Raw genomic sequence first — 72,089 nt, forward strand, 5'->3', positions numbered from 1 at the left:
TTATATTTGGAACAGGGTAGTTAGGGATGGAGGGTTAGTAGGAGTAGATGGCTGCAGACTACACTGTACCCAAGTAAGCATTCCTAGATATTTGAGAGATTATCCTTACTATTTTTGCTACGCACTACATGTATTTTTAGAATTTATTTTATATAAAAATTATGGTTATTAAATTTATCCATTGAAGACCAATAAAATCATTAGAATTTGTATGATGCCATTTATGGTCAATGTGTTTTTTAACTTTAATTGTCTTAATTTTAAAAAAATTATCTGTTGCTTTATGTAGCTCTGAAGGTTTCATGTTACATGTAAGAACTTTCAGTTTATGCTGAATTTCCCATTCCCTCTTGGAATGTCTGCTATTTCATTTGTCTTCTAGAGTTCACATTTACCAGTCAAGAAAAGCTGAAAATGAGCAGCCGACGGAAGCGGGCTCCTCCCGTGAGAGTAGATGAAGAAAAGCAGCAGCAGCTTTGCTGGAATATGCATGAGGACAGAAGGAACGAACCTCTTATCCCAACCGAGCACGATCACCCCTGCCAAGGTTCAGACTCCTCTTCCCAGTGCCTCATTCTAGATGACAGTCTACAGGAAGAAGTGGCTCACATTGATAAGAAGAGGTGTGCAGAGGTGGTGGGCATCTCAAAATCACTTAGTAAAGAAGAAACTGGTAGCATTTTACCCCCTTTGACTGTAAAGCTGAATATTGTGATTTCTCCCCATCACTTTGATAGTTCTTGGAAAGCATTTCTAGGAGAATTAACTCTTCAGCTTCTTCCTGAACAGAGTTTAATTGAAAATATTTCTGAAAGGAGTTTCACTCTGATGAGTTCAGAGTCAAGCAATAAGTTTCTGATCTATGTTCATTCAGAAGGGGAAGATGTAGAGAAACAAGAAAAAGGACTCAAAGAGCCAATCAGTATTTGTGACAAAGGTATTGAAGTGGAATCATCCTTCAGTGGTGAAATGTTAGAAGATTTGGGGTGGCTGCAAAAGAAGAGAAGAATAAAACTTTGCCAAAAGCCAGAAGGCAGCCACATTATCAAGGTATTCATTTTCCTGAGTCTCTTCTCAAGTTCGTGAGATTTGCAATCCATTTTGAAGTTATCTTAGAAGTAAAAACTGAAAAGGAAGCAAGTTTCTCATTGTTTCAAAGCATAATTTATTTGGAGCCTTTAGAAACAGTTTAAAAATTTCTTATAGCTAACCAGTCCAGGCTCTCCTTTGCCCAGGCAATCTTGCTGAGTCCTTTTCCCAGCTGTATTCTCAAAGACTTGTTTGGCGCTCAGTGTCTTTTCCTCTTCTCATAGCAATCCTTTAACTGTTTCTCTGCTTGCCTTTACATCTCCTTCATCTACTTTGTCTCTGGAATAGCATAACTTAGTGCAGATACAACTCCATTGTTACTTCCTACAGAATTGTGTGTACTCTGTCCGCTTCTCCTGCTTTCTCCTTTGTCACCCTAGTTTTTACTTTGTCCCAGAAACTTCAAATTGATTTGTTTCCTGTATATCCTCTGCTGTATTTCTGCATCTTTCCTGTTGTTTTCACAGTTCCCTCTGTTTGGGTTTTTCCCTCTTCCCTGGTAAATCCAGGTCATTCTTTAAATTCAGTTCAGATTTTACTTCATCTAGGCAGATCTTTTCTTAAACCCCATGAATGGCGTTACATGTCCTTTCCTCATAATATCTGATGCAAATGTCTGTTTTTGCTTTGGTCACTTGTAGTCTTAAAATTTACATCTCCCTCACTAGAGTAGACATTCATATCCAAGTAAAATGCCTGATACCAAACAATTTTTTTAAATAAATGAATAATATAATTCATTCCATGCTCTGTTTACTGGCCAAGTAACTTTATGTGAATCACTTAGATGTTCTAATTTTAGCTACTTTCTTATATGAAATTTTTAAAAAAACCCGCTCTTCTGTCCTCGTACAACTTGTTAAGAAGCAGGTAGACAATTTAAATAAATGTACTTAATATGCCTTCTTGCTAAAACTTTAAAGAAAAGAAATTCTAAATGGTAACTTCACCTTTGTTCAATTAAAAATTATGTCTTAGTTCTTCCACATTAAAAAAAAATTACATGAATAGCCTTATTTATAGTTTCAGAATTGACAGAAAGAAATGAGAAAATTTAGAAACATTGGATTTTAATTCTCCCGTAAACAGTGAGATTGTGCAATCAAGCACTCCCTTCTTTGCTGATTGTGAGTGCCAAAATTGTGACTTTAAAAAAAAATATGTACAAATATATGGCTTATATATCTGCATTCTATCCACATTCCCCACACACCAAGTCTTGATATGTTCTGTTTTCCCTCATTCTAATTTTTATAAATACTGAAACATTTATTGCTACTATAGTAAGTCATCTCTGGGTGAACACAGGCAGGTTATAAATAATGATGAAATATAACCTTGTCACTTTTTCTTATATAATGCTGGTGAAAGAATATGAGAATCTCAGTGAGTAAGGAACAGGTCCAGGACAGTACAGGGAAGTAAGGAAAATTACATTTATTGAATGGCTTCTATTAGGAAATTTTAAAATTATATAATCAAGGCTATCTCAAGTTGACTTCTCTCCATTTGGCAAATGAGCATATTTGGATCAAAAGTAAATCCCTATTTATTTAGCTCCTAAATATCATGCCAGTGTTCAAATTAAAGTATTTTGACTACAAAGTTTCATACTGCATTGATTCACCAGAATTACGATACCTCAACATTAATTAAGGCCTGTTTTTCTATATATTTTAGTATTTGATCTAGCAGAGTTCCTAGACCTAACTGTGCTTAAGAATCCTGGCATGGGCCTCCCTGGTGGTGCAGGGGTTAAAGTCTCAGCGCTATCAAGCTGTCACCAGCCACTGTGGCATGTGTTTAATCCCCAGCCAGGGAGGTGACCCACATGGCCCAGCAGACCTGTCTGATCCACTGCTCCCCCCTCAGCAGTGTATTTCACTAGATCTGCCTGTTAATGCTCCCCACTCTGTCTCTGGTGAATCCTCTCACTCCACCTCCCAGACACACACCACCCCTCTGGCTTACACCCCAGTTCTTTTGTGCATAAATACATAAAAATAAATCTTTTTTTTTCCTTTTTTTAAAAAGAATCCTGGCATGTACATCAGAATCTTCTGGGAAAATTTGAATTTTTAACTGACTTCATTAGTTAATCTAATGCTCATCAAGTTTGGAAATCTTGTCTTGGTAAATAGAATTGATGTTCTGATCATATTTGTTTCTAGTTAAGAAATAATGGTTTTTTCTTGCAATTTGAATAGTGTATATAATAAACACTGCATTTGTGAGTAATTTATTACTATTGAAAGTAAAAATATGTGGAGTTTTGGTAGCTATGTGTTTGGTGTTTGTGGGGCAAATACTCTAAATATCTTTAAAAACAATGATGGTAAAATATGTTTTTTCATATCCTCCTGAAGAGTGATATAGCAATTGAAGCTATCTTTATGTTGGTTAATTCTTTGCAGGTTGGAATTTATCTTTTGGAAGGTGGCCTAGCAAAACTAGACTTTATGAGTGATGCAAATTCAAGAATGAAAAAGTTCAATCAACTTATGAAGAGAGTAATGGAAAAATTATACAATTTTATTATTCCAGGTAATTTTTAAAATAAACTTTAAAGTTATTATTTCAGAGTTATTACTTAGGAGTTTCACCCCAACTTCTGTACATAGCAACCAAAGAAACAGTTAATAAATTATAATAAAAATTAAACAACTCCTTCATGAAATTACTGTATGACAAATTATATGAAATTCCCGTAGTAATTTGTTTTTTTATTTACTTAATACGGTGCTTAACTATAGTGGCACTCAAGGTATGTTTGCTGAGTCAATAAGCAAAGACTAAAGGAACCTGAGCTTATTGCAATTTTTACATTTCTTTGCTTTTATTTTGTCGTGGCTGGATATTCTTGGCTGGCCTTTATTCAGTTTCTCCTTTGCAGTCTTGAGAAATAATGTCAAGAGCCTGCTTCCCATAAAGACCAGTTAACTTTGCTGTGTTTCTTGGAAGACATTGCACTTTTGGTCCGGACTGCAGTTTCAGAGTTGTCTGCTTTTGGTTCCCAAGGGAGAGTGTAGATGTCTTGATAAAGCCCACTAACACTTCTGAAAAAGCAGCTGAAATTCTCTAGATCCTGCTCATGTTGGGTCGGCACTGTGTCAGGTGCAAATTATAGAACATTTTCATACTGGAATATTTGAGAAATAAGTTTCTAAGCTTGATTATTTGTTTCTACAGTACATTCTTTGCAAAGCTTCATAAATACTACTAATGATAAATTATTTTGCACGTTAAAGACTTAGAAGGAGGAAAATCTCTGGTTTCAGAATTGATAGGAATGCTTTCAAGTACATATGAAATTTTTTAAGTTATGGTAAGAATGCCATTACTCCGCCCTTAAAATTAATCCAGTTCAAAACTTTTCAAAGGAAAATCTCAAAGAATTTCAAAGGGAGGCTTCAAATTTAGTTGTCAGTACTAGATAATACAGTAATAGTGTGAAATAAGTAGGCATATATTGTCACAATTGTAAAGTTTTGAAAATCTTACATGACATTTTTTATTTTAAAAAGTAAATTATGTATTTTGTGGCACAAGTTTTTTATTCTGGAGTGAATAAGATGTCCTCTTAAATGCCTGTCCTTTTTCAGCATAGGAAATAGAATGGAACCCTTGTTTTACTAGACAGAAAAATTATGTCTGCATGTGGATTTTATGTTAAGATATAAAAGTGAGATAAATTAACCTTTATAAACTGCAGAAGATACTCACATTCAGTTCCTGAAATGTTTATTAAATATCTGCAATGTACAAAGCAATTGCCAGCTGCTCTGAGGAGCTACAAAAAACAAGAGCCTCTGCCTTCAAAGAGCATTTCAGTCAAGTGGGTAAGGGACAGATTATACATAATGATTGCACTACCAGATTGCAGTGTATTGCTATATCCCAAGTATAAGATTTGCACACAGAGAGAACATTATTTCTTAGTAAAAGCAAAAGAAAATATCATGGAAAAAGTAGATACCTTGAATGGATGGATTTTCTGATGAGTGAAAAATTAAGGATAGGGCCTTCCAGACACAAAACACACAGAACAAGATACCAGAGTTGGGAGAGCTCAAGGTATGTTCCTGGGATGAGTATTGCTTGTAGTTGTAGAAGGTGAGTCAGATTGTTTTGAGCACATTTGTTGTTGGATGTACAGATGTGTCGGAAGAGGATGAGGAAGATTCAGAGAGTGAGCCAGAAGGACAGGACGTTGATGAGCTCTATCACTTTGTGAAGCAGACACACCAGCAAGAAACACAGCCCGTCCATGTGGACGTCCAGCACCCTGCACTGAATCCTGTGCTGAGACCATACCAGAGAGAGGCAGTTAGCTGGATGCTGCAGCAAGAGCAATTCAAGAGCGTTCCTGCTAGTGGCAAGTATAAAATGCTTAAAGAAAGACAAAATGATCAGAGGAATTGTATTAGCAACATTATGGCAGGAAATTGATCTTTCAACAAATCGTATTGAAAAGATTGATAGGATAAAATGGGTATTATGGTGACCAAAATTATTTTCTAAGAAATCCTTCAGAATTGAAATTTGACAAAATTCATCTGTGAGTTCTCTCATTCACGAAAGTTTGAACTGATTTTTCCTGCCCAGAAAAACAGGCTGCCTTAATTAAAATTTTTAAAAATTAAAAAATTGTAATATAACTTTCCAGTTAAGAACCCCAGTTCTTATATGTGTAAATCAGTAAATCTTAAAAAAAAAAAAAAGAAAGAAATATTTCTAGAAACTGATTAGATGGGAATCTTGCTAATCATCTTCAAGAGACATCACAATTTGATTATGAATGTTAGCAACAGAAAATAAATTTACCAAAGTGGTACCTTATCTCTATTTTCTTAGATTTGTAGTTTGCTTCCTTTACCACACTAAATAAATAATAAAATAAAATGTCTGTCATCTATTATTTTCATGAAAGTAGCCTATTTACTCATTTATGCTGTTTCTTTATTACCATCTTTTAAACAGATGGACACAAAATGAGATATTATGTGATTCCATGAAGTGTTGATTTTTTTTTTCTTTGTATATAGGTTTGATTTAGTTAGTGATTCATAGCTTTTGTTTTTCCCACTTGAAGTTTACACTTTTTTATCCAACAAACCTCATTTTTCTTTTTGTTTTGAAAAATAAACATCAATTCATAGCTAAAATTATTTCATTCCATCCCTTCTCCCTTAGTCTTGAGTTATTGGAAGCTGTCCCACATATCATATCATTTTCTCTGTTAATATTTCAGTTTTATTAGGAGATAAGGGTTTGTTTAAACAGACGTAAAGACGTGTAATAATGAATTTTAAACCAATAATGCCTTAACATCACCAGATGTCCCTTCCCTGTACCTTTCCCCTTCCTCTCTGCTCTGTGTTCTCTGTTCACACCTGAAACCCGATAGCCCTAAAATTAGTTACTGTCTCTTAAGTTTCTTTTAATCGCATTCATTCTGTTTTCTGTCTTATAATTTATTTGTTAAATAAATTGTTAGTTTCACATAGACTGGATTATTTTCCTTCATAATGAAATTTTTCGAAGTGGTTTTATTAAGGTGTAACACATGCAGTAAAATGCACAGATCATAAAACAGTTTAATATTTTTTAACAGATCTATGCATCTGTATTCAGCAACCCACTAGGACATAGTACTGGACCTGTCCAAAAGTGGCCAGCAAAAGTAACTACTAGCTAGCCACCATACATGCTTCGTGATATATGAAATGTAGCTGTCCAAATTGTTATGTGCTACAACTTTAAAAAAAATAGTAAAATATCTAATTAATAATTTATATTGATTGTATATTGATGATAATATTTTGGTTATATTGAGCTAAGTAAAATGTTAAGATTAATTTTTCCTTTTTCTCTTTTATATTTCTATTAGAGTGCCGACATAAAATATTTCCATCTATCCAGAAAATTCCCTCATGTCCCAATCAGTTCTCCTACCAACTTCTTCAGGAGGCAAGCACTGTCATCATAAATTAGTTTTGCCTATTTTTGAAACAATAAATGGAATGACAAAATATGTACACTGGGGTGTGGGGAAAGTTGACTTCTTTCAACATAATGTATGAGATTCATCTATGCTGCATGTATCAGTAGTTCCTATTTTTTTGTCCATAGACTAATAAGATTTTATTGATCAAACCTCCATGTGTTAGTAGTTCTGCCCTCTATGGTTCCCATAAATTGAAACTTTTTATTTTTTAATTTATTAATTCACCTAATAATCCCTGAAGAAGGCCACAAAAAATTATGTGCTGTTTCACTTGTTTACAGACAGACTTTCTGTTTGACAGTTCAAACAATTTAAAATATTACAGGGAGGGAGAGATAAAAGAAGATTCTGATCAAAACAAGCTCTGTACTTGTTTTTACTGTTAGAGTTTCAGATTTTTTTCCCTCTGTTAAGTAAGCCTTTCCTCCTACTCTCACACCCATGTAAAAGGTTAGATCTTTTAGGGTAAATGTACTAGCCCACTGGCATATGTCTTTTTAGTTAAAGACTTCAGGCATATTTTTGGAGATTTTATAAAATTAAAATTAAACTGATTACTGGATAGGAGCTGGTTCTATATTAGTTTTCCTGTTAATCCTCTGTACTTTGCTTTTCTGACTTTATCACCTAGATGAAAAATATTTGTACCCAAAGCAAAGGAAACTAACAAATATTCTGAAGAAGAGACAAGGAAAAGCAGGATCCTAGTCTTGTCCTTGGTATCTGTGGTTCCCAGATATCCTGACAGATTATTTTTATGTGATTATTTGGCAGAAGGGAAAATAAACAAAAATTGGTTTATGTGCTTATATTTTTCTTTAGAAAATGCCCTGCACTTCTTATGGCGAGAGATTGTTACATCTGAGGGTTTGAAACTCTACTACAATCCATACACAGGCTGGTAAGGCAAAACTTCAAATGCTGGCATTGAAAATAAATACCTGAAACCCAAATGAGATTGGTAGCATGTCATTGGTAGTACTTCAAGAAGGAATACCAAGTGAAAGTCTTGCTGGACATTTTTATGTTTTTAATATACTTGGATTAATAGCATTTTGTCAGTCGGTTTCAACCAATTAATGCAGTATACTAGATTTAAGATACATATAATTTAAAGAGATTATAATTCTAAGGAAGAATGTCATCTTATGGGTGAATTTTTACATTTTTCACTCAATTGTCAATTTCTAATATGAAAGAGTTTAGGAATCATTAAATATTCTTAGCTAATTAGCCCTTTTTATTCACAGATTCAGTGAGGTCACAGAAAGGAAGCAGACATGCTCCCTTTAAATATTAAGGAGAAAAAACAATGGGTAGTTATCAGTACCACTCATTTTTCTGCAGACTTAGCCATCAGCTCAGGCAGTATTTTGATTATCACATTTCTCATGTTTATGACCTTGAGATTTGAATTGTTTCGCCCTGAAACGTAGTTTCAAGAAACTGTAACCTTTATGCATTCCTTCCAGTTCTCTTTAAGGACAGTATAATTTTCATTTGCATTCCTATTATGTATTTTTCTTGTTTTTTCCTTTAGCATCATCCGTGAGTACCCAAATGCTGGGCCACAGTTGCTTGGTGGAATCTTAGCAGATGAAATGGGTCTTGGAAAGACAGTGGAGGTTTTGGCTCTGATTCTGACACATACTCGACAAGATGTCAAACAAGATTCTCTCACTCTTCCTGAGGTATGAGGAGTACCACGTATGAGGAGTACTGTGGGGCTGTAGGGCTGGAATAGCTGGGGACATATGTACTCAAAAAAGCTTCATATTTTGGACATTTGCTTGGCACTCAAGTCAACACTTTCGGTTTACTCTGTAGCTAATGATTTATATTAGTTAACTTCAAATAAGTACAGAGAATGGGATGTTTGTGACCCTGCAGGGTTTTTTTAAACTGCTGTTGGCCAATTTGAAAGGAGATGTGCTGTCACTCACCAAACTTCCTTCGAGTTGGCAAAGAAACTCCCTTAGAAAAATACTCTTGCTACCTCAATTGTTTTGTCACTACAAGTCTCCACAGTACCACTAAATATTTTTAAGGTACATATTTTTAGTTGTATAAATCTCAGATATATAAATCTTAGACTCTAATAATTAAAACTTTATTAAAGTATAGGTAGCATAGTGGGTTCCTAAATGAAACAAATTCATAAGCCCTTGTTCCAAAATATGTAATTTTTTTAGAAATAAAAATTCAGATTCCACCAAAAAAAAAAAAATTCCACTGAAGCAAATGTGGTTCCTAGCTCCTATTTTTCAATAATGAAATCTGAAATCAGCATATTAAATTCATGCTGAAATGAAGCCACTAATGAAGAATATAGCTGAGTTACCTGTAGGGTCACTACCCTCACAGCCTTCGTTCTTATGTGATCTTTCAATAGGGTCATATTTGCAAAAATTTGCCCTACCTATTTGACTAGGTAATGGAAAATGCATATTTCATTTGTAGGAAATGAGTTGACATATACAATTTTAACTGTTAGTAACTTCTATTTGCAATTTTCTAGTTATTCAATATTTTAATTCTAAGCTTTTATCAGCATTATTAGACATTTTGTGGGTTAATACTATATTTAAACAAACCTTAAAAAGTTAATTTTAAAATTTTCACACTTCATATTTAGGTAATTTAAGATAATATGCACAAATTACTGATATGCCCAGCTGAAAACTCAAACAAAATAAAAGTTTTTGTGTATACAAATGGTATATATAGCCCTCTCATAATTTTGTTATGAGAGAGTGTAATTGTTTTATAACTTTATATTTCTTTTAGGTATGCGGCATAGTGCTTCAATACCTGTATGTATTGTGAAATGATCACCACAAATCTTAACATTCTTCACCTCACAGCTAAAATTTTTTTTCTAGAAATGTTAACTTTCAAAATTTTCTGTCTCAGCAACCTTCAAATACACAACATTATTACTAATTTCAGTCATTATGCTCTACATTAGAGCTCATGGTTCATTTATTTCATAACTGGAAGTTTGTACCAGTTAACCCCCTTATCCCAATTTAGTCATCTACTGCCCCACTCTTCTCGAGCAACCATCAGTCTGTTCTCCGTATCTATGAGTTTGGTTTTTGTTTTGTTTTTTGGAAGCTACATTCAAGTGAGAGCATGTGGTATTTGCCTTTCTCTGACTTACCTTAGTTACTATCATCCCCTAAAGGACCATCCTGTTGTTGCAAATGGCAAGATTTCTTTTTTCATTCTTGTACGTGTATCATAATTTCTTTATCCATTCATCCAACATTGGACACTTAAATTGTCCTCGTATGTTGGTTATTAAATACTCTGAAGTTGAATTGTTACATCATGTAGTATTTCTATTTTTAATTTTTTGAGGAGCATCTGTACTGTTTTCTTTAGTGGCTGCACCAACTTACAGTTCCCACCTAGAGTTTGCTCTTCTCTCTGTCCTCGCAAACATATATTTCTTGTTTTGACAGTAGCAATTCTAACAGGTGTGAGCTGATACCTCATCATGGTTTGATTTTCCCTGATAATAATGTTGAGCATCTTTTCAGGTACCTGTTTGCCATCTATGTGTTCATATTTTTTTTACAATTCTTTTAATAGAAAAAGGATTAATTTTAATTAGCAACTCCAAATACTGAGAACAAAACACTGTGTAACTACTGAATGCTGTTTTTATCAGGGAAAGGTGGTGAATTATTTCATTCCATCACATTGTTCTGGAGGAAAAGTGAAAAACACAGAAACTCAGAATATGGAATTTGAACCAAAAGAAAAAGTTCAGTGCCCTCGTAAGTATGAAATCTTTTGAAGATAATGCTTTTTATAATATCTTCTTATATTTCTTGTAATCCTTCAGTAGTTACCTTTTTAGTTATTTTCCTCAGTGCACATTAAGATTCACTTGAATCTTACTTCTAATTTTAATTAGCTTATCCTTTTGCATTTAGCTACACGTGTGATGATCCTGACAGCTGTGAAAGAAATGAATGGGAAAAAAGGAGTTTCGATTCTTTCCATCTATAAGTATGTCAGTTCGATATATAGATATGATGTTCAGCGGAACAGGAGTCTTCTGAAACGGATGCTGAAATGTTTAATTTTTGAAGGTCTTGTGAAGCAGATCAAAGGCCACGGTTTTTCTGGGACTTTTACTTTGGGGAAGAACTACAAGGAAGAAGATATATATGATAAAACAAAAAAACAGGTAACAGCATTTATTAAGAAGCTTTATGTGATGAGAGGTGGCACTTTAGTTGTCAATGAAGTTCTTTATTTTGGGTCATTAAACAAAGATAAGAGTGCTCAGCACATAGTAAGTATTCAGTACATATTTATTGAGAGAATTATGAAATTAACAAAACATCATAGAGTTGAAAATAACTTCTCTGTTTTCAAGTTATTGTCAGCAGTTAAAACGTTTGCTCCATACTTTAAAACTATTAATGATACTTCACATTTCCATAATTCTTTATATATACTTTGTATCTTTTATATACATTTTGTATCTTTTATATAAATTCTAATTTTTCTCATGTTAATCCTCTTATAAAATGTGTACATTTGGTTATAAAACTACTTCTTTGGTGCCAGTAATTTCAGTTGGCTTTTCTGAAAATAGTTACAAATTTGCAAACAAATCAAGAAGGGACTAAAGTTAGCAAGGGGCCTCCCTTCTGGCTCAGGCTGTTGAGCACCGCTCTGTGAAGCTGTCTGCAGCCTCTGCAGCGTGGGTTCAATCCCGGCTGGCTGGGTGAGAATCCCACATGGCGAAGCAGTCCTCTCCTGTCTTGCCCGCTGCTCCCCTCAGCAGTGGATTTTGTCAGTCTGCCTGTTCTGTTCCCTGCTCTGTCTCCAGTGAATCCTCTCACCCTCCCGTGCATCTGGCTTGTACCCCAGTTCTTATATAAAAATAAAATAAATCTTTAAAAAAAAAAAAGTTAGCAAGTCATTGTGGTGTTACTCTTTTTGCCACTGTTAAAGAAAGGGTAGATGAAAGGCTCATTTCCTAGATAAAATGTCTGCAACATTTTATCCCTCAGCCAGTACAGAAGACTACAATGAATTTTTATACTTTCAGTAATCCTTCCACCATCAAAAAAAGTAATCTCTTTTTTATAGTAAATTGGCATCAGTTACCTGTGTGTCTCTCAATGCTTCTATTCAATCTAAGCATTACTGTCACTTCTAGGAAGTTGTTGCTGGCTCCTACCTCCTTAGCATAGCCCCTCTCTGTTACATTCTTCCCATACATTCTTACATTGTTTTTATTCTCTATTTTCCAGTAGTCTACTTTGAGACTAGGTACTAAATATTCCTCATATTTTTGTCCCCAGCATCTAATATGATGCCTGCAATAGAACTGGCATTTAATAAATAATTGTAGGAGGAGACAGATAGGAGAAGGAAAGAAGGAATTTAGTTGGTAATCACAGTGTCAAGTAGATTGACTTTCACCTTTTTTTCATGATAGCACAAAAAGTGAAAGACAGATTTCCAATGGTGTCACTCATCTGCAGGATGCAAATACCTGAAAAATAATTACACAAAAGCAATAGAAGAAATAAAAACTTGAACTCAACAAAAAAGAAGATAATGGTTGGCAGAGGGAATAGCAGAAAGGATGAAAGGGGTAGAGGAGGGAGAAAGGGTTATGAGCACCAGTAGTTTGGTAGAGGCAATTAAAAATATTAAAAAAGAGGAAAATGAAAGTTACCCATAATTCCACCACCTAAAAATATTAACTTTTTTAAAAATACTATGATGAAGTGACTAAAATATCATATAGAGAGTCTGAATAACTGGGTCAATTTTGGCATAACTGACAAGTAACTTGAAACTAGAAGTACCCAGATTCTTGATAGCATAGCAACTTCTTTCTCTGCATCATCATTTCTTTTACGAAGCCAAAAACAAATACACCTTACAGGATAAGTTATGGCTGATATCTCAAATTGTTTGTTTTAAAATATCTGATATTTTAGTCATAGTCACTTTTGCCATCTTGATTTTAAGATTCTTTATATTTCCAATATAAAAATAATTTTTGCTCCTTTGCTAGTCAAAAATTATATCTATTTAAAGAGAAAAGTCTGAATCCATGTACACCATATTTTTATTATGTATTTTTTAAGTGCTATAATACTTGGTATTTTTATAATTGTCCTAGTGTGTGTGTGTGTGTGTGTGTGTGTGTAGCCATAAACTGTTAGTCCTTTATTGATTTAGACAGACTATAATTTATAAAAAGTTAAGATCAGAATATTGGTAGCTCCCTGTATCTTTCTAATTTTTTCTCTCTCCAGATCTTACTTACACAGCAGATCCTTCCTTTTCTGTGGAGAGGGTTCTTCATGAGGGCAGATTGAAAGCCACTGATGAGGAGTGATTCTCCTCAGGGAAAAGGGTAGCAAAGACTGGCCACTGGATTTTTATGTAAGCCGTATAAATAAAGTGGGAAACTTAAGTACAAAAATTAACTATTTTAAATAATATTTTTCATAGGCAGTGGGGAGTCCAAGAAAAATTCAGAGAGAATTAAGAAAATCAGAGAACAAGGACACTGATTCTGAATACTTGCCGTCAAATACCTCAGATGATGATGATGATCCTTATTACTATTATTATAAGGCGAGAAAAAATCGTATTAAATTGAGGAAAAAGCTTAGTCCATCCTCAAAAAAGGGAAAAAGCCAACCTAACATCAGTCTCCATTCACAAGATCACTGTCCAGCTACCAGTAACTCTGGAATCACTGACATCACCACATCTGAAAGTGTACATGTCTTCGATGTCAAGCAAGAGCATGCAGCAGAGGACCAGGCTGTATCTCTAAACCCTGCTGGTACTGAGGTACCACATTGTAACATGAGCCCTTATGATTCCTCTGATTACCGGTTTGAGTGTATATGTGGTGAACTTGACCAGATTGACCGTAAGGCTCGTGTTCAGTGCTTGAAATGCCACCTGTGGCAGCATGCAAAATGTGTAAATTATGAAGAGAAGAATCTGACAATTAAACCTTTTTACTGCCCCCACTGCCTTGTTGCAATGGAGCCAGTATCAACAAGAGCAACTCTGATTATCTCCCCCAGCTCCATCTGTCATCAGTGGGTGGATGAAATCAACAGGCATGTGAGGTCATCATCTCTTCGTGTCTTGGTAAGGCAGTTTGAGCTCTATAAAAGGACAGAAGAATGTAAATTTATGCTTCTCATGATAGTGTTTATTACCTTTATTGCTTTGTTTTTTATCCCCAAAGATTAACTTAGTGAGATAATATATTTACTCAGAACTTCAAAAAGAAATTGAGAAATAGAACAGTAGGCAGTGTATCTTTTTCTGGCATCAGAAGTCCAGAAATTAAAATACTTTGGGTAGAAAAATATGAATTTTGAAAAAAAAAATTCTTTATCATGTAAATGATCAAATCTTTTTATAAACATACATACTCATACTCAGAAACACAATCCAAAGACAACATTATGCAATAATTACCACTTGTCTGGTCTGCTCCATTCTGAATTCTAAAATCATAATCATAAGGTTCAGTTACCTCATCTATGAAATTAGAATTTACTCATTCAACAGATATTTATTGAGCACTTATTATGTGCCCATGATCATGCTAAGTTTTGAAAACAGAGCCCCCTCAGATCCTGACTTACTGTGAGGATTAGAAGATTTGGTAACATGCCGGCACATAGTAGTCATTTGGTGCCATTGTTTACTATGTTAGTAGTACTGCTCGCCCTTCTGTTCCTCTTCCTTTCCACACATACTTTTTTGCAGGTTTTGTATATTTCAGTCACTGTCATAGGCATGATGAATACAGTAATAAGTAAACCATTGGCTTTGCCATTGAAGAGCTATGTTCCCTTGGGTTGGCAAACCTTGGTTTGAATCTTGGCTCTCCTGATTGTGAGCAAGTTTCTTCATGTTGTGTATGGGTGATATAGAAACATTAACTACCAACAGGATTGTTGAACAGAGGGGATAAAGTATAAGCACAGTGTCTGAAACAGAAAAGACATTCAATAAGTAATAGTTCTTCATGTTACACTTCATCATACTGTTGTATTTTGTACATGCCATAGATTTCATCTTTTCCCTATAAGTCCTTTTCTCCTTTTTTCTGCATGTGAGAAGGAATGTTCTTCAATATCCACTTCAATTTTAACTCAGCCATAGAATTGGTCTTTCCCTTGTGATGCTATCGCATTTACTTCTGTGATAGTTCCTTTCATATTACTTATCTTACTAGTCTTTCTTACTAAAGCATGTCTCTCTCTAGACAGGTTGGAAGATACCTCATAAAATGGTCCTAGACTGTTAGAACAGACTTAATAAGGAGTAAAAGTGAATGAATATTTCAACAATCTTAGATCCCTTTCTGCAATAACTATGTCTGTGCTGATTATTTCCTAGGTATATCAAGGAGTGAAGAAAGATGGCTTTTTACAGCCTCATTTTTTAGCAGAACAGGATATAGTTATCATTACTTACGATGTCCTTCGTTCAGAACTAAATTATGTAGATATCCCACATAGCAATAGTGAGGACGGACGTCGCTTACGGAACCAGAAGCGCTACATGGCCATTCCCAGCCCCTTGGTTGCTGTGGAGTGGTGGAGAATCTGCCTGGATGAAGCTCAGATGGTTGAATGTCCTGCAGTGAAAGTGAGAATTTCTTGAGAATCTTTTGAGGATTGGGAAAGGAAAAAGGGATTGAGGGAAACTATCTTCAGAAAATGTAGTAGGTTGTTGGGCCTCCCTCGTGGCACAGGCAGTTGAGCGCAGTGCTGTGGGGCTGTCCGCAACCTCTGCAGCATGGGTTTGATCCCGGATGGAGAGATACCCACATGGCATGGCAGACCTCTCCTGTCTTACCCGCTGCTCCCCTCAGCAGTGTTTTTCAGTCAGTCACTCTGCCTGTTCTGCTCCCCACTCTGTCTCTGGTGAATCCTCTCACCCTTCTGCACATCTGGCCTGTACCCTGGTTCTTGTATGCATGAATAAATAAAACTTTTAAAAAATATAAAGAAAGTGGGCCTCCCCGATGGTGCAGCAGTTGAGCGCTGGGTTGCAAAGCTGCCCGCAGCCTCTGCAGCGCCGGTTGGATCCCCGGCCGCTGGTGAATGTCCCACATGGCATGCAGATCTCCCTTGTCTCCCGCTGCTCCCCTCAGCAGTGTACTTCATCAATCTGCCTGTTCTGCTCCCTGCTCTGGCTCTGGTGAATTCCCTCACCCTCCCGCGCTTCTGACTGTACCCAGTGCTTGTATAAATAAATAAATAAATAAATCTTTAAAAATATATATATATATAAAGAAAGGGAAAAAAAGCATCTGACCTGAAGTGTAGCTTTTTATGGACTATTTTCATGAATAAACGTATTCCTGACTTCTGTATTTTCCCTTTTTATTTTCTTTTTTCACCATTATTTCACACTTCTCTCATCAGGCTGCAGAAATGGCTCAGCGCTTGAGTGGAATAAATCGCTGGTGTATCAGCGGCACTCCAGTGCAGAGAGGACTGGAGGGTAATGTGGCTTCCTCACATACTATGTATATATGAAAAGCTTAATTTCTTTTGAAGTAAAAGTATTGTTTGGTTTCACCTTTACTGAAATTCTCAGTTTAAGTGATTGTCCATGTATTCATAGTTGACTCCTAATAGTTTCAAACACTTACCTTTTTAAATGGAAATTGGATAATTTTTTTGTTTATGTGTGAGAAAACAGATACATAGTGAGTAGTCCTAAGTTGAGCAGTTATAGTGTCTGCCTAAGCAAGGCAGATGCAGGTCTGAACTGAACTCAGAATTTCAAAGTGCTAGGTAGAAAATAGAACCTGGGAAGAAAGGGAAGGGAGCGAGAGAAAGGATCATTTTAATTGACTGTGTTTACTAAAACAAGGACCATAATTTTCACTGAATGAATTGATAAATAGTAGAACTGTAATTTTACTAATTATAAGAGTTATGAAATATTAATGGCTTTATAATTTCTAACCAATGATGGCTTATGCCATCATTCTGCCCTTCCTCTTGGGTATTTAAATTGTGTCCCTCCCACATGTACATTGTAGCTGATGCTTCTACATTACTCTCATTCATATTACCTTTTACATTACTCTCATTCATATTTTACCTTTTACATAGAGCAAGCAGTGTGTTTTTAAGACCTTTATACAAATTGTGCATATTTAAAGTAAAAGTTTAAATCAGTATTATTTTACATAACAAATTTCGTGATAAAAAATTGCAGTATAAGTGGCATATGTTAACACTACAAATATTTGAAATTTGTAAACTTTTGACATGTATATACCTATGAATCTATTTCTACATTCATGATAATCCTCCCCAAAACTCTCCTCTTAGCTTCCATAGCCCTCACAACTTTTTAACACCATGATGTTTGCACTGTAACTGCTCAGTTTGTTGTCGTTGCAGTGGGAATATTAGGCTGCCAGGGCTTACATGTTACATTTGTTTTCTTTTGTGTTAGAGTGCTGCTTTTTTAATTTAGCCCCATTGGCCTTTCAAACCAGGTTATTCTTTTTTGTTGGGAGGTATCTTTTGCATTTTAAAATGTTTAGCTTCTACCCACTGGCTCCCTGTACCTCCCTGCAGTTATGGTACCCACAGATACCTGCAGGCATTGTCCAGAGTCTCCTCCTGTCCATCTTAGTAAGAATCACTGCACTAGTCTGATGGACAGAAATCAGACTTTTTGATTTATTCATTAGTGACAACTTGGACATCTATGAATCCCAAATGGACCACATCTTAAGCAAGGAGAAATGAATCCAGAATATTTTCATTCCATACTTTGGAATGTTTCTTCAGGAAGACTGAAATCATGTCAGTGTACATGAAAAGCCAAATAGTCAAGAACATTACCCTCTCCTGCCCCACACACCTATGTCTACATGATATATTTGTTAGTAATGTGTACAGAACATTGGCTTTAGGGCATAAATGAACCTAGGTTCACACCCTGACTTAGTTAACAGGTCCATAAACAAGCTACTTGAACAAGCTACTTTCCTTACTTATAAAATGAGGTGTTTTCAAAGATTAATTATAATAAAGTAAGCAAAACATTTGGCGTAATATCCTGCAAACATTAACTATTCAGTGAATGGTAGCTGCTTTTACTGATACTTTCGTTGTTCCCCATTTATGTATTCATTTATTTATTTTAGTGTCTTTGTAAGTATACACTTATAAAGGATTTTTATAAGGATTTTTTTTTGTTTTTCATTAAGAAACTGTGAGGAGCTATTGAAGAGATTGAAGTAAAGTGGTTTTAGGGATCATCTTGTATTTAGATTTGTAATTCAGAAGATCCCTAGTGTAGAGAATGGTTTAGAAGCTGGACAAAGAAGGTAGTTAGTTATCAAATGGTTGGTTTTAATAAGTAAACTCATTCTGGTACTTTGGATTTGGATTAGGGCTGTCCTGAGGTGATGGGTAAAAAAGTGGGTAAAGAAAAATGACCAAAGTTTAGTGATAGACCTGGAGATGCTAAGACTTCTGATTTACTTAGCTCCATCTATGGTGGCAGTATTTGCCAGTGAACAGCATATGAGAAAAGTATTTTGGTACAAAAATATGAATTTGATTTTGGCAAGTTGAATCTGAGACACTTTGGGACCCCCCCCCCACCAAACAAGAAGTAGCAAAGAAGCAATTGGATTTATTTGAGCAGAATATAAATGTATGGATATCTGCATTTAGGTGATGTTTCTTTCTGATGTCATTCTCAAGGACCATCACAATAACTTAACCTCTATTTGTTAGTCATCTTCAAAATAAATGTAGGTAGGATGATGGCATATTTTTTTAATGAGAATACAGAAAAATAAAAGGAAATTAAACTCAGCTATTATGTTATATAAGATTATAACCACTATTCCAGAATTTTCTATATGGATGTTAGCAATTGTCCATATTTTAAAATTTTATCATAAATAAATGGAAAACTGCTTAGGGTATAATGTTAAGTGGACCAAAGAAAAGAATATAAAACTGACTGTGCCCAGTCAAGAGATATGTGAGTACCATGCTCTAAATCTAACAACAATTAGACAAGACCTACTGGATCAGGGGAAAAGGTTGTCTGATTGAGGATGGAGGTGGGGCAAGGAACCATAATTTCTTTAATCACTTTTATTAAAATCATTTTTTCCTGCATATTACTGTAAACCTCTCTAGTTGGGTAATCTTGTCTCTGCTTTTTATTGTCACATGCTTGCAGAAGTAGAATTACTAGTTCAAGGGGTATGATGAATAATAGCATCAGAAAACATTCTCCTATTGCCTGATTAGATTTTTTTTTCCTAATCCACCAGTCATATATTCATTAGTTTCTGTGCATGACACTTCTTATATCTCTTGATCAAGTACACTCAGTTGAGTAGTTTTTAATGGTTTTACTTCCAATGGAATTTTAAGACTTTTGAAGTAAGCTCAAGCTTTGTGCAGTGTTTTTATAAACTTTAAAACATTTTAGCCCCTGGCACAAAACCTAGAGCAAAACAAATACTTAAAAAATGTAAGTTGAATTGGAATTTCAGATTCCAGAGCCTGAGTGCTGAGTAATATTTATTAAAGTAGTTATTTAGAATGCTAATGTGCTATAGATAGGAAGTTATTCTCAATGTGCTTTTTTTGTTTCAGATCTTTTCGGTTTAGTGGTCTTTCTTGGTATCGAACCTTACTGTGTGAAACATTGGTGGGTTCGACTTCTCTATCGCCCTTACTGCAAGAGGAATCCTCAGCACCTCTATAGTTTTATTGCCAAGATACTGTGGAGGTCTGCAAAGAAGGATGTAATTGATCAAGTCAGTAGAATATGTTTTTATTGATTAAGAAAAAAGAAGCAGAGTTGATGTGAAAAACTAAATTTCCCGGTGAAATATTTTTTTTTCTCCTTTGTGCAGATTCAGATACCCCCTCAGACAGAAGAAATTCACTGGCTGCACTTTTCTCCAGTGGAGAGACATTTTTATCACCGTCAGCATGAGGTGTGCTGCCAGGACGCAGTAGTCAAACTCAGGAAAATTTCGGATTGGGCCCTGAAACTCAGCAGCCTGGACAGAAGGACTGTCACCTCCATCTTGTATCCGTTGCTGAGGCTCAGGCAGGCCTGCTGCCACCCACAGGCTGTTCGTGGCGAGTTCTTGCCACTCCAGAAAAGGTTTTATTCATTATTTCCTTATACTGCAATTTGTAATATAGTAGTAGTAGACAATATTTAAGCTATTAGCTTCTCTGACTACAGTTTCATTCAGGTTCTTGTAACTGAGTTGTTAATTTTTTCTGTGAGTTACTTTTTCTCTGATATAAAATCCCATTTGTTAAAGAGGGTCAATATAATCAAAAGTATTTTCATAGTTTTGAACATTTCTTTTAAATAAAGGACAATTGTGGGGTTTTGTTCCTTATTGGCAGGGTCTGGGTGTGGAGGGGGTGCTCTACAGATATGAAAGATTTTTGTTCTTACAGTTTTGGGTACCCACTTCAGGGAATTAAATGAATTAGATATTATTTAATATTTTCTTTACAGTTGTCCTAATTATATCTCTTTGATTACTGTTTCCTAAAACATTAAGGTATGTATATCCATAATACTCTATAGCCCCAAAAATAATCCCACAAAAAAAATTTTTGTGCTTCTATTTTTTTTTAGCACCTGTTATTAAAAAGGTGCTATAAAAAACACAAAAGAATTCAGTTTTGCCCTTGTGTTAAGCAGTTTAATGACAAATAAGGGGATGACCAAGATTACAGATTTTAAGAGTGTGAAAACAATTTCTATGCAAATGGTTAAGGTTACACAGCCTACTTTGTAGAAATGCACTCGACATGATCCTTGGAGAATCATCTTTGTTTACAGATTAAAAAATCAAGGCATATGTAGGTTAATTAAATTACAATACAGGAGTTCTGCCTTTATCTTACATTCTAACTCATATATCATTTTGTACTCTAAAAGGAAAGTAATTTTTTCTAGTTCCATTCTCCAATGAATGAAAAGGGAAAAAGTATGATGTAATTCGATAGAACATGCTTGCTGGAGTAGTAAAAGGTAATTCAGTTAAAAGTGGTATAGGTAAAATGGAGGTGAAGAGAAAGATGCTAAGATACTACAAAGACTGTTAGTTTGATACTCTGGATCTTAAGTGACATAATACTCTTTCTGGAATAACACAGGATTTTCTTTCTAGTTCTGAACAATCTGTCTTTTCTTTTAGCACCATGACCATGGAAGAGCTGCTGACATCGTTACAAAAGAAATGTGGAACTGAATGTGAAGAAGCACATCGGCAATTAGTTTGTGCTCTCAATGGCTTAGCAGGCATCCACATCATTAAAGGTAGAAGGTGATTGCTTTGTTGTCTCTGATTCTTTCCATACATAATAAGGAAGGTTAGTTATAGTAGAAGTCAAAATCCCCCAAGAAAGACACACACTGTTGATCATGGTTTAATGGGCTTAACTTCAGAAAGTAATTCTGCAGAATACTGTAAAAATTTCAAAGTCTATAGACACTTTCACCAGACATTTCCACTAATGGAAGATTTTTTTAGGGAAATTGGGATGTGAATGAAGATTTAGCTATGTTCTGTAGCTCCAGTGGAGTTAAATAAGATATCAAGCAAATATTAGACATCAAAAAGAAAACAGATATAATTTTGAATGAAAGTGGTGAGGGGCATTCGTGATTTGTTTGTGATCTTAAAGGGACACCATAACAGAATAACAGGTGCAGAATTTTTTTAAAAAATTAAACAATCCAGCAATATATAGAAAGGATAGTGCATTATGATCAAGTAGGGTTTATCCCAGGAATACAAGATTGGTTTAATATTAAAAAATCAAATATTACATACATTACCAAATAACAACTGAAAAAGAAAAACCATTTGATCATCTCAATAAATGTAAGAAAAAGATTTTACAAAATTTTAACATTCTTCATAAAAACATTTAGCTATTTAGGTATCATTGGAAACTCTCACTTTGATAAAAGACATCTATAAAAACACAGCTAATGTTATGCTTAATGATTGAAAACTAAATGCTGTCCCTTTAAGATCACAAACAAATCACGAATGCCCCTCACCACTTTCATTCAAAATTATATCTGAATTCTCACCAGAGCAGTGAGGCAAGAAAAAGTTATGAGATTGAATATGAAAAAAAACTCTTTAATTTTGGATTATAATTATGTGGGAAAGTTACTAGAACCAATAAGTTGGGTATTGCATGGTACAGGATATGAGTAAATATATAAAAATTATTTTATTCCTATGAGGTAGAAATAAACAATTAGAAACCATAGTACCATTCATAGTTTCAAAAGTATATGAAATACCTTGGCATTAATTTGGAAAAATGATGTCTAATTAACACCTGTAAAAAAAAAAAAAAACTGCAGTGTTGCTGAGAGAAAGAATTCATAGTTGTGCATGTTCATGGAGCAGAAGACTCATTATTATGGTGCTGAATTATCTCAAATTAGGCAAAAAATGAGAAATTATATGTCATAAGTTCTCACAGTTCCAACTTAATTTGAGCAAAATAATTATGATTAAAATCTCCAGAACACTTGACTATCACAGTTAAGAAATATGTATGCTAAATCTTAAAAATTCATGAACCATTGAATGTACTATTTAAAATATTTTAGGTCATTAAAATTTAGCATATCTGAAAAATAATTTTTCTATAAACATTTTATGTTATGCATAACGCTTTCAGTACCTGTTTTATCCTCATAATCACCCAGTGATTGAGTTATTAACATCCCCATTTTATGTAGGAAAACTGGATTTCAGAAGACTTACTTTCTCAAGATTACAACTAATAAGTCAGAGAATTTGCCCTGTATTTAATTTCAAATCAAATATTTAATTTTTCTGCTATACTGTCTACTTCTTAAATAGACATTTATAAGCCTCATTATTATGCCTCTAATAAGTTGACACTCACTTGTCAAAAATTTCTAAAATAGTATAATATATTATTTATAGATTCTCTTAGAATCACAGTAAAAATTTTAGATTTTCCATCTTGAATCTAAAATTGTATTCCCCATTTCATTCCATACTTGTTACTAATCAGAAGCTGAGACAGTGTGAATGAACTTTCTCTCTTGGCCTTTTTTTCTAGTCTCCTTTTCAGATTTACTGTCACCTTTCCCTGCTGTGATGTTATGCTTGATAAGGCATTGGGAAAATCATCTGATCACTTTCAAACATTGTTGCACTCTAGTAGGAACAGTTTGTAGTTGGCTCCTGTTGTGATAAAATACCACACTGTGGCATTAATGGATCACTGGCCTTTTCAGATAGTTTGCTCTGAATTCCCACCATAGTTGTCTGTCTTTTTAATGGAAAGAAAAATTCCTATTAGGAAATCCATTGGTAGAGGATATGTCTAGTTGGAACTTAATTGTAAAAGTAATACAGTTATATTAGCTTTACTGCTTTTATTCCTGTTGAACAGTTTCCACTTTTTAAAGTAGCAATTAATGTACATAATTTAAACTCAGTGAGTGTAGAAATCAGTCTCTGATGATCTGACTTCTAAAATATAAAATTAGTTTCAAACTCTAAAGGGATTTGCTTACATAATATGCAAATGTATCTATGATATACATCCCATGTTCTAAATTCCTTACCGGTAATAGCATTAAAACATGGTGTTATTCCCAATTTGAGCAATATATATTTTACATACATATTTTGAAGAATATTAGCTTTGCAGCATCAAATTCATTATGATTTGTTTACTTTGCCATCAAATGGCAAAGAATGGGTATTTCCCAATTTAACTTAAACTTGATTAACTTACTGAGTGTGCATAATTTTTAGTCTCCCCAGAAAATACCTTTTTTTTAAATGGACTAAAGAGAAATAGGTATAATGAATAATTACAACTAGTTTTTTATATTACAGTCTAGTCATTGTACTTCCTTTAAAAGGTATGGTAATTATGAAGGGAGATTTGTTAAATGAATTGTTCTCTGTGAATGATAGTATAAATACTAATAGAATCCATGTCTTTTGAAAAGTATTAGAAGATTCTTTAAAACTAAAAATGAGTTCATTGTATAAATATAACTGAGTATTGCTCATTAACATTATAATGTCACTATTATTTTGGAAATCTCCTTTATCAAAGTGAGTAGAAATTGCTGACTAAGTACTGTGAAAATGTTTTAGAAGCCTTTTTTTTTAGTTAAGTGGTGGATTTAGATATCAAACAATGGTAGAAAAGCAAGTATTTTGCACAACATGAATGAGCTTATTATCACTGAACTGGACACTTAAAAATAGTTCAAATGGTAGATCTTATGTTAATTATATTTTACTACAGTTAAGACAAATACATATTTATATATATAATCAATTTTAACCAAAAAAAGAGAACCAACAACAAAATTTACAAATGCTGTGGGGGGGGGATGGGCGGGGGCAGGAATTTATTGCTCATTTTAGTCTATGAACAAAGTCCTGCATCTGCAATAGTAATAAAAATAGTTTGAAATTTAAAAAAAAAAACTTCAAGTGTAGATCAGGCAAAAAGCTTTCTCAGTAACGGCATGTCTATACATTTTTTTTAATTTCATGAGTTTACCTCTGATAGACTTTTCATTGTATTTCTATTTTTTTTTAAGATTTATTTATTTATGCATACAAGAGCTGGGGTACAGGCCAGAAGTGTGGGGGGTGAGAGGATTCACCAGAGATAGAGTGGGGAACAGAACAGGCAGATTGACTGAAGTACACTGCTGAGGGGAGCAGTGGTCGAGGCAGAAGAGGTCTGCTGCACCATGTGGGTTTCTCCCTGGCCGGCGGACATCAAACTTGTGCTGCAGAGGCTGTGGGTTGCTTCATAGTGCAATGCTTAAAGACCCCTGTGCCACCAGGTAGGCCCTCATTGTATTTCTAAATAAGCAGTTTTGAGCTTTTCCCTAGGAAGCAAATAGTTGGTTCTGTTATTTAAGCCACTGAAAATATTTCATCTCTCCTTTTTCTGAAAGAAGCAGATAATAAATATTTTAAGTTTTATGAGCCATAAGATCCGTTACGATTACTCAGCTTTGTTCTTATAATGCATAAACAAATGAGCACAACTGAGTTCCAATAAAACTTTATTCACAGACCCTGAAATTTAATTTTATATAATTTTCACATCACAAAATATTGGTTTTTTTTTCAACTATTTAAAAATGCAAATCCTCTTAGTTGTGTCCAAAATAATAGTGACACTATAATGTTAATGAACAATACTCAGTTATATTTATGCAATGAGCTCCTTATTTTTAGTTTTAAAGATTCTTGTAAAGCTTTTCAAAAGACATGTATTCTGTTAGTATTTATACACAATTGCATATGGTCATATAGGACCCATGGCCATAGTTTGCCAATCTGTGCTTTAAATCATTACCTACTGATTTTTTTCATTAGAGTAAACTGCTAATTAGAACTATAAAAATAACATAAATTTCAGATTGTGATTTATATGACCAAAAATGGAAAAGATTCCCCAAGTTTTTGTAGTTTTCAGTTGCTGTTCTTTTTGGTCTAATACCAAGAACAGTAATACCCAGCAAGAAGAATATTTTCTTTTTCTGAAAATTATGTGTCGATTGGGTCATATGTTTTGAGTATTTGTTGAGTATATGTAACTAAAATTACCCAAATTGTTGAGTATATTACCCAAATTTGTCCTTAAATTCAGACATCATAATAACTATACTTGGTATAGTATAGTTCAATAAGAAGAGTCAACTGTATAAATTCAGGTAATCCAGAGTTTGTTTTTTAGTGTAATTTTAAAACATTGTAAATATATTTAATTGATAATCAGTTCTGTGGAATTAACCAAAAAAGAAACTATCATTAGCTTTAATTTTCTGGGACAATCATTTGTACCATCTCAAATTCCTTTTAAAAAATACTGATTTGTAATCATTGTTACAATTTTGCAGTGGACATGTTTAGGTGAGAGATTTGTGGATGACACTGAGAGCTAACTACATTATTTTATTGTAATTTAAATGCATTTTATTTCTTCAGGGGAGTATGCCTTGGCAGCAGAACTATACAGAGAAGTGTTGCGTTCATCTGAGGAACACAAAGAAAAACTCAAAACTGATTCACTTCAAGTAAGTAAAATCTTAACAATTTTAGTATATATTTTGTCAATTTTGTACAGAAAATTTTTCCTGAATGTTTAAGAGGATCTGATTTGATGCCAAACAGAACAACCTTTATAGTCTCATTTCACTAGCATCAAATCAGATCCTCACAAGACTATTTCTCAATCATCCTTTATCTTTTATCTGTCTTCCCAAGTAAATAGTCAAGTTATCAGGTAAAAATTACTCTTAACTTTATGTCTTCTCGCTCTTGAGAGTATGGATGGAACCTCTAATCAACTGTGGAGTCATTATCACAGTGAGAAGGCTGAATTATGTTTAATGCAGATATATAAAATATAGATTTCCCCTCCTTGCACCATATTTACCTCCAATTCTTTTGCTTTTCTTTCAGTCCTTAAGTTCAACAGACCCAGATCACAAACCAGTTTCTCATACATTTCATTTTCCTTACTTTTATTATAATTGCTAAGCTTATCTAGACTGATTTCCCAAGAGAAGTCTTCTAGAGTCAACCTTACTATTTTATTGAACTTATTTAGAATACTTACGGTTCATTCTGTAGACACATGATGGCTATTAGAAGACATAGCTATATTACATATTCTGCTAACTACATAGACATATTTTAAATTTTTATGTTCTTCAAACAACTTCATAAGATCACATTTTTTTTAAAAGATTTATTTTTAGGGTCTCCCTGGTGGCACAGGGGCGCGGTAGCATGAGTTTGATCCCCAGCCACCCAGGGAGCAACCCACATGGCACAGCAGACCTCTCCTGAGTAGCCTGCTACTCCCCTCAGCAGTGTATTTCAGTAGATCTGCCTGTTCTGCTCATCACTCTGGCTCTGGTAAATTCTCACACACCCCACCCCTCCCCCCCCCACCAGCCTGCACCCCAGTTTTTATATGCATAAATAAAAATAAATGTGTTTTTTAAAGATGTATTTATTTATGCATACAAGAATGGGGTATAAGCCAGAGATGCAAGTGGTGAGAGGATTCACCAGAGAGAGTGGGCAGCAGAACTGGCAGATCTACTGAAATACACTGCTGAGGGGAGCAGCGGGCGGGCAAGGCAGGAGAGGTCTGTTGCGCCATGTGGGTTAGCTTCCTGGCTGGGGATTGAATTCATGCCATGGCTAGCGATAGCTTGATAATCCTGAGACTTTATCCCCTGTACCACCAGAGAGGCCCCCAAGATGGCCTGTTTTTAAATTGAAGAAAATTTATGTTATTTTGAATTAAGATCTTTACTATGAAACTGACTTTGGCATTCTCTGATAAATTGCTTTAGAGGGGAGGTATTGAGTGCCCTAATCTCAAAATGTTGTTAGTAGTCTGTATGCCAATGTTAATAGAAAGTTCTTTTATAAAGCCCACTGCATTAACTATCATAATTACTGCCTTTTGTGGTTTATAGAGACTTCATGCTACCCATAACTTGATGGAATTATTGGTAGCTAAGCATCCAGGAATACCTCCTACCTTGAGAGATAGCAGACTTGAGGAAGAGGTAATTAATGTTTTTTTTCTGTCTGTTAAAAGTACATTTTTTTCAGACTCGATCATTTTAATTGCTACTTCCTAGGACATACAACATTTATATGAAGGTAACTATGTTTTCCTGCCCCTTTGACAATCCAGACTTTACTGTGGTAATTTTGGGTAGTACAAAATGGCAATACTCCATATTATTTTGCTTCTCTGATGATTTGCCTCTAGTCATATGCTAACTGCTTTGTTCTAGATGTTACTAATCCAATAGCACGGAATTTAAATAAGCAACAAATAAAAATGGAGACCTTATTGCTCTCATGGCAAATCTGAAAAAGTGTAGATTAATAAAAAATAAAATATTTTGTACTTTTTTGCCTTTCTGCATATTACTTCAATACACTAGAGTTTTCAGTGATATTTCTTATGTCTTCTCAAGGAAGTTCCCTCTGCAGTGAGTGTTACCTCTCATTGAAGTGATGTAAATTATTTCACCTTAAACTGTTAATAGCTTATGCTAATCCCCTATGGAACTTTAAATTTTTAAAGATCAAAAAGAGCAGCAAAGCTAGAATCAAAAAAGTAGATAATGTTTGAAATGTGTTAAAGCCATTAAGTGAAGACTTCATTTGAATCAAAGAAGATTGTGTAAGTATGCACAGCCTTTGACTGCATCCTGTTCTTGATGTTCAATGGCAGTCTAAGTGTTAGAAGTTTCCTAGTGAAACTTCACTCCAAATGTAGGTATCACAGCCTTGCATGTAATATCACTATTTAATTCCCGTTAGTGACAGAAACTTGCTGAGAGACAGTCCATCTATGAGTAGACAACTCTAATGATCAGTTATAACCAAATAATTCTAATAGAAATTAATGAGAAGATTGTGATGACAAAAGAAAAAACACAGTATGTGGATGAGGGTTCATACTAGATACGTGTATTTCCAAGGCCACATTATCACTTTTGCCTAACTTTTATAGACTGTGAAGCCACACTGTTCAAAGTTGGACCAGATCCTAGAAAGCATCTACTTCAACCACCTACTTTGTAAATGAAGTAACAAAAGCCTGGGGGAGTGATAAGGGTAGTACAAAGATAGGTATGTGGTTAATTGGGCCTTATGAAATTGTCATCTCTCTTGGTCAAATATGATGAATTATTGATAATTTCGTATGTCTCAACCAATTACTTAATGGAAGCATTTGGCTATCTAGTTCAGTCTCATTAAGGGTTATAGCTTCACCATAATGGATTTTGGGGAAACATAGTCCATGACACTTGTGTCACTGTATATTCTTAAGTATTTTTAAACTGAAGTAAGTCCAAGAAGCTATAGTAGCTAAGTCAGATAGATCTTGAAAGGTATCCTTGCTTTGCTTGATTAAAAAGTAAAATAGAACTTTACTTTTTACCCATTTGGTTTTGGGTTTGTTTTTTTTTTTTTTCTTTCTCTTAGTTAAAAGCTAGTTAGATTACAATTTGGAGAGCAAACCTATGGATTTTCTTAAATATTGTGAATTACAGGTAAAATTCATTCTCTGTAGTATATCTTAGACTATCTTGCTTGGCTGTTAGGCTCGCCACAGTGTACTTGTAGCATTTTATGCATATTGGGTTAAGTAGCCTTAAATATATAAAATGACCCCATTGTCCATGAAATGTCATACTGAATTATTTTCTAGACCTGTAATGAAAGTTTACATTTGTCCGGTCTCAACACAGGCCAAGCAACTGCGAGAGCATTATATGAGCAAGTGTAATACGGAAGTTGCTGAAGCACAGCAAGTGCTACAGCCTGTGCAGCAGACCATCCGTGAACTGCAAAGAAAGGTATGTCCCTAAAATGACTTTCCTACTTGTGTTTTTCTCCTGATAGCATTTTGGATTTCATTTTGGTTTGGGCAGAAATTTACGCTTTCTTTTCATCTTGAAGTTTTTAGCACCAATGCAGTGCCTGACCCACAATAAAAGTTAATTTGCTGGCCTCCCTGGTGGTGCTGTCAAGCTGTCGCCAGCCACTGCAGCACGAGTTCAATCCCCGGCCAGTCAGGGAGAAACCCACATGGGACAGCCGACCTCTCCTGCCTCGCCTGCTGATCCCCTCAGCATTGTATTTCAGTAGATCTGCCTGTTCTGCTCCCCACTTTCTCTGATGAATCCTCTCAGCCCCCACACCTCTTGCTTATACCCCAGTTCTTGTATGCATAAATAAAAAAATCTTAAAAAACGTTAATTTGCTGTTAGCAGTTCTTGTGGAGTGAATGAACGCATGTATAGATAAACCAACTGTTCTAAGGTTATTCCCCATTTTTTAAACTATAATACATTTCCTCATACTTTGAATACATAACAAGTTGTCTTGTTTAAAGAAACTGAAAATTTCTATAACCTTCTTTTGATTTTACATGTATATGTTTCTAAAACCTTTTAAGATGTGAAAACGTTAAAATCACTTGGTTTTTATCTTACGGATTACATGCCATTTGTCATAATGTAGACATAATCTTCTATTTTAACCATTTATTCCACATTTCTCTCCAAAATTCATTAGTGGTTGGTATTCAGGCAAATAATTTTGTTCTTTGATATAGATAATCCATTGAGTAGACTTTGGCTCTTTTAATCAAAGAGTAAAATGAAATCTATTTTGTTGAGAAAGAGACCTGTTACCTTTCATATATCGTTAGGTGAATTTTCACTTAAGTATTTTTTAATACAGCTTTATTACATAAGTGTACACAAAAAATTCTCATTCACGCACAGTGGACAGGAAACAGGTGCTCTCTTTAATTACGTATTCAGATGAGGTACTCATCCACCACATAGAGAATATATTTGTCTCCCTGCTGTTACAATTCCTTTGAGAGGCATCTATTGGTTCCTTTGAATTTCTAACAACTCTTTCTGGTCACTGATGGAAACACAGCAATTATGGGGAAAAAACATTAATTGATCAGCTATTGTCTTAACAGATTCATTCTAATTCGCCTTGGTGGCTGAATGTGATCCACAGAGCAATAGAATTTGCTATTGAGGAGGAGCTCGTTCAGCGGGTGCGAAATGAAATAACCTGCAACTACAAGCAACAAACTGACAAACTTTCTATGTCAGAAAAGTAAGAAAATAGTATAAAATAATATAACCATAAACACAATAAACATGTAGATTTTACATATTAGGAGTACATTTCAAACAAAAAGAGTAGGCATAAATATAAAGCATAAACCTTTCTTCTATATGCCACCCTTTTTTGTCTTTTAAACTTTTTCTCTTTTCAGTGCTTTTTCCCCCCTTTAATCTACTAAAAGTATTTTCTTTGTATCTTTGTTGACATACCTAAAGCTAACTTTAAGCACATTTTTTAATAAACTTTCAGAGAATTTTGTCCCTGTGGTAAGGTATTCATCTTCCTATGTGAATCATTCCCTGCAAACTAATAATCATAGTGCCGCAGTGACCCAAGTTTTTTGGAGCGTTACCTTCTCTCTCTTCCTGTCTTTGTTCTCATCAGTACTCACCTTTTTCCTTTGGAGTCTTCATAAATAAGTTGGATTATGTGTTTGATGTATTAAATGGTGAATAATTTTTCCTGAAGACCAAGTTTACTCCTTCTCAAAAATATGCTCCATGGTTTAACAAACCACAGGAATGTCTTTTATCGTGTGGGAAATTTAGGTGTTGTGGCAGAACTTTGAATTCTAGGTAGGAGGGAGAGAGGATCACAGTTGGCATACATACTAGTTTTTAGTGAAAAATTGAGCATAAGAATATCTTTGAAATGTTTTTAAGGGGCCTCCCTGATGGCACAAGGCATTAAGCACAGCTATGTGAAGCTATCCACAGCATTTGTAGCACGAATTCAATCCCTGGCCGGCCAGGGAGGTGACCCACGTGGTGCAGCAGATCTCTCCTGTCTCATCCACTGCTTCCCTCAGCAATGTATTTCAGTAGATCTGCTTGTTCTGCTCTCCAGTCTGTTTCTGGTGGGGACAGTGTGGTGTCTTCTCTCACCCCCTGCACCTCTGACCTGTACCCCAGTTCATGTATGCATAAATATTTTTTAAAAAAAGAAATGTTTTTAAACTTCTCCAAGTTTTTCCAGAGCTACTAAAATCTTAATGAGATGTACAGCATAACTCATTTGTCATTAACTTGGATGTACTTTATTAGAATCATCTTTTTCACATGAAGAACCTTATAGGCTTCTTATTTATGAGATACATGCAGTATATTATCCCCTTAGGTACACTTTTTCCCTATTAAACCCAAGGGCCACTCTGCGAGGACTTGTCACTTAAGTCTTGACTCATTTTTTCCAGTTTTAAAGCTACATCCCAATATGTTCTGCCAACATTGTAGATAAGAAAATATTTAAAATCTTGAATTTTTTTAAATCACACAGAAACTACTTAAGAGTTGCATTTCCCCATATTAGAACATATGCCTTGTTCAGTGTTTTGAGGTACCAGAGCTGAAAAAATGTCTCCAATAGGAAACAAGATTTACAATTTGTTAACACAGACATTCAACATAAATAGAAAGTGAGAAGACACATTTTAAAATGTAAGTTAATATTTGTTACATATATACATATTTCATTTTAACGCTGCTAGTATTTCTTTACTTAGATTTTTTTCTTAAATTGATGTCTCAAAAGCCAAAGCACTCATGTGTGCTTGTTAATGATTCTTGGGAAAGAATATGCAGCTTAGTTATTAAGAGCACAGATGGGCACTTGAGTCACACTGTCTTTTGTTCATACTCTTGTGTTTATGAACTGTTTATTAATTCTGATTTTGAGAAAGCTGTGTAGCACCCTGTACCTTTTTTCATATACAAAACCACAGCATATTGAGGATTAGTAAATTAATTTTTGTAAGTGCTTGCTTTCTTAGATAGTACCTCTTCCATTTAGTATGGTGTTTACAAGCTACCTGTTGTTGTTTTTTTCCATTGGCATTTACAGACCCTGCAAGGTAGAACATTGTTAAGACTTATTAAATGCTAATCTGTGGTATTTTTCAGTCACTAGTCACATAGCTCGGACCTGTGTTAGTGGAGACAATTTTTCCAAAGCTACTTCTTCCTCTTAGTTCAAAAGTTAATTTTTGAAGAATAATTTAAATTACTAAAAAAATTAAAAGTAAAACTTTATCTTCTTTTTGTGAATAATACTGTTAGCTCACCTAATTCTGTTCATTATCTCTATTCAAATTCCTTTAGAAATAATTAAGCAATTGCTAATTGTTGCAGTTGAGCAGTACAGAATAGAAAATTCCGTGTCTATTACATGCTTTTTAAAAAGATGTATTCCTTACCTATAAAAGTTAGCTTAATGATAAAATCCATGAATAATTTGAGAATGAGTATGTATAATAATTGAACAAATACTACACTAAAATTAATGATATAGTCAATACACTCCATGAACAGAAAGGTACAGGTAAGTGTTATAAAATACCAGGGAAGCCTTCAGGAACAATTTGGAGAGGAGGAACTATAACACTTTAGGAAGGAAAGGGATATACTTATATTTCAAAAGCAAACAAATCTTTTCTGTATTTTTCCATTTCCTTATTTCTTCTAGGATTTCTTTTTTTTTTTTTAATAAACCAATAGGCACATGCACATGTGTGCATTTCTTTTTTTTTTTAGCTCATTTCATTCCATTTATGAGAACAGCTAAGAGCATTGTGTTTGGTTTAACACCTCACTACCATACATAATAACTTTGTAACATTAGTTAAATTATTCTAATTCATTAAGCTTCATGAATAACAACGCAACAGTATCTATTGTGATTATACACGGAGTGTTTGGCATAGTACGTGGCATATAGTGATGCTTTAAAACCCACGCTTGTGTGTATGTGTGAGAGTGTGTGTGTGTGTGTGTGTATACATGCATGCACACAGAGTTACCTTCAAGGATTATATGTTGACAATTTTTTTTCCTCAACTTTGTCTCTATTTTCCATCCTGTAGTCACCTCTCCACGTAAAGCAGGAATGTCAGGAGGGACTTCCCTGCTCAGTCAGCATTAAAAAGAGAGAATGTGGCAGTCCTGTTCTTTCAAAGACATCTGACACACAGACATGGCTTTTGCATAGTCTTTTTCAATTGCCTGAGGCCAGAAGCAATCAGACATTGGCATACTATAGTTAGACAACCCAAACCATTTTTTGATTTGAAGAAATTAAACTGCTACTCTTTTCTTTGTGTTGTGTGTGGTGCTGGTGATGGGAATCAGGTTCCGGGACTGCAGAGGTCTTCAGTTCTTACTTACAACACAAATGGAAGATCTAAATAAATTCCAGAAGCTATTAAGAGCAGCTGTAAAAAACCTGGAGGGACCTCCATCTCGGAATGTTATTGAGTCTGCAACAATTTGCCACCTCCGGCCAGCCAGACTTCCACTCAACTGGTAGGTAATAAGAGAAAAAAATGGCGTCATTCCACTAAGTTAAATTTCTTCTTAGAGAAGAAGGGATGGCTCATAATAAAACTTTTCATTTAATTTCAGATAGGAAGTAGCAAAAACGATGTGTTGTTAATCTAAAGGACCACATACTAAATCATATTTTTTCCTAAAATGACATGTAAAGGAAAAAGTGAAGTATAAAAATACTAAGCCTCTTGTAGAAATTGCCTGATTACTGGCTGTGTTTGTGAATATTTCTCTAATAATTTCTTCTTTTCCAGCTGTGTCTTTTGTAAGGCTGATGAATTATTCACAGAGTATGAATCGAAGTTATTTTCTCAAACGTAAGTTTTCATATTACTTCTTATCAGGAAAATGAAATACTTTCTAAGATTTGGTGTTTTAATTTTATTAGTCTATATTTTTCCTTACAATGACCTTTCTTATGTATTGTCTTTTATTAAATCAGCTCATTAAACTTGGGTATTTCGTCTTTGAATTGTTCAGTTTCATGTATACAGAAGTTAATCCACATGCTCATGTCATACAGTAATTTGTAATTGAGAGACAATTTAGGGGAGTGACAGACTCTTGAAACCAACAGACTTGAACTCAAATCCCTAATAACTATTAAGGGCAAATTATTTCTAAACCTCATATCCTCATTTACAAAATGAAGATAACATATACCTCATTGTATTTTTATGAATACATGATAAAATGCACATGATGGTTAGCACAGTGATTGGTACCTGGTAAGTATCCTATAAAATGTTAGCTTTCATTATTAGTACACTTTCTCAAACATAAATTTGAAGTCTTCATTCTTATATTGGGAATTAAGATATTTTGTGAGTGCATATGACCATGGCATTAGCAAAATTTTGCCTATTTTAAAAACACGGAAACTCATAAAAAGCTAGTAAGTTCTCATTACCTTGAAAAAAGAGGCATTGATTTGCAGTGTACTTTTTAATCATCTTTTGCTTGTTTGTTTTGTTTTCATGGTTATTGGTAGTAGTCTGTGTTTTATATTGTTTTAATTTTCAGAGGAAAAGGTATAACTATTTCTTATTATGCCACATTGCTTTCAGGAAACACTGGTCAAACTTATGATGCCTCAAGCATTTTCATAATTGCTTACATTCTTCCCAGAGACTTGTAAGCATGATTTTTATAGGCATGTTATTAAAATTTATTGGTAAAATTTTATTATTAACCTTGTTTTCCTGTTAACTCTGCCAAGAAGACTTTAACAATTCTTATCACTCACCGATCGTGACTGTTGTTTTTGTCTTGTATGTCTTCAGAGTCAAAGGCCAGACTGCAATATTTGAGGAGATGATAGAAGATGAAGAAGGGCTAGTTGATGATCGAATTCCTACCACAAGCCGGGGTCTGTGGGCTATAAGTGAGACTGAGCGATCAATGAAAGCTATCCTATCATTTGCAAAATCCCATAGATTTGATGCTGAATTCATTGATGAAGGAAGTGCTTCCATGGATCTCTTTGAAGCATGGAAGAAGGAATATAAGGTACTGTATTTTACAACTTCGTTCTCATATTAAAAAGTTATCCTCCTTTACATTAATTTTAATTGCAGCCTTTTTCTCTCTCCACTTTTTAAAAATTTGCTTTAGAGACTTGCAGTGTCAGTTTCTCTTTCCCTAAAATATAATGATTGTTATGAAGAATAATAAACATTTAATGAAAATTATCAGTTTTAAGAGCACACTGAAGACTTTTGACCAAGGCACATCTTGGTGGCTCTAACCAATTTTAAATATGTGCTTTATTGCTGCCTTTGTCTTTTCTGTTCCCTCCAGTTGCTTCATGAATATTGGATGGCTCTGAGGAACCGTGTATCTGCTGTTGATGAACTTGCAATGGCTACGGAACGACTAAGAGTACGTCATCCTAAGGAGCCAAAGCCCAATCCACCCGTTCTTCATATCATTGAACCACATGAGGTAATTGCAAGGAAATCACAGAAGAGCACAGCACATAGATGGCGCAGAGATCTGCGAGGCCTAGATAAAAGAGTCCCAGTAGTGATCTCTTCTATACATATCTGTTTAATCTCTACTCTTAGCTTGGACCCATTAAGTTGTTCGATTTTGTTGGTCAAAATTGAACAAAAATAGCAATTTCATATCTAATACATGCTTAGCACTTTAAGATTTTGGTATGTTCTTTGTTTCTCTCCAAATTGCATATATTCTGTTTTTGACCACTTTCTGTATACCAAAATCTAAAGAAATTCTCGGTCTTTTTTTTTTGGTGGGACCCTCGCCAGCAGGCGGGGAACAAACCGGTGCTGCAGAGGCTGCGGGCAGCCTCGCAGCCCAGCGCTCAACCACTGTCCCATCAGGGGAGGCCCCTTGGTCAATTTTTAACACCTATGTCATAGTACCTCAGCTTTTTTAGAGCTAGAAAAATCTTCCTTAAGAAAACTAAAAACTTTCTTTTGCATTGTTTTCCTTTGCTGATGCGCATATATTGACAAGTTATCTTCTCAGAAGTCTATCAGGATAAAAAAAAAACTCCACCAAGCTTTTCTCTTCCACAGTAAAATATTGTTTTCTCTATAATTTATTTTCATTCCTTGTATATGTTTAATCTTATAAATCTTTCTCCTATAAAACTAGGAGACTGAAACTTTAAAAATCTGAATATACTTTTTAAATACTATCTCCTAAATACAAATTCTCAGTAAGTTCTTCTGAAAACAGATTTCTTTTTTTTGTACTCCTTTTCATTCAACTGTATTTTATTGGAGTGAGGCGACATGAGAGTCAGACAGAGATTTCTTCCTTATATTTCATAAAGTGATTCTGGGCAAAGTAGCATACCATTTTGATTTTCTTTATCCCAAGGGTGTATTAATAAAAAATGGTGCATAAATAGAATTTGGGTTGATTTTTATCTCACTTCAAATGTGTAAAATAAGCTTCCTATTTAAACAATTCCATATTGAATTTTATCTACTATAAAACAAGAAATATTTCTTCTTGAAATATATTATCTGGTATCAATTTTGCAAATTTGAGTTTTCATATGTAAATAGGTTTTCTTAAAATAGGAAACATTTTTATTAACGAGGAAGAATTGTGCATGTTTAATATAATTTTGCCATTTTTCTGAGAGAATAAATTGTTTTGTTTTGGTTTTTAGGTAGAACAAAATCGCATAAAACTGCTAAATGACAAAGCCGTTGCTACATCACAGCTTCAGAAAAAACTTGGGCAGCTTCTTTACCTAACTAATTTGGAAAAGGTATTGTTTTTAAAAGATGCTACTTTTTCCCTATGCTATCTGATCAGTAAACCATCATGACTCTTCCCAAAGATGATGATATCTTCAAATGTTACACAGATTATATAAAGGATATGTACTGTATAGCATAGAACAGTGTAAAAAGTTGTACTTTAAAGCCTTAAATACTGGAAATACTACAATCTGCCTCTAGGCAAGTATTACAGTAAATGACTTACATGCATTCAGTAATGTAACATAGCTTTTTGTTATTTGAAATGTAAAATGTGGGGCCTCCCCTGGTGGCACAGCAGTTGAGCGCTGGGCTATGAAGCTGCCCACAGCTTCTGCAGCGCTGGTTCGATCCCCGGCTGCCAGGTGAGGGTCCCACATGGCGCGCAGACCTCTCCTGCCGCCCGCTGCTCCCCTTAGCAGTGTACTTCGTCACTATGTTCTGCTCTCTGCTCTGGTGAATTCTCTCACCCTCCCGCACTTCTCACTGTACCCAGTGCTTGTATAAATAAATAAATATTTTTTAAAAAGGTAGTTAAAAAAATTTAAAAAAAAAGAAATGTAAAATGTGTTTAGAAAGCTACTAAATTAGAAGACATGGTAATGAATGGTGTAATGTAATCTATGACACATTTTTTGACTAGTGAGCTGTTGGAGGACACCCCGCATAGTGAGCAGAAGGGCCTTGACCCGAGTCCCTAAGGCATATGAAAACACATGCGTCTTGGAGGAAAATCTCTGGGTGACAGGACTTGGTGTTGAGAGCCTGGAAGTGACCTGCGTACATCTCCACAGTTTGAGAACAACAAAAATAATGAGCAGACTTCCCAGGCTCTGGCTAGGGGGCGATAAGATTATGTGCGTGAGAACTAACCACCTGGTACCCTACTGTCTGAAGTAAATAAATAATAGTAAGAAAATAGACTAATCACTCATACATGTTATCATTATATGGTATTATACCTGCTGCAATTAAAATAAGTATATAATGAGCACCAAGACAATAAAGATTTACTGCATGCTAGACATGACAGTCCCCCATGTCTGATTTCCCTCACCGTCGTGTCCCAGGTCTCGGACTCACTAGAAGTCCACAGTGAGCTAAGCATTATATTGGACATTGATGAATATAATTCCATTTACTGTAAGCACAAGTGGTAGTTGGCACGAGTACCCTATCAGAACAAGATATAATAGATTTTTGATTAGATGTGTGACTGCTTTTGCACTACAATAGCAGAGATGAGTAGTTGCAAAATATTTGCAGTCAGGCTTCTTATGGAAAAAATACTAATCCTTTAAATAAATTAGAAGAGACATTATGCATTATGGTAGGTTGTTTACAAAATACTGCAGTCATATGCTTCCACGGTGATTCTGGACTTGGTCATATGACTTGATTGTAGCCTTGTGACACAGGCAAAGACCTAGAAAGTCCATGTATATTCAGTTTTTCCAACTCGTTGCGCTTTGCAGTTCTGACACTATGTGAAGAAGCCTAGATTATCCGAATCATCTAGCCCCAGCAAAGTCAACCTAACCCCAAATTATCCAAGTGACCTGTAACGTCATGAAAAATAAATCTTGGTTTTAGACCATATGTTTTTAGGTGATTTGTTATATGTTTTCTGAAACAAACAGGGAAAGAACAATTTGGTTCAACTTTTTCACTTGCCTGAATACTTATATTTTAGTTAATGGAGTTGTCTCAAGCCCTTAGAGTTGCTGAATTCATGTTTTGTTCTGTTTTTTTCACTACTTGAAAAAAATCAAAGAATCATCAAAAACAATTTTTTCAGTATGACTATTTGGTTAGTGAAACCACTGACTTAAAAACTTTAGTGATCTATGTATCTAATTTACTTTTTCCCTTTATGTCTTAAAATCTCTCCATCAGATAACTTTTTGAAGCTCTTTCAGTTTTTGAAGTAGTTTTAAGGAGATTTTGAAAAGCTATTATACTTCAATATAATTTCCAGGCATAAATACACCTTAAATCAATAACATTGCTGCATTCTAATTATTTGCTTTGCCTTGCAAAGGACACTGAGAATAAACTACTGTTAATAAGGAGCTATGTAAATAAATGCTACCTCATCCCGTGTCTGTAATCTCATGCCAAGTAGACCCGCAGCATACCTATTTTGTTACAAATACTGTACTTATAATTTTGCCTTTTTTGATAACCACAAATACAGTAATATAATTTTAATTGTAGTAAAAATTGTCTTGTTCACTCCTTGAATAAATGCTCGTAAACCCCCAGAGTGATAGTATTAAGTAATATATAAATTATTAGCTCATCTTTATTAGGTTATTTAAATTGCAGTCACCAGCATTTACTTCTATAAATGAGTTGTAAAACACGTATCAGTTTTTAAATTTTAACTAATATATCTATTAATTCTTTTTTGGATAGTCTCAAGATAAAACGTCAGGAGGTATTAACCCAGAACCTTGTCCAATCTGTGCTCGGCAACTGGGAAAACAGGTGAAAATATCCTAAACGTCTCTTGCATTTGTTATGTTCTTTATAATTTTCAAAGACTTCTATGTGCAAATACTCTCTCCTCTCTCCCCTCTCTCTATGCCCCTACACCCCAGCAACTCCTCAACTTATAATTTAGAAAATCTGTCATTTGTTCACCTGTTTGGGTCAACTAACTACCTGTCACTCCCATGCTCTGGTGCCGCGTGTCTCTAGCTTTGTCTCCATTGCAGATGGAGGCGGATCTGTCTTTTTGTTTAGCTTGTCCATCCTGAGCTCTTATGATACACAAAATTCCTCTCAACCAATGAACATCTTCATGCCTGATGGCTCTGGAGGTTCACAGGGTCCAGAAGACTGCTGCTTTTTGTCTACAAAAATAAACACAAGTGAAACAGCACCTTACTTTTACTAGAGCCTCAAGTCCTGAGATCTGGCACAGATCCTTGTGAATAGAGGTGCTGCTGCTAGAGAACAATATGAACAGCATCAGCCAATAAATCCCAAATAACCCTTTCCCCTCCTTAAGAATTGTTTTAAGACCAAGCTCATTTTTCTCTTCCTTTAGTGCTAGTTTTTCCCCAAGGTACTTCTCAGTCCATCCTGCAACTCCTCAGATTTTGCAGTAATAGTTTTTTTAACCAGATGATAAAGCGTAAATAATTTGCATAAGATGATAGGGCTTTTAGAACAAACACCTAGGCTAAATCTAATGTTCTTTTTCCCCTCATTGCAAAAGAGGGGGAAGTTTCCATGATATGCTCCAGAGATTCAGGACTATTGTACTTTTCATGAAATAGCACAAGGAATTTTCAAAAATACCCTTTTATTTATTTATCTGGGGGAGAGTGTTACTGTATCTAGAACCATTTTAAAATAAATCTAAGCTACAAGCCCATTCATCTTCTGTATAATTAATGCTTTAATATGTGAATATGTAGACCTGCTTAGTAAGTTGTGTGGTGTATATTGAGTTTATCATCTCTATACCAGTATTGCTTTAAGTTCCTCTATTGTATCTGGCATTAGAATGTTAAAGTAGTAACTTGCTTTTTCCCAAATACTCTAGTGAGAACACCCATTTCTTGCAAATTAATGGTGACTGAATGGCACTGTTACACTCACTGTTAGGGTGAGCAGAACAAAGGCTATGAAAGCTTACTCTGGTTGGACTAAAAAGCAGTTAAATAAAAAAGTTACAATTTAACTTTTATGACTTAAAGGGTATTAATATCATGAAATATTGACAAAGTGAAATTATTATACCTTTCTATTTTTAATAGATTTATAGGTTTGAAACCATCTTTGATGCATTTGACTGAGGTGTGTTCTCTCTTTTCTTTTTAGTGGGCAGTACTGACATGTGGGCACTGTTTCTGTAATGAATGCATTTCAATTATTATCGAACAATACAGCGTGGGGTCTCACAGAAGCTCCATCAAGTGTGCCATCTGCCGCCAGACCACATCTCACAAAGAAATATCATATGTCTTCACCTCAGAGAAAGCCAGCCAAGAAGAGGACATCCCTGTGAAGGTAAAGTAGGTTAAGAACAGGTAGAAGCTTAGACAGTGCAATATGATAGGAATTTGTATCTTAAAATGAGAGCATCAAAATCAGAACAAGACTGACACAGTGAATATGCGGAAACACTGTTATCTATATGCCTGTAGACAGCCTCAGCTTTGCCAAAAACTCTTTGTCAGAGGAGCACAAAAATGCTTTTTCAAACTGGTGAACAAAGCCATCCCCCCTCTGGCAAAAGTAACATTGTAGACCTCTAGATTATCTTCTAGAGATTTATTTAAAAACTTTTCCCCCCCACTCTTTTATTCAGCCCCTAGGAAGTAAATAATATACCCAAAACAACTGGAGGAAGAAAATAGATTGTTTACTAAAGTTAGTGACAGGAAAATGTTTTTAAATAACATGGATGGATATTTTAGGATACAGCCCAAATTTTGTTTTATCTACCTAATTTTTTCTTAGGCTTCATTGACAATTTTAAGTGACTGTATTTTTAAATCCAAAAAGGATCTGTAATTGAACTTTGTACCTGAGGGGTATTTATTTAATGAAAAGTTTTCACTAGACATTTTTCTCTTTCTTTTACTTAAATATGTTTATTTTTGTTCGTTATCAACTTAGACAAAGGACAAATCAGTATGTGAAAATAGTAGGAAATAAATCAGAAGGAAGAGTTGAGAGAATGGAGGGGCTATTTCTAAAGCAAGAAGTAGTAGATCTTTTTCATTAGTTCCTTATCTTTCTGGGGATGATGCTCTCCACTTATTTTTAAGGCCTGTATTTTGTAACTTTAACTGCAAGTTGAAACTGCTGGAAATAAGGCAGTTTTTAGGATACCCTGCCTCCTGAGAAAACTATAGTTGAGTTAAATACTATCTAATTGCTGTTTATTGCACTGTTATTTGAGTAAAAACTGAAAATATCAGTCACATTGCTTTCTAGTGTGTTGAGATCAAGTAAATTCCGATGTTGGAATGAACTTTGATTCATGAATCCTGTATACATTTATTGGACACAGGCTGTATGCCGGGCAGTATGCTGGACCTTATACATACAGCATACACTAATAAATCGAACAGACACAATTGCACTCCCCTTCTGAGTTTTAAAGTTTGATGGGGGGAAGGTGTCTGAGTTGGTGGGAAGCACAGACATTAGATAATAAATAAAATATAATATAAATTTATAAATTTTAATAAGCACTACAGAAGAAAACAGGGATTTTCTGAGGGAATGATAACTAAGCAGGTATCTAAATGATCACTACCCTAAGGTGTGTGACTGGAAGTGCCTTGTGAGGAGGAGGCTGCTGGAAAGAGAAAAGAAACAGAACTGTATACATGGAAAGGTCTGAGACAAGAAGAAGCTCAGATGAAGTGGGTGGCTACAGTTTAGAAAGCACAAAGGAGAATGGAATGAAATGAATCTAGAAACTTAAGAGGCTTCAGATGTTAACAGACCAGCTTAAGATTCAAAAACATAGAAGTATTGTGATCAGTTTTGAATTTGTAGAACAACCCTCTTGCTGTAGTATGGAAATTAGGTTAGCAGGAATAGAAAAGAATAGAGTCAAAAAAAACTTGAAGAGATCTGTTCAGGAACTACAGTAGTGATGATGGCTTGACTAGGTTGGTGGTAGTTAGATAGACGGTAGTGGACATATTCAAGAGATATTTTGACTGGAGTTGATCAGGAAGATAGAATGTCAGAGGGTTTGATGAAGAAAGATTTCTTACATGACCCCCTGGTTTATGATAAGAAAAATCAGGTGCATAATGAAACAGTTACTGATAGAAGGTATTTGGAAGAGGAGGTCATTTAGACATACTGTATTTGAAATAAGTAAAACATGCGTGTAGAACTAGCAAAGTATGGATGGGCGGAACTGGAGATCTAAAATTTATTGCTGTAAGTGATCTTGGAAGTGGTGAGGGTAAGTGAGATTACCTAAGGAAAGACAGAGTTTAGTTGCAGATCGGGTCTGGCAAACTCCATATTTGGTTTAAGGTTAAATAAAGGGAAAGAAGTTGAAAAAGGAGTCAAAGTAGGAACCAGTATAGACATAAGTAGTCCAGGAGAGTATGTGCTATCAACAGAGGCCACAGAAAATCTACCCCAATGAGGATGCAAATGTTAACTGTATCCAGTAGTACTGAAGAGGACTCAGTTACAGTATGGACTAACTTGGCTAATGAAGTCATTGGTGAATTTAGAAGGAGCTCTTTCAGTGGAAATGTAGAAGCAAAAAGTAGGTTGCAAGTGAATGAGGAATGAACAAGAATGAATAAGTAGAGAAAATGCCCATTTCATAAATTTAACTGTGTAGTAGAAAATTGAGATTTGTAGCCAAAAGGAAATAGGAAGTATAGAAAGACTTTGTGTTGAGGTTTTATTTATTTATTAAAGATTTATTTATTTATACAAGAACTGGGGTACAGGCTAGATTCATGGGAGGGTGAGAGGATTCACCAGAGACAGAGCGGGGAACAGAACAGGCAGACTGATGAAATACACTGCTGAGGGGAGAAGCAGGCATGACAGGAGAGGTCTGAAGTGCCAATTGGGACCCTCGCCAGTCAGCCGGGATCAAACTGGCACTGCAGAGGCTGTGGACAGCTTCACAGCACTGCGCTCAACCACCTGCACCACCAGGAGAGGCCCTTTATTTTTTTAAGAGAAAAAATTTTGAGCAAGCTTAATCTCCAGCAATGGATAGATTGAAGGTACAGGAGAAAATGAAAGTCTATAACGAAAATTTCTTTAAAAAACAAAATGCTGATGTATAGATCTCTTTGAAATCAATTGTAAGTTGAACTCTTGAGCAAAGAAGCTATAAGGGTAGGTGTCCTTATTAAGAATGTGAGATCTTAATAGTCATTTCAGAGAAGACCGGTATTGAGTATTCCAGATGTGATGATAGAAGTGGGTGACCCAAGTAATTGGAGGAGAAAAGTATAGAAAATGAAACAGTAAGACCTAAATGTTGACTGGGCTGTCAGGCAGAGAGTGTGTAACATTCAGAGTTGAAGTGTAGAGTTAAAGTTTGTGAGTTAGGCACCAAAAGTCTTTAATGGATGAAAGGTAGTGTTCAGTAAATAGATGATAACAGAGAGTAGAGGGCTTCATGAGACTTGAAAGAATGGAAATAAGTACAAAAATGAGAAATAATGATCAGAAGCCTGCATTAGTATAACAGAAGATACCAATGTTCATAGTACAGTGAATATGAGAGAATGAACCTCTCCGCTTAAGAGCACAGCTGAAAAGGAGTATTGCCATGGATAGCCAGGTGCTGATTAAATCAAAGAAGTGGAGAGCAGTATTTCCACAATAAAAAAAAGTAAGTTAATGAATCTTAAAGCACTACTTCAAGGTTAGAAGAAAGAGAAAATGGAAGGGTGAGTGAACTAGAAGGAACTGCAGAGAATATGAGAATAAAGTTGGTGGTTAATTGATGAGAGGATCATGACTTTAGGGGTCATGTAGTCCTGCTCCCTCTGTGAATCCCTGTATAAATGGGTAATTTTTTTTTAATAATAAATTTTATTTTTATATTCCCCCATACAACTGCACATGCCTCATTCTGACCCCAATCCCTCCCCTCCCGGCCCCCACCCCCCAAAAATTTTAAGGCAAGTGCCAAAGAGTTGCTAGTGAAGGGGAAGAGGATTGACCAAAGGTACATGACCAGCCCTGAGGCATTTGATGGTTAAGCTTTAGCCTACTTGCCACACAAGAGCCCCTTCCCCCATTCCCACTGCTGCAGCTTTGTCTCCCTTTCCTTCCCATTGAAGTAGTTTTTTGTAGCCCTTTCTTCATTCTTTTCTCTCTCCTTCTGGCCTCAGTGACCGCAAAGGGCCACAGGTGGCATAGATGGTTAAGATGGGCTGCTGACCCTTAGAAGAAAGCAGACATCCCAGTATGAGGAGCAAGTCAGGAAGAACTGCTGTGTCAGGCTTCATGCAGTGAGGTTTAGGAAGTGATTGCTTTAGCTACCAGTAAGCAGCACAGCCTCTATGAAACTGAGTCACTGAGCCCATCAAACCCAAACACCTGTTCATTTTATGGCAGCTTTCCTAGATCCCCAGGACAGTTACATTTGATGTCCTCTGGGGACAGAGAAATCATTGTACAAAAACTGTTGATTATACTCTGACTTCTTCCTGTCTTTTATGGATATTGATGAGCACAAGAATAAATTAAAGCATCTTAAAAAAATTATGATTACAGTATTTGTTGAAGTTCTCTTGTCAGTGATGCATATATAGTTGCATATCCTTTTTATTAAACTGTGTCTGAATATTGCACCTATTATGCAAGCAGGTTTTTTCCCTCTTCCACATTCTCACATTGCTTCTTGCCACATTTGCTTTTGCTTCTCGCTCCCTTTTCTGTCACCATTTTATGTCTGCCACTTCTGCCTTCTGCTGCCTGTCCCCTTTTCTGACTTCTGTCACATTTCTACCCGACTGTCTGCCACCTTCCTGAAACATCTGCTTGTTGTTTTCTCAGACTCACTGTACTCCTTTGACTCTCTGAAACAGTCCTCCTGAATGGGCATCATCCATCTTGGAGTTGAGGGCATGGTCATGTATAAGATAAAGATGTCTCCATGTCAACATTTAAGGCATTATTTTGTAATTTTAGAAATATTACACAGGCATTTCCTAAATCAAGGAATTTTTTTCCTTTTATTGTTGATTGTCAAATTTCTGCATTTTACTAAACAATCCTGAGAAGTAATTTTTATTTTATTAAAGGGCTTATAGTATCTGAAAGGTTTATTTCACTCTTAAGCTTTCATGCCCAGACTCTTAAACATAGCAAACAGTATAATATATATTAGACATCCTACTTAATCATCTAACTGACCTTATATTCTTGGAGACTATAAAAATAGTACCATGTAGTACAAGGTATTGTTTTTCTAATGGCATCATTTGGAGATAGGAGATTTTACAGTCTAGGGAATCCTATTGATTGACCACAGAAATAAAATAAATATTGAAATCACCAGTGTTTCTTTTAGTGGATGTAGTTAAGATAAAGACTGTATCTACCCTACCAGCACTGTGGACAGTATTCCTAAATGACCCTTGGAACCTACTGATCATTTCACAAAGTACACAAAATTCCCCTTGCAAGTTCTGACAACTGCCAGGCCTTTTGGATGGTGAAGTAGGCCTCCTGGCAGAACATATGCCCCACGTGGCCTGTTCCCTGTGTCTTAAGTTTGGCTAGGTTTCATCCACAGCATTTTTACCCAGTGGAAACCCTGACCCTATAATGGACAAAGTTCTTATGTCATAAGAAGATCTAACCAGGAGAAAATATAGATGAAATAGCTACAGTAAAACTGCACCCTCCGCTCCCATCCAACACACATGCATAACGGCTTCATCTTCTCAAACTTTTCAGTGTCTAATACTTGGACTACTTTTTAAAATAAAGACTTTTTCAAACCCCCATTCCTGTGAATTTCGATTCATTATATCTGGGATCTGGTACAGGAATCTGCATTTTTAACAAACAAATCTGTTGTTAATAGGAATATACAGACTTTTTGTAGAGGGAAAACAAACTATTTCTACATTCAAACTCCTAAAGAAGCCCGGCAATACCAGGCTGTGTCTAAATCTATTGTGTGTGGAATCAGTTATTTCTCTTTCAATTTTTTTCAAAATTTTGTTGAATTAGTTCAGAGGTGCCTTGTGAAGTCTGTCTTGTACTTTCTAAATATAATTAAACATCTGAGTGGAAAAACTGATTGCAAAATTCTGAGTGAGATTAAAATAAGTATAAAACAATGTGATAAACATCCGCAAGTGATTAAATTTACTTCTCTAAATATTTTTATGTAAAATTCCTACATAAACATTTAACAGGTAAAATTAGAATGCAATTACATCTTTTTATTAGAGCATATCATGAGTAAATGTATTTACAATTGATAAAAAACAATTCTGTTCCCTACCCCCGACAGCACTTGTAGTTGTGAGTTGCTAGTCTCCTATTAAAGTGAGCAATAGCTTGCAATAAATTGAATATGCAACAGAATTCTAAGACGTAAACTATAATTTATCTTTATGAAATTACCTTTATGAAAAAGCTCTACCTTGTGGAATGTAAATATCATTAGAATGTAAGAAGGACATTGCTCATGAGGAGGGGACTTTATTCACTTTTGTATCGGAGCATCTAAAACAATGCCTGACATGTAAGAGGTACTCATAGGTGAGTGGATGGATGGCTGATGGATGTATGGTAGGGTGGATGGATGGAGGGATAGATCGATTGATGGACAAACAGATAAACAGTTGTAAAAGCCTTTGGGTCCAAACAAATTTTTGTTGCATACTTTTTTTTTTTTTTTTTTGCAATTACTAACTTATCTATTTGAAATCATTATACAGAGTTTTACAAGAGTAGGATACTATTTTTGTGGCCTAATGTACTTTTATTTCCCACTTGCCTAGGTAGAGTTTCCATTGAACTTATTCAAGTGACATGTGAGTGCTTGAAGAACCCAGCATCTGCCCTGGGCATACACTTTAAAAATATTCCTACTTCATGAGACCAATGATAAAAGCTGAATAACTGCACTAAATTATATCTGTCACTACCAACATGGGTTTTTAGAATGGTGAACAGGTGCAGACAGAAATAAAACAATGTTAACTGATATTACTCAGCCGAAACTACTATGGGCAGCACAGACACATTCAGAGGGCTAGCTTTATTTCAACAGGGAAAGTCCAGAATAAAGTAATGCAAGTCAGAAAATACCAAGACAGGAAATAACTTTTTCTATACGGAAAGGAAGCATTCCAGTTATTTGCAAGTTACAAACTCAAAGTAACCTAGAGAATAGTCATACTTCATTAACACCTCGCACAGGCATAGTTTGCTATCCACATTTCTTCATTCTTCTCTCTTTTGCTTTTTTCTGTCATCCTTTCCAAACTTATCTACCCTTTCCACTTTGTTTTTCTGTTTTAACAAATTAATATTTCTTTTCTATAATAGTGATCACATTGACTAGTCTTCAGAAGCTGGTAGAATTGAGCCCAAGTTTGTTTATATATATTTTTATAGAAACAATCAAAAGATCATACACATATACAGTGCTCATTAAGATGATACAAAAAACCATTCATTTGAATTGCTTCTAGTCCAAACTGGCTGTTTAAATCATCCTTTTTTTGTTTTATATTTTGCAGCTTGCAGTGACATGCATGTATTTGGGAGAAAGAGAATGTTATCTTTTCATCTTTGTATATCCACTGCCTGATGTAGTTCTTGTTACTTAGGTGAACATTAAGTTTTTATTGAATGAATCAGTGAGTGATTTCAGTAACTCAACATGAACTTACTTGAAATGTTAATGGAACTTGAGTGAAATGCAGAACAATGTCTACCCTATATCTTTGTTCACTTTTACCGGCTCTGCTTTTTAGACCAACCATGGTCTTTTTATTATTTTGGGACTCTTGCTTTTCATTTGCAAGTACAAAAGCACAAGTTGAAAAGAGAAAAAAAAATATGAATAGGGGCCTAATGTGGTAGGAATCTGTTTTTCCAAAGACTAAAGCTTTATTTACTCTATAAATTAAACTCACAGAGTTTACTGACTTTGTTAATCATGCCTATAACTACTGATGGATAAACGAAGACATAAGTGCTCAGCAACCTAGTGAGATGGCACAGCCCTCCAATTGCTGACTTCTTCTGAGATGGGTTCCAGGGATTTCATCGCAATACCTAACACAGAGCCACCTCCAGCCTGCTTTCTGTTAGACAGATCCCCATGTCTTTCATGATCTCTTGTTGAATGTCTGGCTTTTGTAAGAGAAAGCTAGAGATTAATTCAAGATTTGATTTGATCATAGTGAATGAAAAAACACATCAAACTTTTAAATTATTATCAAACATCTTTTATTTTGTTTATTCATTAGTTTTACGCAGTATGTTTAGGATCGAGAAACCTAAATGTAAATGTGAATTTTGTTCATTAAATAAACGGATTGGAGTGTATTCAGTTTACCAAGGACTATGCTCAGGACAGGATTTCACATTCCTTTCAAAGAGCATGATCGTTTCATGATCTCTGCAGCTCTTCAGAAATAACCAGACACTTCTGAGAATGACACTATATACCAACAACTGTTTTCAGAGCACTGCCTGCGAGGAAAATATGTACTGTTTTTGCTGGGAGGAAATTATGGACTGGACCATAATATTTAACATAAAGTAATCCCGTAGCCAACACAAAGTTATTACAAAGTAGGTACTAAGAAGGTGTTTTAAATACTGTCATCACTAATAATTATGTAAAAAAAAATTATGTAATGTTAAATAACAAGTTACCTCAAGATTTAATCATTTTCATATAATAAAAATTACTTCTCACAATTTCTTTAGATGGAAATTTGGTATCCACTCTCATGAAATTGTGTGCAAAGAAGTAGCCATGTTGAACTGTTAACAGGTAAAAATTCTAGCATTTTTAGAGAGCAATTTGATAGGGAATCTAACAAATATCTAAAAAAAATTCTTTTAACCTTTGATAATTCGATTTTCATGTGCCTGTCCAACAAAAATATTTGCTCCTGTACCCAAAGCTATAAGTGCAAGTACAGTCATTGAAATATTTAAAATAGCAAAAAAGAATGAAAACTGTCTAAATGCATATTAAGCAAGTATTTGATATTTTTGTTCTCTAAATACTAAGCAGCCATGAAATGAAGTAAATATCAGTATAAATGTCTCATGTGAAAAGACTGCCAAGATAACGTTAAAGAAATAGAACACAATATAAAACTTGTTTAAAAATATTTGTGGGGGTGTGAGTTTTCTTGGGGCTTCTAGAATGCACGGATGGTCTTAGAGGATGAATGCCAAATTCTTAGTGGTTTTCACAGAGTATAGGGCATAAAAAGATAGATTTAATTTTTTTAATCCTCTATACTTCTGTCTCTATACTTTAATTTTTTTAATCCTCTATATTTCTGGGGATTTTTTGGTAATTTTTAAAAACTGTCAAGAAAGTTGTTGTGATATATTTAGCAAATAGGACAGAAATGTGATCCTTATCTGATTTCAGTCTTACTCTGTAATATACTGCCTATCTGTGTTACCTTTTTAGACAGTAATCTTTCATTGTCTGGAGCATTTTTTACCAAATTATGAATTCTTACTAAAACAGACTTATAGGGGCAGTGGATTTTCAACATAATGTCTTGTAATTTTAATTTTTGATAATTTAAATTCTTCAAGTAGTTTAAAACATGAAAGCCTTTGTCTTTTTTTTTTTTTTTGATTTTGATTTTCACTTTCTTTTTTTTTTCTTTTTTTTTTTTTATAAATTTTATTGTTATATTCCCCATACAATTGCAGCCCCCCCATTCTGACCCCAATCCCTCCCCTCCCGCCCCCGCCCCCCTAAAAGTGTCTCTGGTTCATAGTTTTATGTTGATTTTGATTTTCACTTTCTTATATTCATTTTCCTGGTCCCTTATTTAAGTTTTCTAGATTCCTGCTATGAGTGAGACCATCCGGTATTTTTCTTTTTCTTTTTGGCTTATTTCGCTGAGCATGATCCCTTCCAGCGCCATCCATGTTGCAGCAAATTGCATGTGTTTATCTTTTTTGAATGCTGAGTAATATTCCATGGTATATATGTACCACATCTTCTTGATCCAGTCATCTATTTTTGGGCATTTGGGTTGTTTCCAAAGCTTAGCTATTGTAAACAGTGCTGCTATAAACATAGGGGTGCAGGTGTTCTTTGGAATTTATGTTTCTGTGTCCTTTGGGTAAATACCTAGGAGTGGAATTGCTGGATCATATGGAAGCTCTATGTTTAGTAGGTCCAGAAATCTCCACACAGCTTTCCACAGTGGTTGGACCAGTTTGCACTCCCACCAACAGTGCAGAAGAGTTCCTTTTTCTCCACACCCTCGCCAACATTTGTTGTTGCTAGTTTTTTTAATATGTGCCATTCTCACTGGTGTAAGATGGTATCTCATGGTAGTTTTGATTTGCATTTCCCTGATGACAAGTGATGTTGAACATTTTTTCATATGCCTGTTGGCCATTTGCATTTCCTCTTCAGAGAAGTTTCTTTTTAGCTCTTCTGCCCATTTTTTGACTGGATTATTTTCTTTGTTGTTGTTGAGTCTCATCAGCTCTTTGCAGATTTTTGTGATCAGTCCTTTATCATTAGTGTTGGGTGCAAAAATGTTCTCCCAGTCGGTGGGGTTTCTCTTTTTTTTTGTTATTGTCTCTTTTGCTGTGCAAAAGCTCTTTAATTTGATGTAGTCCCAGCTGTTTATCTTTGCCTTCACTATCACTGCTTTGGGTGATGTGTCTGTAAAGATGTCTTTGATGTGCAAATCACATAGTGTTTTGCCTATATTTCCTTCTATATATTTTATGGTTTCAGGTCTTATGTCTAGTTCTTTAATCCATTTTGAGTTGATTTTTGTGTATGGTGTGAGGTAGTGGTCAAGCTTCATTCTTTTGCATGTAGCGACCCAGTTTTCCCAGCACCATTTATTGAACAAACTTTCTTTGCTCCAATGCATATTCTTTGCTCCTTTGTCAAAGATTAGTTGACCATAAATCTGTGGGTTTATTTCTGGATTTTCTATTCGATTCCATTGGTCTGTATGTCTGTTCTTGTTCCAATACCATGCAGTTTTGATGATTATGGCTTTGTAGTATAGTTTGAAGTCTGGGAGTGTGATGCCTCCATTCCCTTCTTTAAAGCCTTTGTCTTAAGAGACACTGCTGTCACACATTGGTCTGTCATACAGATTGTACATTTATTGGCTTTGTTTTCAGAAATCTTGCCAGCAGGCAGGCATGCTCAGACCAGGAGCTACAGATACATATGAGCTGCTACTTATTGCTCCATTGTTCTCATTATCCATAGCCACTTACTGTCCATCTAGAAGAAAAGAATATTAAAATTATTTCACTCCCCCTGTAGCTTTCAAATAAACAGCTTTGCATTTCTAGACATCCTTATTTTATAGTGAAAAGTAACTGGACTGGGACCAAATGGTTCCAAACTCTGGCATTTGGACAATATCATGGACAGCTAACACTGAACTGGCCAAATTTTGATGAAAAGGAATACTCTGGTCTTTTCCTTCATAGAGTTACTGTGTTCTAGTTTGGAATGTTGCATATAAAAGTTGTCATATTTTCTTTTGAATGTTTAGTAAGAAGCCGCTTATAAAGGGAATGGTTCATAGTTATCCTGGTATTTCACTTGAAAATGAGACCTTGTTAGGAGCATGGGTGTTTCTGTGTAAATTCTTTACTGACCAATTTATACTAGTTTACTCTTGTTTGAGACATTTTTGCTCTTAAATAAGGTAATTTTTAGACTATATATTTTTAATTTTTCAATTATGATTGAAAACCTGTCTATTTAGACACAAAGATAGACTCAGGATTTTATGATAATTTTAAAACTTTTCCCATAATTCTGGCTTGCTAACTTAAAACTAGTATAGCTCTCTTTCTTAATTTGTTTTTACTCTTTATCTTTGTATAAAAGTGATGGACTGTGTGTTAGGTGTGGAGGTGCATTTGAGCAAAAGAGCAGTGCTGCTGTGGGCAATATTTTACTTTTGAGCTAGATCTACCTCCGTGGGGGATAACCTGTGTCATTATAGCAGTCATATTTAACACCTCAGATAATGTTACGGAGCATCTACAATTTGTCACGAAAACGGTAAATACTATTTGTTTTCTTTAGCGATAGATATCATCCCTTCATAACATACAAGGAAAAAGACTTAGAAAAGTTAGAATCTCTGTAACAAGTGACAAGCAAAATTGACAGTTGAATGTAGCCTTGTCTGACTCAAAATTCTGAGCCCATAATCTCTGTCATACCACCTCCCGAGCATTCCAGGAGAAAAGTTTTCTCAATGGCAACTACAGAAAACATGCTGTATTTTCTCATTTTCTTTTTTTTTTTCTCTTTTTCATACTCTTGTGATAAAAATGCTTATGGAAAATGAAAAAAAGCTCTCTTAAGTTTATCCAGCTGTGAATAATCTGCCTCCATCCAAGTGGTCATCCCTAGACCTCTATCATTCTTTCTAATACCGTTGTAAGAAAGGATTATGCCTGGCTTGGGTCCTTTAGTGTGTGTTTACATGAAGTTTTGATTCCTTGTATTCTTAACATTTCCTTTGTCATAATATCTGAGGTGAAAAGGTATTTTTGAACATAAATTCTGATTATCTAAGAAAAGTTTATTACTACAAAACCTAACCACTTAACCAGAAAATCCTATCTTCATGGTCATAGCACTGTATGGCTTTCTACTGTGCTTTTATATTCAGTTCTCTCTGGGTATAAATTCTATGACTTCTACAGTTTGAGACTAAAGAAAATTTCAAGCAAATACAAAATATAAAAGGTCATCTAGAGGGGAGAGTTTTGGAGGCACAGTTAGAACAAAGAGAAAAAGGAAACACATTGGACTATCCTGGTGAAGTATCGGTGATTTGGTGGAAGGTACCCCATGGTGGCAATACCTGATGGGGAGGATCCTAATGTTACCTTAAAAGAATGAATTGATTTTAAATGATAAAAAGTAACCCCTGGCATGTTATGCCCACCAATAAAACATTTATTGTTAAAGAAAAAGAAGGTAAGCCATATGCGCCTGAGAATTTGTCTTGATTCACATATAATTTTGGCATAAGTGTTTCGTACTGGTTTTCCTTTCTACTGTTAACTAGATTTTATTTGGCAGTGATGTGTTTTCTTCTTTGTTTTCAAAGGGCAGTCATTCTACAAAAGTGGAAGCTGTGGTCAGAACTCTGATGAGAATCCAACGTAAAGATCCGGGGGCTAAAGCACTTGTTTTCTCAACAGTATGATCCACATTTTCATTCTCACTGTTAACTCAGATTGGCTTTTTTTGTCTCTAATCAGTGTCTATCTGAGAACTAATTTTTATTGTTCACCATAATGCAGTTGATGTTTAAAGTGACTGCTAGGTTTTTCCATGTTAGATTTGTTTTTCATGTCCATAGAATAGAATTATTGTCAGAGAAATCTCATGATGCTTCACAAGGTAATTCCTACAGCTACAGTCATACTACTGTATTTTATTTAGGGAATTCCCTATAAGTAATTGTAATACAATTGTAAATTGTAATACATTTAATACATTGTAAAAATTGGAATCTGAAACCTTCAAAGTCTTGTTTCACAAATTGGTTAAGAAAAAGGAAATCTGCTACATAAAGTATTGAGTAAAAGTTCTAGTTTCCATTTCTGAAAGATAAGTAACCATTAAACACCATGATTTATTTTCTATTCTGTTTATCTTAATTCCACCCTCAAAAACACTAAAGTTTCTTGCCCTATTTTCTTTTTTTGATTTAAATTTTATTTTTTATATTCCCCATACAATTACAACCCCCTTATTTAAGTTTTCTAGATTCCTGCTATGAGTGAGACCATCCGGTATTTTTCTTTTTCTTTCCGTCTTGCCCTATTTTCAACCAGAATTTTATTAAAAAAAAAAAACCTTCTAAAATATAACTAAATAACTTCTGTAGTACTGCCTTTGAAGGTTTTGTTTTGTATTAGCTCTGAGATACAAAACTTACTTTGTTTTAGGTCCTTTACAATCTTTATGTGTAAGGTATGTATAAATTGTTTTCTTTTTGCTTTATGTGTTCTAGTGGCAAGATGTGTTAGATATTATTTCAAAAGCTCTCACTGATAACAACATGGAATTTGCACAAATCAGTCGTGTTAAAACATTTCAGGTATGTGAAGATGAGTTCATATGTGTCTTTTTGGAGTAGACTTAGTTGCAAATTGAAACTTCTGGGTTTGAGCTCTTGATTGATTATAAAATTAATATTCAAAAGTAAAGTAGGGAAAACAGTTATTTTTTGTCTATCAGTTACACCTGTCGTATACCTGTGAAATCTTTTTTATTTTAAAGATTTATGTCTTGTGGTCCTTTTTTAAGTATAAGGAAAGGTGACTTAGATGAATGAAGGGAGCCTCGTGCACTTATAGAGACACTGTATCAGGTATAACTGCTTGTAGTCAAATCGTCCTCACATCACATTCAACACAGTGACAGGTGCATACCTTAACATAAACACATAACAAACACCAAATGAAAATTTAGCAGATTCATGTCTCTTCTCTCATAGTCACTTTAATACATTGTAATACTTTCCTCTAAGCGCATGTAGTTTTTATTTGCATGTGTCATATATACGTATCTTACGATTCCACGATATAAAGAACAAATGAGCTTATGTGGCACATTTCTTCATAAACCAAGCAACAGATTTACATTTGCCACTGGTAATTTTACATTTCATTTTCTTACATTTGACAGTAACCTGGGACCACTAGGTATCTTTTGTGTGCACTATAATGTACTACTTTTATTTACTTTTACAATACTACTTTTATTTTTAACTGATCCAGTTAAAATTCACATGTACCTTTTTTTTTTTTAGGAGAACCTCTCAGCATTTAAACATGATCCCCAGATCAATATTTTGCTGCTGCCCCTGCACACAGGGTCTAATGGATTAACGATCATCGAAGCCACTCATGTTCTCTTGGTTGAGCCCATATTGAACCCTGCCCATGAGCTCCAGGCCATAGGAAGGGTGCACCGAATTGGACAGACAAAGTAAGGACTAAAATTAACATTGGACACATTTGCTTCAGTTTCCCAAGATAGAAATCAGCATCAATATGTTTATGTTTATAATATGTTTATCAAAACCTATACACTTTTAATTACTCTTACTTGTTAAATGTTTAAGTATTATTATAAGATAAAAGACATTTTGAGATTTCTAACCCTCACTCTTCCAAGCAGCAAACCCTAAATTCTCCCAGATTTTTGTCTTTCCTTCAAAAACTGTCCTGAATACTTCATCAGCCTAGTTTCTTAAACTGTTTAAGACACCTGGAAAGTTGAAGGCAACATAGTGACCTAGAGAATTTATTTTTGATTGTCTAAAGCAGCCTATGTTTAAAAGAAGCCATAACTAAAAACAAATAGCCCCTTTTTAAATTCTTTCTCTTAGGAAAGAACAGCTTCCTAGTTCCACTGTAGGATGTATTGCCTACTGGATGTCTTCAGTGTTTCCTAAAAAAAAAAAAAAAATGCATCCACACTAACACTCATTAAATAAAAATTGATTGAGCAGTTACTCTGTGTCAGGCATTATGCTAGACTGCAAACTCTAATTGAGTAAGATAGAATCTATTCCCCCAAGGGGGTCACTTTGTAGTATCAGAAACAAATACAGGTTTACCATATTGCAGTAGAGAATGCAAAAGTATCATAGAAGTTCTGCGGTAACAACAGAAGGGAATGACCAGCTGTGCCCTGAAATGTCAGGAGGGGCTTCATCAGGTTGAGTCTTGAAGGAATAATGATTGCAAAGCTGGGCTAAAAAAGGGTGCAGTCTCTGCATGTACAGAAAAACAGGAGATAAACAGCCTATTTCTGGGCACGTAAGGGTTTTGGAATTGCTGGAGTGTAAGGTATGAGCAGAGGAATAGAAAGAAGTGAGGTCTTTTACCCCATACTTAAAATTATTGCTCCACAGAGAGCAAATTAAGACTTCTAATTAAGAGATATGTTTATCAAGCAAACCCTTCTTAAAAATATGGCAAAGTAACGTGATTATAATAAATTCAAGTTCTAAAGTGCTATCAGTGTCATTTAAAATGAAGTAGGGCTTATTTGGTTGGGACTTTTGGTTGTCTTTTATTTTTAAGCATTTCCTTCCTGTCTCATTAGTGGGCTCTATACCTTTTCTTTGGGTGCATACTATCTAATAGGGACCTCAAGTTTGGCCTGGGCAAAACAGAACTGTATTCCTGCTGTACCTCTACCTCCCCCAAGCCCTCCCTGACTTATAATATGGCTCTATCATCTATGGTTTCTCAGGAACCAGAAATCTAGGATCTTCCATATTTGTCTTTTCATACCCTACATCCAAACTATCATTCACGTTTTGTCAGCTGTCTCCAAAGATACACCAAATCTTCTGAGCACTTACTGCCTCCTCTGATCCAACCATAGTACTTGCCACCCTTTTACCTGGATTCTTATTGAACTTCTTAACTGGCTTCTGGGCTTCTACTTTTGTTGCCTAACAGTCAACCTCCACATGACAGCCCAAAGAAATTTCTGAAATATAATCAAGTACAAATCAAATCATGTGTAAAACCCACCAATGGCTTTTCATTGTAACCAAAATAAAATCCGTTTTCCTTACATGTCCCTGCCCACCTGTGCAATCTCATTTTTGCTTCTACCTCTCCTTGGCCATATGCTTCTGCCATACTAGCCTTCTTTCTGCCCCTAGGATGTTTTAAGCCTGTTTCAAGCATGTTCTTCTCTCTAGACTTTGCATTTATTTACTGTTTCTCCTGTTTGCTCTTCCCACTTCCCTTTGCTTAGAGACCTCATTCCTAAGGTCACTAATATGTCACTCATATTTCAACTCGTATCAGCCTCCACATGGCATTATCTGCTTGGGAAGCTATCTTATTTGTTCATGTATTTATTGTGTGTCTCCCCTCATGAGAATGTTTGCTCACTGGGACTGAGTTTAGTCACTGCTTATCCCACCCCCAGCACCTTGATTAGTTCCTGCCACCTTCAGTGCCAGCTGACTGATAAACATAATATATGTGAAGTTTATTCTTGTTTTAAGATTTTCCTAAACGTACAATTGTTCTATATCTTCTAGACCTACTATTGTACACAGATTCTTAATTAAAGCAACAATAGAAGAAAGAATGCAGGCAATGCTGAAAACTGCTGAGAGGAGGTTGGTAACAGTTGGCTATGAATCAGTGGGGGAAATTTTCCTGTTTCCATAAGCTTGTGAATGTGTTTGTTTACATCACCACTTAGTCAACCAAAAGATACAAGTGCAAATGTTTTTAAATCAAGTTATGATATATTACCTGTTCAGTGTTTCCCAACTAATACTCTAGAAATCCTATATTTGACTTAATTTATTATTAGATTTTGTAATATATAAAATATTTAAACTGTCTTACATTTCTTTGCCATGCTAGATGTTTTTTTTTAAATGATATCTGTCCTGCCTGCCTGAAAACTTAGTCTAATGTGTGTAAAAGGACACAGACTGCTGTTGTGTGTGCCACACACAGCTGGGTAGGTCTGGGCTGAGAAAGTGGATGGTCAGTGTGGTGTCAACTCCAAAGGCAGGTCATGAGTAGATAGACCAGAAAAGCCTTAATTATACTTTCTTTTAAATTTTTTTAAATAAAATTTCATTGAGGTTACATTGGTTTGTGACATTATATAAGTTTCGGGTTCAGGTGTACAGCATAATAAAGAAAACAGCCTTAATTTTAAAACTTAGCTTTGGAATCATGAAGCTTCCTAATATTTCTGACATCATATTTTCTTTAAAGTCGGTTTGAAAACCCAAACCAATGCTTTACTGTCATCTTTGTGAGAGAGGTATGATTGGAAGATACACACAGGAGAGACTGTGGCCTTGGAAGAGGTTCTTTCTGTGGAGGTGCTCTGCACAGTGAAGAAACAGCCTGAAACTGGAAATTTCCTTCCAAGTGGCTTATGGGAAGGAAAGAGACTACTCTCAGAGCTTTTGCCTCACATATGAAGATGTTTTGTTAGTGATGATGTTTTCATATGTAACAGAATTAAGTGATTGTATTAAGCAGTTAGAAGAGCTATTGAAATTCTCTTAAAAACAGATTAGCTTCAGGTATAAGAGCATAAATTGTAATGTGAGAGAGCCTTAGTGGCAGTTGTCCAAGACTTTATGTCTTTGTTTTAGTGATTATGCAGAGAAAAAACATTTTATGAAAAATCTGGATATATAGTAGCCATAGATAACATTACTGATTTTAATGAGATGTAATAATAATCTCATGTCCTGCTTCTGGGAGTTTCTTATGACTTAGTTACAAATGCTTAAGAACACCTATGTCATTATAATATTATAGCATATTTTATGGTATATGTTAAATATAATATATAAGAGGTTAAAGTATAAAATTCTCATGTTCCTATATTTATGTCTTATAAGACTAACCAAATATTTGAGACAAATACATTATTTTCTTTCTGACTCTTCTCATTTGGAAAATCCTGCAGTCACACAAACTCATCAGGGAAGCATTCAGAGGCATCTGTCTTGACTGTGGCTGATCTGGCAGACCTGTTTACCAAAGAAACTGAAGACCTTGAATGAAGTACGTTTATTCAGTCCACAGACTTTAATGTATTTAAAAAGTTTAATAGTTTGTAAAGCAAAGTTATTAGTTTAAAAATCCAGTAGATGTCATTAAACACTGTTCTTAATCAAATGAATTTTTTTTGTTCTTGTATAGTATCCTAATAGTTACTGAGTTCTTTTCACTGTATTGTTTGTAGATCTATAAAGGCTTTTAATTTTACACTCCTCCTAGTAAAACATTTATTTTTGTTCCAAAGAATATCTATATCTAACGAGAGGAGAGAATTAAGAGAGGTGATGTGTACTTTCCTTTTAATAAGATCACTCTTAAATTGGAATAAGAGAGACAATAAACGCACCTAGTTTTGTATCACCCGTGTATTCAGCCAACATAGTTTTAGATGTATCTTTAGCACATGGTTCACCTGTATCTTGTCAGTAACATTTCAAGTAGATGAATTACATTAACTCCTAATTATCTGAGTAGGTTTAGGCTGTAACTCCATGCATAGTAACTTTAGAGTAATTAAAAGTCTTAACAATTAGTTATTACTAGGCAATTATTTCCTTTCTTCCTTTCTATTTTGCTACTAAAAAGTGAAACATTGAATACTTTTCATGTTTCTGTTGTGTTGAGAAGTGTCAGTTTTAGCAATAACGCTAGCATTTGTAAGTGTATAAATATTTACCTTAAATTATCTAAACTAAAAAAAAATTATCTAAACTGCTTTCTCTACTTTCAATTTTTCTGTTAACGTTTTTACTCGTATAAAGATTGATGTATCTGTAAATATTGTAATTTTTGCCATTTTAGTTCTTAGCCTTATAACACGGATGTATGGCAGGATTTTGTTTTGTTTTTACCATTATTATGTGGATGTCTTAGATTCTTTTCCTCTCTTGTTCTTGTGTAACTATACTTTCAACCACCCTTATCTTTATTTGTTATTTTATTCCTCAAAGACTAACATTTGATCTTTAGCACCAGAGAATGTCATATTCACATACGCAAATAAGTGATAATAACTGAGTATTTCTTCTTCTGTGAAGAATTTAATGGACTTTGAAATCACTAGATAAAGAGTAGCTTGTTATTTGAAGTAATACAAATGTTCTTGTTTGAGGTTTTGTGTTTTTGGTTTTTTGAGCCTTCAGAGATTAAATGACCCTCAGGACTCATTAGCTCCTACTTAGCTACCCAGAAAACTATAAAGAAATGTCCCCTGGATCACATTTGTCTGAGAGACTTTGGTGCTTAGTTAAGGTGCATTTTCTTATTCTAGGTTTATAGAGTGACATAATACAACTGAAGCAAATACACACACATTTTTGGTGCTTATTCTTCAGTTGAAGAGTGATATGCATTGATTCTTTTATATGAACTTAAACAGAACTATTATTTTTGTAGCTCTTTGTATAAGGAGCTTTCCTCTACATTCACATGTGTAGTTTGCCCAACAATCCTGTGGAGTTGATATAATTAGTATCATTCCTGTTGTAAAAGTAAGGAACTGAGGTCCAGAAATTTGGAGGAACATATCTGTGACATGTAGCAAGTGCAAAATGGAGCCCAGATCGTCTAACTCCAAGTCTTGTGGTGTTTGGCTAAATCTTATGTCACACTGAAATTCAGAAGTCCCATGGTTATAATTTAATGGTGACCATATCTGAGTATTTCTTTTTGTTTTCTAGTATTTCTTTCTGAGCTCAAGTTTTAGAGATAACAATTTGATATGCTTCAATTTTGTAAAAAAAAAAAATAAAATCTATATATAAATATTCCTAATCTGTATTAGAGAAAAACTAATCTTATTTATTTCTGTAAGATAGCATCAATTAAATAAATATTTTAGTGGAAATTAAAATTTGGAGATTTATTTAATTTCTGAGCCTTAGAACATACAGTGTGAGGTTTTTTTTGTTTGTTTGTTTTTGTCTCTCTACAAAAGAGGTTAACATTGTTCCTATTACAGAATCTCATATTTTGTAGACATTTATTATTTCTTCAAAACAGTTGTGGCAATACTTCCAAATGGTTGTCCAAAGCAAATACCAATTCATTCCCCGTATTTTCATGGCTGCAACAAAGGATTTTTTAATTTCCTTCTATCATTTTATAGTCCCTGAAATATTGTCCTGGTAAATGTTGTTCTTAAATTTAGGATACTGTACTATTGAGCCAGTGAGAAAAAAATGAGATATTCTAATTCCGAAAAGCTTTGAATCTTGGAAAGCTTTCTTTGTTAAATTAATCTTAGGTGAGCTTACTAACAAGACATTTATATACTGTGTAAAACACATATACCTAATTCCACAGTCTTTTGCACCAAACCCAGGTAACTTTACTATATTTATTGACACAGCTTCAGCTTTTCCGTGTGTGTGTGTCTCAGCTGAATGATCCATGCATTTAGTTCCAAGGGTTGGTCTCTTTCCCACCACATTAATAAAAGTAAACTAAAGTCTCTTGACATGATTAACTCAGCATATAATCACAATATAAATATAAATAATATAATATTTGCATATAAATAATTAACAAAGCTAAGAGCACTTATTCAAATACTTAGAAATGAATTTAGCAATGCAAGATAAGTTGTCAATTCAAACCATCCTTGCAAGTAGAGGAAAAAATTAAGTCTTTTAAATCTTATAATCTCGTTTTAGTAAATGATTTATTCCCAAGATCCAATGGGCTTGAGTTCTTTGTTTATTATACTAAAGGTATACTATACTTTTGAGAAATGCAAAAATCATCTATGCTCAGTGACCTCAGGTTTGATTAAGTTGAATAAAAAGTATCAATTTTTCTAGAATTTAAACAAATCCCGCAATAATATACTATAAATTTTTCCCTAGCCTACCAGTGAAAGAATGAAATTAATACAGTACAAGCATGTATTTTAAGCTTATTTACTCTGATGAAGGAAATTTAATCTTCAATATTATTTCTTCAAAATGGGGATCAGTTCACTATGTTTTATAAAAATTGTATAAGATGTACAAGAATCTACCCATATCTCTGTGACATTGCAAAGCCCATGTGAATGCTCTAACACGTAAAGACTGAATGTGAGCCGGTGCAAGCATTCCTTCAGAGGAAGACTCAGTAATTGATAACCCCAGAGGGAGTCAGGGCTCACAGTAGGTATGCACCATTGCCTCTGAATTATACAACAGATAGTATCACATACAGAAAATAGCACGAGAACTTGGCAGAAACCAAAGTTGCCATCTCCAGCCTTCCCTTGCCCTCAATCAGCCACCCAGGGACATGCTTTGGCTTTGAAGGCCCCACACCATGCCTTGGCTCCTGTTCCAGTCTGTATTATCCCTGAGTCTCAAGGCTGATTTTGTGCATTGAACCTGACTCATATTGAAACCAAATCCTTTGTGCTGCAGCTTATGCTTTTTTCCTTGCAAAGTAGAAAAAAAATTAATCTCCATGATCTATATAATGATCTTTTGTACAGGTGACTATTAAATTTATTGGTAACTTTCTGCCTATCAGCCCATTTTTTCACCGTTTTCTTAAAACCCCTTTGTTATTTCTGTCTGCCTGTGGGGTGCTCCACAGCCCTGGGAGCCTTTTTGAGGAGCCATTTTGTCCTAGGAGATATTTTGACATGTGGGCTCCTTTTTGATCCATGACCTGTGTGCCAGCATAGTTCTGAACACTGGCCCCTCCAGTGCCTTAAGGAGCAAAGATTTGTGCCCGAATTTCCTTAGAAATCTAGCCTCGCATCATTAACAATTTACTTAGGCTAAATCTACTGAGAAAACCTGTGTTTGTTTCCTTTCACGATCATTTAATTTATATGTAGTGCATCCCAGAACTACACTGGCACCTTATATACTTCTGTGCCCCAACTTCCTGCAATCAGTATCTTTTCCAGACTCATGAAAATGTCTGTTGTCTAAGATGATTGCCTGCTAATCATGATGAATATATTTTCTTTTGTCACAGAATAGTGTCTTCCTTGATAAATGAAAACTATTTTAAAAGGGAATGTATTTTAGTGCCTGATCTTGCTTTGTTGTATTGAAATGTTTATAAATGATTAGCTATTAAAGTGTTAAAGCATATTTGTGGAGTCTTGTATTTACTTAAAGTTTCCTTGCTGGTGTTCAGTACTTAAATCCTTAATTGATAATCAGGTTACTGCTTAAATTCTCAGCAGGTTATATCTACCCTACACTTACATTTAGCTTCTCAGAGGACTGACCGCTTGCGTGATATGGTATAAATAAATACTTCAGGTAGAACTTCTGTCTTCCTTGTCATTTGTTAATAAGAAGACATGACTCAGTTAAACAGACACAGAATTTATGCAGTAATTTCTTAAGGGAATCAGACAAATTATTTAAGTGACTAAGAAGTACATGAAAAGATTAGTGACTAGAGAAATGCAAATGAAAACTTTCATAATGGGGGTTTTGGTGGGACTGGATGAAAAAGAGCACAGAGGATTTTTAGGGCAGTGAAACTACTCTGTTACTACAGTGTGAATACATGTCACAATACATTGTCCAAACAACATCAAGAATAAGTCTTCATGTAACATGTGCTCTGGGCAAAAATGTGTCAATGTAGGTTCATCACTTACAAGCCACAAATGTGTACCTACACTGGGCGGGATGTTGATTGAAGTGGGTGGGAGACAGGCAGGGAGCGAGAATATATAGGAATTCTCCGTACCTTCTGCTCAACTTAAAACTGAAAAAAGAAGTCTTCATTTAAAAAATACCAGTGAGATGCAATTTTTCATACCATGTAAGTTAAATAGTAATCAAAACACAATGACAAGTTTGAGCAAGAATATGAAGTATAGGAACCCTCATGGATGCTGGTGGGAAAGTGAAATATTACCACCACTTAGGAAATCAGTTTGTTGATTTAAATTAAATAGATATAGGAAGTATTCAGAATAACAAAAGAGCTGCAACTACTATTTTTGCGATTACAAATTGGTATTTGGTTAACAGAACAATTATTTTGTATAAGCTGCATCAGAGACACTGAAGAAGAAAAATTACCATCCCCATATAGAACTAATTTGTGCTATGCACCAACAAGAACCTGGTTTAAATTTCGACGCCAATTTACAGCACCCATCATGTACAAGGCAAGATTAGTGACAGTGAAAATATACCCAAGACAGGGCTATTGAAAGACAATTGGTAGCTTGTAATTGTACCCAAAAAAAAAAAAAAAAAAATGCAGTTTTTAAAAATCTTACATGGCCTTATATTTCAATTTTTGTCTTTAAAAGAAGTGAGCCAGGGCCTCCCCTGGTGATGGTGGCGCAGGCAGCTGAGTGCCGTACTGTGAAGCTGTCTGCAGCCACTGTAGCGTGGGTTCGATCCCGGCCAGTCAGGGAGAATCCCACATGGTGCAGCAGACCTCTCCTGACTTGCCCGCTGCTCCCCTCAGCTGTGTATTTCAGTCAATCCACCTGTTCTGCTCCCCACTGTATCTGGTGAATCTTCTCACCCTTCCGAGCATCCGGCCTATACCCAGTTCTTGTATGCATAAATAAATAAATCTTTAAAAAAAAAAAAAGAATTTATAAAAGAAGTGAGCTGTTATACAAGAGGGTTATATGCTTTATAAACAAGAGAAAAACTACACTAGGACCAACTTCTTTATCCTCTTCATCTTCCTCTTGCTTTTTTTCCACCTTGAGCATCTGCTTTATGGCTGCATCAGGCTTTCTTTAGCTCTGTAGGCAGCACTATCTTTTTCATGCTTTTCTTTCAGCTTAGAAGCCTTGTTTCCCATTAGGCTGCTTGTCATCTGAGCAGTGTTTGTTCGTCTGCTTCAGCTCCAGTTTCTTTGCCACATCACCAGTGGACAGACCAGGGTATTCCGTGATTTGGGGAGGACAATACTCCACATAAAACAAGAAAAAAGCAGGAGGCCTATTGGGTGCACTGGGGTCCTTTATTTTGTTTCCCCTTTATGAGTAATTGAATTTTCATTTCTCTTTTATAACAGGCCTTGTCTGCTTTTGCCATGTCTTCAAACTTTGTCCTTAGCAGACTTGAGCTTTCACGTCTGTTGAGCACTTCTTAGAAAACTGAATTGACTGAAGCATCTGGAGGCTTTTTCTTTTGCTCCTCCTAGCAAGTCACCACAAAAAAATGCATATGATGACTTGTTGCTTCTGGGCTTCTTAGCATCTCCTTTGCAGAGGTTTAATTATCTTCTTTCCTCAGCAAGGCACAGAGTCACCCAGTGCCCGTCTGACTCTTATCAAGCACTGTCTCTGTGGCATTCAATGTACTGCGGTGGTGGTGAGAACCAGACACAGCCTCCTCCTGTCTGTTTCCTAGAAAGTTAAACATACATCCACTGGCTGTCACTCCTATGTGCTTATAGAAACGAAAGAAAACACTTCTCCATACAAAGACTTGGCTAAGAACAGCTGGGTAACCCCTCACATTGGTAAGCACAGACTTACCACATGACTCAATAATGCTACTCCTGAGCATATATCTGTATTTGGTCTGCTTGGGGGGCTGCCAGGAAACAATGCCACAGACTGGGAGGCCGAAACAACAGAAATTGATCTCTCACAGTTCTGGAAGCTAGAATGAAAATTAATGTGTGAGGTTCTTTTTCTAATAAAGACATTACACTGAAACTTACTCTTAACAGCATTATTTCCAGTTAACAAAAGTAGAAATAACACAAACCGGTCCATCAATAGAAAAATAAAATGTAGTATATACTTACGATGGACTATAATTTGGACATAAAAAGAAATGAAGTCCTGATAACATATAAGTCTGGTAAATGTTACAGCAGATGAAAGAAACCAGTAACAAAATACTAAAAATGCTTCTGTTTTATCTGAGATGTCTAGAACAGTCATAGAACAGAAACAAAAAGTACAAAAGTGATTGTCTAGCAGGGACCTCTGGTGTATGAGGGGAATTCACTGAACAGGCATGTGGTTTCCTTATGGGGTGATGAAAATGTCCCAAACTTAGACTACAGTGATAGTTGCACAACTCTGAATATACAAGGAACCACAGAATATATACTTGAAGTGGCTAGATTTTATGGTATGTGAATTATACCACAATAAAAATAGTTGAAAATATTTTCAACAAGGCACAAAGTTTTTTGTGTAAGTTTTTTGGCATGCAGAGGCTTTGGAAGAGCCTATTTCAGACTAAAATGAGACAGGTGGTCTACAATGCCAGGCACACAGTATAGAGAATATTGTGCTTACACTGGGGCTGTGCAGCCCATTGCTACCTGGCAGCCAGTTAAAATATTGTGGCATCTGGGATTGCCAGAGCAATTGACACTAGGCTGAATAGATAGCATGGAACTGGAATAACTCAACAGTGCATAGACAAAATTCCTGAGACATGAAGCAAAGGTGATTATTATCTTCAACAACACATTAATCCTCATGATATTCTTATGTAAATTACTAATCTACTCCACTTCTAGTGAAGTAAATGATCTTCTAACTCAAGAAATGACTTAACTGTAAAACATGTTACCTCAGGGCCTCCCTGGTGGTGCAAGGGGTTAAGCACCACACTATGAAGCAATCTGCAGCTTCTGCAGCATGAGTTAGATCCCCGGCCCACCAGGGAGCAACACACATGGCGCAGCAGATCTCTCCTGTCTTGCCTACTGCTCCCCTCAGCAGTGTACTTTGGTCAGTCCGCCTGTTCTGCTCCGCATTCTGTCTCTGGTGAATCCTGTCACCCCCTGCATCTGGCCTGTGCCCCGGCTCTTGTATGCATAAATAAATAAATAAATATTTAAAAAATTAAAAATTTAAAAAAAACAAAAACCATCTTATGTCAAAGTAGTATGTTCTTCCCATCCCAGACAGTATAGTGCCAGTCTTGCCTTGATACCCAACACTGAACAGTTGAACGCTAAGTTTCAGTTAAAGGAACACAATTGTGATATGTGATATGGCATGAGCTATGAACTATGGCAATATGGCAGGAAATCTCAACCTCAGCACTCTTGGCATTAGGGACCAGGTAACTCCTTGTATTGGAAGGTCCTGTGCATTAGGTGCTCAGCAGTATTCCAGGTCTCCACCTCCTAGAAGCCAGTAGTGCAACTTACCTGCAAGTTATGACAACCAAAAATAATTCCAAGCATTGTCAGTTATCCCCGGAGAGTAAGAATGGAGTTAAATTGGGAATTCCTGGTGTAAGTCAAGAAAGAGTTTACATTTTCCATGGTAATAACCCAGACCATGTACCAAAAGGAGAAATCCTTTCGATGTTTGACTTCTATTTCACATGTATAAGCTCTGTTGATTCGAAATATTCAGAGTATTGTATTAAAAACAGTTCCATTCATCTTAGCAAATTTTTTTTATTTATTTACTTATTTATTTATACAAGCACTGGGTACAGTCTGAAGCGCGGGAGGGTGAGAGAATTCACCAGAGCCAGAGCAGGGAGCAGAGCAGGAAGAGGGACCGAAGTACACTGCTGAGGGGAGCAGCGGGCGGCAGGAGAGGTCTGCGCGCCATGTGGGACCCTCCTCCGGTGGCCGGGGAGCAGCCGGGGATCGAACCGGCGCGGCAGAGGCCACAGGCAGCTTCGCAACCTAGCTTTCAACCGCTGCGCCACCAGGGGAGGCCCCCCATCTTAGCAAATTTAAATGGCAATGTTCTTTGTCAAGTTTATTCTGAAGATTTTCATAATTTGTTCTAAAATTTAAACACAATGCTAAAATACCATCTTGGAGTCACAGAAAGATTGAGTTGTTTTTGTATTTAGTAAAAGACATAGAACTCTAATTTTATAATCAACTTTATTACCACATTGTAAAAGATCTGCTATCAACAGAACTTGCAAATAGACTGGGTGGGTTTATCAGTAAGGATGCCACTCAGCCTGGTAGAAACCACCTCATTGTCCAAGCCTATCAATTAGATCACCTAAGAGTGAAAGGTGTCGTAATTTAAGTTGTGATGTGCTATTCAATTCTTCAACTCTTTCAGTGTAAGTTTACTACTTTCTGAAGCTATGGCACAGATGGCATCTGCCCACACACTTAAATATGTCACAACATTAATTCAATATTGCTTTGTTACATTAATTTTCCCACTGAAAAGTCTTTACCCCCCTCAAGAACAGCACAGTAGGCAGAGATCCTCTGCCTCTCAAAAATGGGGCTAAATGATTCCTGACATTTTTTTTCTCCTGACCAGACCTTTCCTGCCTCTTCCTTCCCTCTCTCTGTCCCTCCCTCCTCAAGCAAGCATCACTGAGACGCTAAGCCAATTTACTACAGGGAAACATGCAATGCAAGTGACTCCTAGTATCAGAATAGGGGGTCTTACTAGACCCCCCAAAATTTCTGTTCATGTTATTATTGACTACAGATACCTATTTACAAATATATAATATCCTAAGCAATAAAACTTCCTCCCAGAATTTTCAGAGTTTAGATTGTCAATTGAAAGTTGTGTTAACTATAAAGAATAAACTTACTAGCTATTCTCTGTGTCTCAGCAAATGGTACTGCCATTTTCCTCCCACTCAAGCCAAAAATCCTTGGAATCATCCTAATAACCTTTCTTTTTTTTTCCCAAATGTTTATTTATTTATGCATACAAGAACTGGGTACAGGCCAGAGGTGTGGGATGGGGGTGTTTAGAGGATTCACCTGAGACAGGGTGGGGAACAGAACAGGCAGACTGACTGAAATACACTGCTGAGGGGACCAGTGGGGTGGGGGACCAGGAGAGGTCTGCTGCACCATGTGGGTAGCTCCCTGGCCATCCGGGAATCAAACTCGTGCTGCAGAGGCTGTGAATAGCTTCACAGTGCTGTGCTTAAGTCCTTGCACCACCAGGGAGACCCCCCCACCCTAATCAGCCAGTCAAGTCCCATCAGCCAGTCAAGTCCACACTCAAAATACATCTGGACTGCAGCCACTTTTCATCAGCTCCACAGCTACCACCTGGTCTCTGCCATAATCATTTTTCCCTAGGTTATGGGGAGGGCCTCCTACAGTCTTTTCCCAGCATAACCACCAGAGCGATAAGCTACAGGGCAGATAAAGTCCCACTTCTGCAAAATCCTTCCACAGTTATTCCACTCAAAGAGAAACGCAAGTCTTCATAAAGGCTAGAAGGCCCTGACTGGTCTGGCTCTGTGGCTTCTCCGTCCTCATCATCCACACTCCCCCTCCATCTCTCCATTCCACTCTTGGTTGCTTCTTGTACCTAGAATGTGGCAAGCCTGCTTCCTCAGGGCCTTTGACATGGCTGTTCCTTCCACCAGTTAAGCTCATCCCCCAGACGCCCACTTGGCTTGCTGCTTCACCTCCCTGGGCCTCTGCTTCAGTATCAGCCTATCAGTGTGAGACCTTCCAAGCATCTTCCACAAAATTGCTTCCTTTCCTCCCAGCACTGTCATCCTATCTTCCTCATCAATTTATTGTTCTACCGGCTGTTATCACCACCTGATAGGTATTCATCTTGTAAATGTTCCCTGTTTTCTTTAATAGAAATTAAACACCATGAGAGCTGCGGTGTGTGCATGTGCATGTGCGTGTACACGTGCACACATGTGTGTGTGTGGCTGGGGGGGGGGGTGTGCTTGCTGCTCTTGTCCCGCACCTGTATCCTTTAGTGCATAAGATGTGTCCTTATGTGAGCAGAGGCAGCTCCTTCCAAGGCTGCCTGTCTGACTACACAGGCCTCTCTTTTAGCAAACCTGTCCTTTTCAAGGGGATCATTCTGCCCTGGCAGAAAGCACGTGTAACAGGGTGATCCCCAGGAAAGGGGGGGGTTCCAGGTTTCCTGCCCCACCCAGAGGAGGGGGGAGCTGAGCAGGGAGACAAAAAGCTGTAGAGGAGCCTGAGGAAGGAAGGAAGCAGGATGGAGCCAGAAGTGTTCCAGGGAAGGGAGAGGGGCAGCCCAAACCCCGCAAAACCTGCCTGCTCTAAATGGGTTCTGCCATCCGCCGCATCAACACAAAACATATGAGACTTTAATGGGAAGGAACTTGAATACAATTAGAAAACAATACAGGAAAGGCAAAGAATATAGATTCGAAGTCAAGCACCCAAAGTTACCCGTCCCCTCGTGGGTAAAACTCCATCCAAATGGGATTGGCCCAGAGCAAGGCCCCAAAGCCTGCCACAAGTCTAAAGCATCTTCCAGTGGGGACCCCCAGAAAAGGGTCAGAAACAACCAGACAAGCCCGGAAGGAAAAGAGCAAAATCAAGATAAAAGCTGCAATTGTCACCTCTGCAGGGGTCTCACCCACGTCTGGTCACCCAGTCCACGACCAAAGGACAAGCACAGTTTCTTCACGTGTCTCTAGGCTCCATGCGCCTCCTCCAGGTCTCCTTCTGGCTCCATCCTGCTTCCTTCCTCAGTCTCCTCTGCAGCTTCTTCTCTCCCTGCTCAGCTCCACCCTCCATTTGGGTGGGGCAGGAGACCTGGAACCTCCCCCTTTCCTGGGGACCACCCTGTTACAGAAGGAGACCTGGAGGAGGCACAGGGACCCGAGAGACACATAAAGAAACTGCACTTGCCTTTTGGTCATGGACTGGGTGACACAGATGTGGGTGAGAGACCAGTGGGGAGGTGACAATGGCAGTTTTTGTCTTGATTTTGATTTTGCTCTTTTCCCTCCAGACTTGTCTGGTTGTTTCTGATCCTTTTCTGTGGGTCCCCCATCTGAAGGTGCTTTAGACTTGTGGCAGGCATTGGGGCCTTGCTCTGGGCCAATCCCATTTGGATGGAGTTTTACCCACGAGGGGACGGGTAACGTTGGATGCTTGGTTTAGAAACTCTATTCTTTATCTTTCCTGTATTGTTTCCTAATTGTATCAAAGTTCCTTCCCATTAAAGTCTCATATGTTTAATGTTGATGCAGTGGATGGCAGAACCCATTTAGAGTAGGCAGGTTTGTGGGGTCTGTGGTGCCCCTCTCCCTGCCCTATAACACAAACATCCTTGACTTCCCTTCCCTTTTTTGTAATAAAGCTGCCCTTTTAATATTAAAAAAGATCTGTCCTTATGTATATAAGATGCAGAAGATTTCATCTCATCACATTACCCTGAAGGAAGGATTAAAACTGTTCTCAGACCCTTATAAAAACTGGAGGGAGAGTCTGTACTATTCCAAAGACTTCTCCAAGAAATTACTATTTTTGATTACTATAAAAAGCACTTATTTTTCGAGGCCTCCCTGGTGGCACAAGAGGCTAAGTGTGAGCACCTTGAAGCAATCCACAGCCATTGTAGCACTAGTTCGATCCCCGTCCTACCCACATGGCACAACAGACCTCTCCTGTCTTGCCTGCTGCTCCCCTCAGCAGTGTATTTC

The 72,089-nt window shown here is 35.9% G+C and overlaps 1 protein-coding gene across 2 annotated transcripts; it reads left to right on the plus strand.

Moving 5' to 3' along the window:
- Nucleotides 1–414: 414 nt before the first annotated feature.
- On the plus strand, nucleotides 415–59,762 carry SHPRH (SNF2 histone linker PHD RING helicase; the record flags this gene model as incomplete). 2 transcript variants are annotated; one of them, XM_084227876.1, is made up of 29 exons in its annotated part: nucleotides 415–1,050; nucleotides 3,504–3,633; nucleotides 5,246–5,461; nucleotides 7,919–7,997; nucleotides 8,637–8,787; nucleotides 10,773–10,881; nucleotides 11,041–11,297; nucleotides 13,595–14,251; nucleotides 15,518–15,769; nucleotides 16,552–16,630; nucleotides 19,777–19,940; nucleotides 20,040–20,296; nucleotides 21,354–21,475; nucleotides 26,190–26,278; nucleotides 27,698–27,790; nucleotides 29,495–29,602; nucleotides 30,745–30,887; nucleotides 34,022–34,195; nucleotides 34,474–34,536; nucleotides 35,503–35,728; nucleotides 36,020–36,163; nucleotides 37,368–37,469; nucleotides 39,880–39,951; nucleotides 41,296–41,484; nucleotides 54,285–54,377; nucleotides 55,197–55,283; nucleotides 55,998–56,176; nucleotides 58,260–58,340; nucleotides 59,666–59,762. In XM_084227876.1, the coding sequence occupies 29 exons, from the start codon at nucleotides 415–417 to the stop codon at nucleotides 59,760–59,762; spliced, it is 5,049 nt and encodes a 1,682-aa protein (XP_084084002.1). The 2 variants fall into 2 exon arrangements, with proteins under 2 accessions (XP_084084002.1, XP_084084003.1); XM_084227877.1 differs by lacking the exons at nucleotides 415–1,050; nucleotides 3,504–3,633; nucleotides 5,246–5,461; ... (1 more) ...; nucleotides 8,637–8,787; nucleotides 10,773–10,881 and having other exon boundaries at nucleotides 11,080–11,116; nucleotides 11,200–11,297.
- Nucleotides 59,763–72,089: the final 12,327 nt, after the last annotated feature.

This window comes from Talpa europaea, assembly GCF_964194135.1.
Source record: "Talpa europaea genome assembly, chromosome: 2".
Taxonomy (NCBI): domain Eukaryota; kingdom Metazoa; phylum Chordata; class Mammalia; order Eulipotyphla; family Talpidae; genus Talpa; species Talpa europaea.